Source organism: Mus pahari, chromosome X (assembly GCF_900095145.1).
Source record: "Mus pahari chromosome X, PAHARI_EIJ_v1.1, whole genome shotgun sequence".
Classification (NCBI taxonomy): Eukaryota; Metazoa; Chordata; class Mammalia; order Rodentia; family Muridae; genus Mus; species Mus pahari.
The window spans coordinates 89,491,660-89,551,859 of NC_034613.1; the positions used below are offsets into that span (position 1 = coordinate 89,491,660).

General features: G+C 40.4%; 1 pseudogene; it reads left to right on the forward strand.

The window, feature by feature from the left end:
- Positions 1-33,090: 33,090 nt before the first annotated feature.
- Positions 33,091-37,361, forward strand: LOC110314439 (annotated as a pseudogene).
- Positions 37,362-60,200: the final 22,839 nt, after the last annotated feature.

Genomic DNA, 60,200 nt, shown 5'->3' on the forward strand with positions numbered 1-60,200 from the left:
AGAGAGAGAGAGAGAGAGAGAGAGAGAGAGAGAGAGAACTGGGACAAGCAGAGAATATATACATGTAAAATGAGATCACTAGAAAAAGAGGACAGAAAACTAAAAGAAATATTTGAGTAAGCCAGGCAGTGGTGACACATGCCTTTAATCCCAGCACTTGGGAGGCAGAGGAAGGTGGACTTCTGAGTTCAAGGACAGTCTGGTTTACAGGGTGAGTTCCAGGACAGCTAGGGCTACACAGAGAAACCCTATCTAAAAAAAGAAAGAAAGAAAGAAAGAAAGAAAGAAAGAAAGAAAGAAAGAAAGAAAGAAAGAAAGAAAGATTTGAAACACAAGGGCCTAAGATAATTGCTCAATTCCTGTCAGAACCAGTAGCCTCACAGAACCTGGCACGGTTTTAAAAAGATTCAAAATACAAAATGAAGTAGTAAATAAAAACATTCATCATATTCAAATTACAGAAGGACAAAGAAAAATCTTGAAAATATCTTGGCTGGGGCTAGAGGACAGCGACAGAGGAGCTTCCCCTTAGAAACCATTTCAGCAAAGACAAAATAGAGAGATATGCTAAGTGCTCAAAGGTGAGAAGAAGTGACAGGAACAAGCTGATGGGTGCAATAGTGGGCTAGCCTTTATCCAGCCTGCACAGAACAACTTAAAAACCACACATTCTAAAAACAAATTGTATTTATAGAGAAGAGTGCAATACCAAGGACCTGTACACAGGATTCCTGTGTAGCCTTGGCTGTCCTGGAACTCACTGTGTAGACCAGGCTGGCCTTGTGCTCACAGAGATCTGCCTGCCTCTGTCTTCCGAGCGCTAGGATTAAAGGTGAGCTACCATGCAATGCATGGCTTTGGATCTGCACGGACATTTATATGGACCAGAAGAGCACTTTCACTTTCCTAAAACCATCAAATTCCTCACACTGGTGCAACTGGACAGTGAGAAATTCTGGGGGCTTGATATGTGTCCTAGGAGGAATGCAGAATCAAAGCATTCATCTCCAGCCCTTTGAGGTAGTACCTGAAGAACATTCTTCAATGACACTTCACTCCCAGTGTTAGGAGTATAATGAAAGTCAGATCATGAGGACAATGAAGAGCACAGGGGAGGAATGGGGGCTCTCAGCAGCCAAGGCTGTACTAAGCCAGGAGCGCAGACTGTTTAGCTGACAGTCAAGGAAGGCATAGAGCGTGCATATCTCCAGGTGATCCAAATTTATCTCACTTGAACAGCAGCTGACATGGTCTCCCGGGAGACCATGAAGATCTAAATTTTAGTACTGAACTCAGCAAAGAGAGCAATTTTCAGTCCACAGTGCAAAGCTTGGCAGTCAGCCAGGCTTTCAGTAACTGGCAAGGCTCTCGAAGCCAGTGTTGCTCTCTGCAGATGGTGTGAAACTGCACAGTGGGCAACTGTCTTAGCGGCATGGTTCAGGCAGGAGGAGGCCACACATGATTCTGACACTGCGCCATCAGGAGAAAGAGAATGAGAGAAACTTGCGTCATCATCTTTTCATCGCAGTGCAGTGACAATTGGCAAATGACATGATTACATTTCTCTACAGTGGAAAGGCGTGAAGGACACAAAGACACACACAGACAAAACTTGACAAATTTCAGAAAATCTTTTAAAATTTCTGTTCTCTGTGTTTGCATCTATTAGTGTAATATGTGTGTGTACCACATTTGTATAGGTGAATGTAAAATTCCAAAGCTGCATCAAGTTACCTGACTGGAGTTACAGATGGTTGGGAGCCATCTTGTGCGTCCATTACAGCTCCGATTCCTAGAAATCGTTTTTACGTCTGATTGAGTATTCTTTTTTCCTATGCCAAAACCAATCTGTAAAGACTGCTGTTTCTCCAAATGGACAGTTGCCCACGCAGGGCTATAAGAAACAAAGTCAGGAAAAACATGAAGCTATTAGAGTCACAAAATAAACTCCCAGAACCCTTAGAATATGCAGGTTTGTGCATTACCTCTGAAGAATTTAGACCAGCCATCTTAAAAAAGCTCAGTCAGCTGCAGGAAGACAGGGAAAATAATGAAATCAAGAAAACAATACTTGGCTTGGTGTGGTGGCGAACCGATTTAATCCCAGCACTTGGGAGGGCAAAGGCAGGCAGATTTCTGAGTTCGAGGCCAGTCTGGTCTACAGAGTGAGTTCCAGGACAGCCATGACTGCATGGAGAAACCTTGTCTCAAAAAACCTAAAAACAAAAACAAACAAACAAATAAACCAAAACAAAAAAAACCCAATACTTGAATCTATGATGGGGAGCCCCCACCCAGATGACCAGTCAATGTCAAGCTGACTGGCAGCACACTTAGGAATTTGGATTTTTAGTGAATGTTCACAGCACAGGGTTTCTGAAGGCAACGCCCACATCATAGCACTTTGTTATGCAGCTGCAAGGGGGTGGGGGTTCACAGAAACAATTAATAGAACCTAAAATAAACATTTTTCGGCAGGGGGCTCCCTAGTCAGTTAACAGAGGAAAAATTAGCTAGGGCATCTTGACCTCGGGTTCCCAGATTACACTGGTAATATTCCATAGGATACTCCATTGAGGATCTTGCCTTGTCATCAATCAAATGAAAAGTTCAAAAATCAGAACAGCAAATGAATTACAACAATGTTAACTGAACAGGAAACCTTCAACAGTACACTTGGTCATTCAACTTGAAGTTCAGTTGAAATTATATAGTCAGAGAAGAAAGAACAAGAAGAAAACAAAACGTAACAACAACAACAAAATAATCCTGGAGTATGAATGAAGCTCTGTGGAGACCGGGGAAGGCCTTAAGTGAAGTTCCAAGTCAATGTGCACTGCTGGCACTGAAGGTTACCACCATAACAGCAGATCAATGACCACAGTCTCAGACCCATAGAGAAATGACACCCTTCTCCCCAGGGCGATACTTCCAGCGTGTGCAGAAAATGATGACCTCTACAGAGAATGCTCCTATTGAGATTAGGAAAGTGCAGTCTGAGAGTCCACAATATATCTGGACTGTCAGAACATAGAACCTGAAGCTACCAAATGACACTGCTCTGACTTTAGTGGAGCATGTTTCCTTGGCGTATGCTGGGGCATCTTTTGGATGTATGCCCAGTAGCTGGGGCTTCAGTTGGAACCATTTCCACTTTTCTGAGGAACCACCAGACTGATTTCCCAGAGTGGTTGCACAAATTTACAACCCCACCAGCAATGGAGCAGTGCTCCCCTTTCTCCACATCCTCAACAGCATGTACTGTCACTCGAGTTTTTGATCTTAGCCACTCTGTTCTGCATTTCTGTGGTGACTAAGCTTGTTGAACATTCAAGTTCTCAGCCATCTGGGCTATCTCTCTCATTAAAAAAAAAAAAACTTTCGCCTGGCATGGTGGCGCACGCCTTTAATCCCAGCACTTGGGAGGCAGAGGCAGGTGAATTTCTGAGTTCTAGGCCAGCCTGGACTACAGAGTGAGTTCTAGGACAGCCAGGGCTACACAGAGAAACCCTTTCTCAAACAAACAAACAAACAAAAAAGAACCCAAAATACCTTTCATCTGCATTTGTTTTTTATACTGAGTTTATCCCGATGACCTAAGTTTTGTTCTGGGATATATTTCTTTTCTGTGCAACCTCCTTCAGCTTTGGAACAATTTCAGTGAGAATTTCCTCATTGTGGCAGGGCAATCTCACGCATGGGTGAATCTGCAATGGACCTCTGTAAGGTTGGCTGGGCATCTTAGGAGCTTTGCTCACAGGCTGTGTTCATTGACTAGAAAATCTCCGCCTAGGCCCTTATGTCCAGCATTAGTGTGTGCATTTTTAAGCATGTGCACGAGGGTGGAGAGATTCTGGGGGCAGGGAGACCTTGGTAGCCTAAGACAGGCTAAAAGTTCACGCTCAGGTGAGCTACAAAGTGAATTTCAGAGTAGCCCAGGGTTAAAAACCAACAACAATTAAAACTATGAGAAACAATGAGAAAGAGTGAATCTTAGACAAAAATAAAAGTAAATTTTATTGACAATTATATTACAGATATGCTAAAGATGTGGGAATGAAAAAAAGATACTTGATATAAATGGTAAACAAAAGCAAGAAGATAGCCGGGCGTGGTGGCGCACACCTTTAATCTCAGCACTTGGGAGGCAGAGGCAGGCAGATTTCTGAGTTCCAGGCCAGCCTGGCCTACAGAGTGAGTTCCAGGACAGCCAGGGCTACACAGAGAAACCCTGTCTCAAAAAAAACAAAAACAAACAAACAAACAAACAAAAAGCAAGAAGATATGTTAAATTGGCAATATCACAAGAGACAAAGAAGCCAATCAGAATGTAGTAAATGCCTGTGCTCCTAAGAAGATGTAAGCACACAATGCAAGTAGATGTCATTTTCAACAGCGCATAAAGCAGAGGCAGGAAACTAGCAAGAAAATACTGAAAAAAGAAATGTAAGTGCAAATGAACTGAAAGCATCCAGGACATTCCACCACTAAAAGGACACACACTTTGTCAAGCACATACAAAAATTGCTGCAGCTCACGTTCAAGGCCACCCACAGTCTTGACAAATTTAGGAAGATTGAAATAATTTAATGCCTCTGACCTTAAAGTGATGAAATAAGAAATCATAACAGGAAGGTGTTTGGAAATTTTACAAATACAAGGAAATGACACAACATACCCCTGAACAATCAGTGGGTCACAGAAGTAATTTAAAAGGAAGCAAAAACTATCTGGAGACAAATCAAAATGTAAACATAACACATTTCAGGCTTTGAAACAGAGGAAAAGTAATCCTAAAAGGGAAGCTTATAGCAATAAACTCCAACATCAAAAAGAAAGCTGAAACAAACCATATACCTCATGGAATTTGACAAAGGAACAAACTATGTCCAAATCAACTAGTTGATGGGAAATAATAAATGTAGAACATAAATTATTTCCCTTTAACCACCAAAATTGTTTTCTCACCTATGACTGAAATTTGCAATTCTCGGGATAAACACACACACAGAAAACTGGACATAGTACTACCGGAAGATCCAGCAATATATACCCAGAAGATGCTCCAATATGTAATAAGGACACATGTTCCACTATGTTCATAGCAGCCTTATTTTTTAAAATTTATTTATTTATTTATTTATTTATTTATTTATTTATTTATTTATTTATGTTTTTCAAGACAGAGTTTCTCTGTATAGCCCTGGCTGTCGTGGAACTCACTTTGTAGACCAGGCTGGCCTCGAACTCAGAAATCCGCCTGCCTCTGCCTCTGAGTGCTGGAATTAAAGGTGTGCACCACCACAGGTTTTTAAGAACAGGTGTCACATATTCAAGGCTTCAACTGGCCATGAACTTGAGAACGACTCTGAGCTGCTATTCTTTATTTATTCTTCTTCTCTGAGTGCTAGGGATACAGGCTTGTACAATGATGACACATCACTGAATGCTAGACAACCACTCATCCAGGGTCTGTCTTCCAAATGAAGAAAAGCTCAGGCCCACTTTATACTCACTGCTGAATTCTACCATATAATAGAAAGGACTTCATCCAAGCACATTCTGCGAACATGCAAATTATGCTGTCTTTGATTAACATATATCCTCAATAAAATACTTGCAAACTAAATTCAAGAACACAATGAAAAGACAAAATAGCAAAAACAATTGTTTCATTTAAAAGATGGTTTCATAATACAATAAATGAAATATTTCACATACATAGAATCAAGGCCAGAAATCACATGATCATCTTAATAGATGCTGACAATGCCTACTTTAAGAATATTATCTCATTGTAAGTTCAATACACAATGCAGAGTCAACATAATGCTGAATGGCGCCTACCTGATGACATAGGGCTGCCCCACCACATACTATTTAGTCAATATAGTTTTGATTTTTTTTTTTAAGATTTATTTATTAAGAATATCTAGGTACACTGTAGTTGTCTTCAGACATTCCAGAAGAGGGCATCAGATCTAATTATGGATGGTTGTGTCTGCCTTTCTCTGCCTCTCCTCCCTCAACCCCCTCCCCATGTTCTATTCTAAAAAACTCCCTCCCTTATTCTATACTAAAAAAGAAAAAAAATTCATGCATAAGATTTAAAAATATCAAACAAGTGTAAATAAACCTAACCAAGACCTCTGAAATGAAAACTGTATAGATTAATACACCAGACACTGCCCAATACTAAACATAGAATAAGTCATATTAATTGATGTGATCTACAAATTAAGTGAAATCCACATGAAAATTTGAATGATATTCATCAGAAAACTAATGTAAAATCTTTCAATTCCTATGAAAATAGCCAAGGCAATCCTCAGATCAATGAATAATAACAATATTATACTTCAGACTATACTACATAGATACCTAACACAGATGCAGCAGAAATCCTCCTTTTAAAAAATATTAGCATGATTGGTAGCTGTTTTATGCATATAGATGTTTGACCTGCATGTCTCTGTGTCTCTACACCATGTATGTGCATATTCCTCACAGAAGCCAAAACAGGGTGCTGCGAATCCATTCACGGGCTCCTGAGCCATCTCTCCAGCCACCCACCTGAATAAATTTACTATAATAGTTGACATAGGCATCTGCAATGATGAATTCAGCCTCCACTCACTCCTGGCTCAATACTGACAAACTATTGTGCTTGTGAATTCTCACTGGGAAACAATCCCACGCATTGGGGCCTTTACCACAGGGGTTGTTTTTTCTTTTGTTTGTTCGTTTTTGGGTTTGTTCGTCTGGTGTGTGTGTGTGTGTAATAATTCTGAGATTTGGTAGGAATGCTCACTGGCCCTATCACTTTCAGATGGTCTTCCTTTGTACCTTGAATTCGGTGAATTGCCATGGGCATCTATCTCGTATGCTTGAAAGCCATAGCCACCATTCATCTATCTCCCTTACCAAAGTGGGAGCCAATGGCAGGGAGCTCAGCTGTAAACATTGGGCATGTCTCCCTGCTTTCAACAAAAGTTCCCAAAGAAAAAGTAGGACACCTACTTTTAGAATACCCTGCCTTTCATGCTATACAAAGAATTGTGCAAAATGGATAAAACACCCTAAAATAAAGCCACAAACTACAACTCGTAAAGCAAAATGGAGAATACCTTGAATTAATAGCATAGGCAATAATTCTCCAACAGACTGCAACAGTTTAAGAAATAGTAGCAAAGTGTGACAAATGGGATCACATGGAAGTACAATGTGCAACGAAGAACTTCTGACAGAATTAGTATTTGGAAGGTAGGAAGCATTAAACACCAAAAGAAAAGGAACCCCACCCGTGATGGGCAGCTGACAAATGCCTGTAACACCAGGTCCAGGCGAAATCTGACACCTCTAGTCTCTCATATCACCTCACACACAGAGCTAGGGACAACTATACCTAAAATTACCTATGAACTTTTCTCATAACTGTCAGAAGCAGAAAGATCCCACGTGTTAAATAACTAGAGAATGCTCTAATGCCTGTGAGCATGAGTAAATCTCAATCACATTTAGGAAGTGAAAGCAGCCAGACTCCAAATTCTAAACATTGCATAGGATTCTACATATTTCACTTTGTAGAAGTCAAAATATTAGCTATGTCTATCAATGAAATTAGTCATTCCCACGCAAAGAGGTAAAAAGGGACTGAACTTAGAAAACTTCCAACTGCCCGGCATGATGGCACACATGCACTTCCACTATACAACTTAGAAAAAGGCAGGGCAACACAACCTCTCCAGGAAACAAGCTCCAGCCACAAAAGCCGTCTGCACGGACTGAAGAGATGCAACTACATATAGTTTACACTCTACAGAATCACAATCAGATACCATCAAAAGGTTACAAAGAGTAAATGATGCATTTCAATTGTTTAATGAAATATCCACGTTTATTAACTACAGGCAGGAAGTTGTACAAGTATATTGAAAATACCTCAACAGCACCTTTATGATACCCCAAGTATTCAAATAAAGAAAATAATTGTTAGAAATTAATTTTAAAGAAACAAGATATATAAGTATTAATCTACAATGCATGTTACATTTTATATTAAAAAATGGGAAAGTCCAAACTGTACAGTAATATGGTATGATCTAGATAAAATGCAGAAGTACATATTAGATGACATAGACATATAATTTTCAAACCTTGAATTCAAGATATATACAATATGATGGGTATTCTGTTCTGAAATTATGCAGTATCCATACTCAGATTTTTATAAGTAATTATTTTGTGGCTTATAGAAGTATGCATGTTCACAACTTTCAAAATGTTAATCATGTTACTTTCACTGAGGGAAAAAAAAAGCCCAGTCCAACTGAATCAAATTATTTTTTAATGGTGTTCAATCAACAGGTCATATTCTTGTCAACCGGGTGCTGTTTCTCTTGCTCCTTCAGGTATTGGACTAATTCATGAGATGATAAAATTTGAGTTCAACATGCCAAGTGAGCTGAAAGTAGGAAGAGCATTCAGAGTCACCAGAAGAGAAATATCTATAATGAAAGTGTACAGGGAGCTTCGCTGTGTTAAAATTATAGTCCTGTGACAAAAATTATAGTCCTTCCCTGAAGTAGCTCTTGCCGGTTGGATGTTCCACCATACATTTCAGAATGACAAGTATTAGGTAGACTAACCTAGTGCTAAGACAGCACTAAGGATGTCTGGAGCCTTTCTGTCTATTGGATATAAATCGTACTTTTTTAATCAGTTAATTACTAATTTATCAGTTCTATACCTTGTCCTTAAGTCTCTAATTCAGTGATAACCTTGTTCTGGTTTCTTTCTCAATTAGGTAAATAGAAATCTCGAAAAAAGGAGTAACCTGTAACAAGCGAAAAGACGAATCCCTCACAAAAGAAATGTATCGCATTCACTCTATTTCCTATGGGAAACAAAATCTCCCAAAACATCAGCATTTGTCATTTGGTCACAGCATTTCATAACTTCCCTCTCCATCTTCTTGGGCACCACTCCTTTCGTTCTCTCCAGAGAGTAATTCAGGTTCCAGTCCGCACACTCATTGAGTTTTCATTCATGATTCAGCTTTTCACAGATCCAGTTCTGGGCAGGGAAAGAAGATTGCTGAAACACAGTTGGGTCGGGCAAAGAGAGGCAGGAGATAAGGAGTCCACACAACATGAGGAGGCAAGACTGAGGGTAATACAATAAAGCTTGACTCAGGTGTTAAGGGAACTCAATGTAGAATAACTGAAAGTCAAGTTCTACCCTACCCATCCCAAGAGACTTAACCAAGACTGCCAAGGTCCACATTGTCTCATAAAGCGTAATTCCTACAATGTTTTCTCAGAGCTCCCGTTCTTGTATATAGAATCTCCAGTTGCCAACATGACATCAGATGACTGGTATCAAACTAATAAACAAGAATGTTCTGCATTGTAGGAGTGACCACGATAAAAGTCTGCATCTACCGTCAAACCCACTAGCCACTCTCTTCATTCTTACTTGGTATTTTGGTGCTATATTTTGATATTTGGGCCTTAGGGATTTTCACTGTTGGTGTTTAACAGTCTAATACAACAAAGATTTCTGTGTATTTTGTGTGTAAGGACATTAATACTGTGGAAAAGAATGGTTAATGTAAACAAAACCATAAGCCAGCGTTAGCATGTGACTGAGAACAGTCACCTGTGCTCTATGATAAGGCTGACTACTTGGTGTCTGAGGCTGTGTGGCTGTGGTTACCTCGGACAGTATTTTCTATTTTTTCTCCCTTGTCTAAGCCCCAGGGGTAAATAAAAAGCAGCCTAAAGGACCCGTCATGAGAACAATGACTAAATCAGCGTTGAAGTAAAGACACCTGGATCCTTTCCTCAGGAGCTGGGTCAGTAGAATAGTATGAGGACGAGCTCTGCAATCCAGCCAGGCTCTATCAGCTCCCTAGACTTTCCTGTGTGTTTTACCTTCTAAAAACTCAATTCAGCCAGGCAGTGGTGGTGCACGCCTTTAATCCCAGCACTTGGGAGGCAGAGGCAGGTGGATTGCTGAATTCTAGGCCAGCCTGGTCTATAGAGGGAGTTCCAGGATAGCCAGGGCTACACAGAGAAACCCTGTCTCGAAAAGCCAAAAAACAAACAAACAAACAAACAAACACCTCTGTCATCCCAAACTGTCAGTAAGTTGGATGTTACCTGATACCAGAATGGTTTTTATCAGTGGTGGTGTAACATGCTAATCTTCATCCCTTTTTACTTTATCTAAAAAGATGAATTAGAGAACAGTGTATCTTTCTAATGAACATGTGCCCATGTGTATAATCCTAACAACCGCGAGGCAGCAGTAGGATTGCTATAAGATCGGGCCTTCTCAATCTTTGTAGGGAGTTTCAGGACAGCCAGGACTACGTAGCAAGAAACAAAACAGGAAACCACAAATCTCGTGCTTCTTAGAGTTCATGCCAAACCTCAAATCGTTTCACGACCACTCCAGGTTGTCTTCTTTATAGCTCTACCTGCTCCAGAGAAGAGATGGCTCGTTTCATAGAAATCTGTTCTAGCAGGGTGTACATTCTGCCCTCTGTGGTGGTTGGAAGGATCACTGTGGCCCTAGCTCATGTTGCTGAACACTCGTATCCCAGTTGGTGGTAACATGTGGGAATGTAATGGTACCTTTCAGAAGGAGTACCTTGCTTGAAGTATGTCCTTAGGGTCAAAACTGGGGTTTTCTACCCTGGCTTCACTTCCTGCTCTCACTTAGCTTACCACACAGAGGCCATGCCTTCTCTCCCTGTTACTATATCCTTCTGGAGCTATGAGCAGCAATAAAGTTATAAATGGAGGTATGGGGAAAACGGGTAAAGGAAAAATGAATACCAACCATAAGAGCACACCCCAGTTTTAAAGATGAAGCTCCTACTCAATGATCACTGTAGTCCAACCTAGGGAGTAATTGGTAGCAATTATAGTAGCAACAACAGAGATGCAACAATTACAAGCAGGTAATTCCAAAACACAGGCACAGATACAGTGTTTCATAGAAAATATTACATTGATGGTACATGAGCTATTATCCCTTCCACACCCTCAGTATAGAAAAGAACCAGGTTTGGAATCCTTTTTATAAAACACAGTTGGGGCACAGATTATCAATCAAATGTAATTGGTCTGAAAAGTAAAACGAATCCACTATGATTATACTACACAGAACACTGGAATGAGTTGCAGAAGTAATCACGCTGTGAAGAGCTTGAACGTTGAAGGCCACTGGCAGGAACAGGCTGAGCCCATGGAGATCACAGAGCAGGCGCCCAATTAATGTCTGTTGATGATTCACTTTTTCATTCAACAAACATTTAATGAGGCCTACAGTGTGCACCGGATTAGGCACTGTGAGTACAAAGTCACCATCCTTGCCCTTATGGATTAGTCTGATAGACGAGAGCCATAACCTCGGACAATGATAATACAACCTGCCAAGTGCTAGAACACTTAGCAGGTTGTATTATATCCACCCGAGTAGGATTTCTTCAGAGGAACACCACTCCAGGTTGCTGCGCGATCCATGAAGTTCTGATCACCAAAGACAGCTGTTGTTTCTTGCTCTCCAGGGTTGATGGTCACAAGAACTAATGAATTAACATAGCTAGTTACCAGTTAGAATTCGGTTTCAGGTCAGCAATGACCATTTCCCAAACAGCCCTTTCTGTGTTTATACAAAAACCTTTATTCAACTATAACACAAATTTTCAAAAGCTTTTAACTTAGAACAAAGAAGAAAGGCAATAGATTACTAATCAAGAGCATGAATGGAAGAATCATGGAGTTTCCTACATGGACTAACTTCATATTCTTGAATCATTGAAAACGTCCATGACCCCTCCGCATAAAACACCATTGACCGTTCAAAAGGTTTAATAGTAATTAACTTTCTGCTTTTAATTCTTGGCATTGTCTGCTCCATCATTAACAGCAACAATAACTAAGATAGCATTTAGTAAAAGAAATCAACGAACAGGCTAGCTAATGCCTATGCCCAAATCCTAGAGTCACTGTTTGCATGCACACTTCAGAGCTTCCTTTCCCAAATCTGAAACCATTTACTTAAATAAAATTGTCCTCATTATAAATGCATTATTTTAATAGTAAAGATCAATACTATAGGTCTAAGTAGAAAACATGTTCATAGATTTTGTTGTTTGTTTCAGTTAGGGACTTGCTATGAAATTCAGACTGGCCTCAAAGTTGAAATGATCTTCCTGTATAAGGTCCTGGAATGCTGGGATTTTAGGCATGTGCCAACACGCCTTGCTTTCTAATGCTTTGAGATCAGAAACACTAGAATGGATAGTACACATATCTGATGTTTCAAAGTAAAGCAATGAACATTTCAAGTTCTAAATACTTCAAAAGACTTCACATGTAATTTCACAGAAAATAATGTTCAGGACAAAGCCTGCCATTGACAATAGAATATTCAGATGAGAAGGATAGGGCACTGTTTCTATCTCCCTGTCTTATTGAGGACTGGCAGTTCCTAGATACATATGGCTGTTCTACTGAGAAGAAACTAAACATACATCTAGGGAGTGAGAGGGTGTCAGCTGTCCGTGACACACACACACACACACACACAAAAAAACCAAAAAAAAAAAAACCCTTCCCTGTGAAACTCCTCTCCATATATCCTACCCCAAACCTCTCAGCGAGGAACTTGTCAGCCTGTAAGGTGTAACACATATACCTGAACATCTGTCATCTTTAGATTTAGATTTCTTCTAAACCATAAAGCATTTTGGACATATCGTCCCTCAAGTGTATATAAACCAAATTTATGTATCTATGTACATGCTGATCTGGGACTAATTCAATATTCTGACTAATGCCCCTTGTAGCCACGAGAAAAGTTACTCATGAGTTAAAAGACATTTGTTGGCAGTGTTATCAATAATCTCAGCCTGGGGTTTAAGATTATAGGGTAATAAATACCTTGAAATAGAAGACCCTTAAGATTTATCTATATTCATACTGTTAAAAGTTTAAAATGGACAATCTGGTATAAATTGTCATCTCTCTGAGCCAAGTTGGAAGATGAACAGCAGCTCCAGTATCTTGAGCCCAATTCTCACCCATCCTCAACTAAACACAACCTTGTAGTGTAACCCATTTTCTGGCAATTCCTTAGACAAGGAGCAGAAAATACCTTTAAATGATTTCAAGGCCAATAATGATGTCTAGATACAAATTTCTCCAGCAATATGCTACTGAAAACTTAAACGTTCAGAACCACTGATTAAAGCTTGCAAAAATGATACATTACGCAGCATAGTAAGAGACTATCAAGCTTTCTTTCATTCTTTTTTTTACCCTGTTGAGACATGGTTGCTCGGTGTAGCCCTGGCTGTTCAGGAACTGGCTTTTTAGACAAGGCTGGCCTTGGATTATTTCAAGGTAGACAAAGGGAATGGATCCATGATGTGATCTTCCCATTTACAGACTGTTTATAAAATACAGTTTCTAATTTTCATTGTCAGCTATTCCAAAAACAAAATGTAGAAGTGAATACTAGTGCCTGTATTTTTGTGTTAGGGATTAAGCCCTGGGTAACACACATGCCGTGGACATGCTCTACCACTGAGCAGGCAACAGGAACAAACTCCAAAATGCTCTATCCCATATAACCACAAAACACCCTAGGTAGAAGAAAGGGCTGCACAGAACTGTGTAGTCACAAATCGAAAATGCTCACATGGAATATCTTCAGCATCACTTATCACAAAAAGACAATTATTGGTGAAATATAAGTTATAATCCAACATATATAGCAAATAACGCTCGTAATAAGTCTTAAGCACTGTACAAAAAAATTAAAGTGTCTTAGAAGAATACTATAGTTAGGATACATAATAATGGAAGTCACAAAAGGAGATTAAATGATGAAGCTTAAAAAACAAAAATCAATCCATGAATTAACTAAACTCTGGCATCAAATCTACTCATGACAGTAAGGTGACACAGTCCAAGATATTGAAAATATAATCCTACAAAAAATGCAATGAGAAACAATTATTTTTGATGGGTTTTCATGACACATCATCCAGAAGTAGGATAAAATGATTCAGGACACTACAGAGCAATAGAAACAGATATGAAAGATAAACAGTATTAATGAAACTTGTAACATCAGTATCACAGACTAAATCAATTGTCTCCTCATGGTCCATTCAAGTACAACTGCTTAATGGGATAACTGAAAACCAATGTGCCTAATAGATACAGATGATTTTTTTGCTTTTCCGTTTTGTTTATGAGACAGCATTTCCATATTTAGCCCTGTAGATCAGGCTGTCCTTGAACTCCTATATCCACCAGCCTCTGCCCTTGGAGTGATGGGATTAAAGGCAGGTGCCACAGCTTCTGTTGCATATTTCTGAGTAGCAAGATAAGCAGTCAGGTGCCCTTCCTTATCACACTCCAGACCCCAAAGGCATGTTGCTCCCTTCCCAAGCAGGAAGTAGAGTCAAAAAATGATGCCCATACCCCTTATTTATATAAAGATATTGAATCAAACACCCCACTCCCTAAAACTAAGTTCAAAGATCTAGGAAGTCAGATATTTGGAGTAATAAAGGTAGTTTCCCCTAACGAAGACACCTGGTGGTTACAAAACAGACCCTGACTGCCATGGTAGCTTGGCTAAAGAAATGAACTACCTTACCCATTTGGTTCTTAATAAAATTCACTTCACTATCCGGAGGAAACAAAACAAAAAACTAAAAAACACACCAAGTGAACAAACAACTGAAGAACAAAAACAAGCACACAGAAAGTCAGTCTGAAGCACGTAATCAACACTTTTTTGAAGTTTGTTCACTAGGTATCTGCATCTTGTAACCTGCTCAGTGTTCCTAGAACTCTCTATGGCACAGATCTGGCATTAAATAAAGCCCTGAGGAGCTGTGTGAGACTGTCTAAATCTCATAGTTTATTACTCCTATAAACTTAACTCTTCCGTATCCTTAAGAGATTGCTAGTGAATACAAGCAAAACTAACACTGTTTACCAAGTCATGAAAAAAATATTTTGGATTCAAAGACTAGCAACACACATTCCCTCTGAGAAAACAGAGCGCGTGAACATTATACTGCTATCCTTTGCTTTTTGTATGAAACCTAAATTTCAAAGACTTTATTTATTTATTTCAGCAAATATCAGGTCAAAGTCAAGTAAAATAAGAAACAGTGGTATGATCCTGAGTCATCCTGCTTCAGCTTTCCATTAAGACATACTTACTGTGCAGTGACATAGAACATATATACTTACCATGAACAAGAAAAGCAGTTCCACAATTACCATAAAAGGTTTGATAATAACAGCCATTAAAGCAGTCAAATTATTTCAATGCTATCAATGAGAAAGTACTAAGAAAGCTTAGCTGTACAATGGAACTCTATTTAACCATATGTTCAAAGGTTGATAGTGTGATTTAATATCATTAGATAACCTTACAGAAAAAACTAATGAGCAAAGTAGCATACAGAGCCAGGCAGTGGTGGGGAATGTCTTAAACTCAGCACTTGGGAGGCAGAGGCAGGGGGATTTCTGAGTTCGAGGCCAGCCTGGTCTACAGAGTGAGTTCCACTTTAGCCAGTGCTACACAGAGAAACCCTGTCTTGAAAAACAAAACAAAACATTAAAAAAATAAACAAAAAACAAAAAAACCAAAATATTAAATTAAATTAAAAAAAGGACATAGCTCATTACTAGAAGTATATTACCTGTTGACTAAAGTGAATAATGTTGCTTTTAGTGCTTTTACTAACATGTCCTTGATCATTTGTAACAGAAAAGAGGACCTTGAGATTTATCAGTGGAGGAACAGGTACTTCCAAAAGGTCAAGGACATCGCATATTAAAGAGAATTTAATCTGACTTTCCATAGATAACCAACCCTTATGAGATCGGTAGTGCTATTCAGAATTCCCAAAGTTTTAAGGACTGTTTTGCATTTTGTGATAAAATGATAAGGTTTTTGCATTTGCTGCTTACTTGACCTTCGTCACATTTTACACATTATTATTCAATTCTGATCACTCATTACTTGTAATGGAAAAATAGACTGTGTCAAAAACAGGGCACTTACACATTACTGAGGCAGTATTTAATATGCTAGAATCTGAATTCAAAAATTAAGAAGGCAGCCACCCACCTACAGCAGTGACTTGAATTCGGAGGGAATGGGAAAGTACTATTATCCTTAACTAATCTGAGGGTGTGGGATGTGAGTGCAGATGCACACGCCACACTAAGGATGAGCGAAAGGACAACAGTTCCCTCCTTCTCAATCCCAAATCCACACAAATCACTCTTTTGTATGTAGTGACACTGGGATTTGAGTAAGTGCAATAAAAGCATTCAAGACAATAAAAAAATAGGAATACTTAGGTACCTCATCTTCAAGGTCGTGTGCAGCCATTATCTGTGACAGCCATAAAAACATTTACTTTTCTTGGTAGACAAAGAACACTACTACATTCAGGCTCATTCTTCCTCCTGATGACAAGAGAGGTCTTTCTTTCTTCTCTTCATTATTCTTTTAACATTCTAGAGGTTCATGCACAGAAGCTCCTTGCTGGCCACAAACCCGAATTATCACAGCATCATGTCCACATAAACAGTCAAAACTCAAACCCAGAATGCATACTAGAACACTAATTTAAAAGGCTGAAGACAGGCGGTCTCAAAAAGAAATACAGATAATAGCATCTACGTGGACACCTTTGGGTCTTACTCTAGTGAAAATGACAGCAAACCAGAGGGACCTTCTGCAGTTTCTTAAGAAAATTGTAATGTCACCAAGACACCCAGGTTACTAATGAGTTTCATTACATAGTACTTTACTCCCAAGGAATAAATAAGGTACTAGTTTTTCTAGCAATCACATTTTATTTGAAGAAAACCGGCTTCCCTGACCAGGGGAGTATAGATCTGATATCAAGGAAAGCCTTCATAGATTAACTTTTGTAAATAATATCCTTAAATATAAAGAGAAAGAAAGTAAGTGCTTAGTCATGTTGCTAGGCTGTGAGTGATGGCTAACAAGTTTAATCCCAACACTTACGAATGGGCCTGTGCTAAATGAGTTCTAGAATAGTCTAGGCTTGGCTACTTTTTCATAAAGCCACTGAAGCAGATGGTTTCTGTTGTTTAAATGGTCTATATTTAAACCACTTAGGAGGGAGAAGCATACACATTTCAGGTCAGGCTGATCTACATAGTTCCAGGTGAAAAAGAAAGAAAAAAAAAGTAAATTATCAGGATCCGCTGATAAGACACAAGGTGGTCAACCCCAGTAAGGCACTAAGAGCTGAGGAAATGAGAGAGAAAAAAGGCACAATAATGTTGGAGATCATAATTTGTTAGGACTTAGGGATAAAAAGGTCTTGTTTTTTTTTTTTTTTTTTAAAGTGGGGCAGTGTGCCCTGAGAGTTGAATCTCCAAAAGTAAAGGGGTTGATAGAAAGATGAGGGTTCACGAGCGTGCTGAACAGGCAGGCTCCAAGCTAAAGAAACAGGGAAACTGCCCATTGCTGCTTAGTGAAGAAGTCATTGTTATCAATTACTACAGTGGCTGGAGAGAGCTGACCTATCAAATTTTCAAACACACCTCATAACCTGGGCAACTTGCATTACAAAAACATTTTCTTACTCATGTTAAGAGAATGTTTGAGGCCAGGGGTGGCGGCACACACCTCTCAACACTCAGACACTCGGGAGGCATGGCAAGGCAGAAACTTGTGAATTTGAGGAGAGCCAAAGCTACACACAGAGATCCTGGCTTTAAAAAAAAAAAAAAAAAAATCACTTCTTTCTCCCACGCTACCCCTGAGATCACATAGCCTTAGGCCACAGAAAACCTTTTTTTTTTTTTTTTTTTCCAACATTGTTCAGGGGTCCGAAATGAGTGGGTTGAGTTGCAGTCCGTAAATTCAGCCTTGGATTACATGGGACATACAATAAATTCCAAAATAGGAGGAACCAGAATTAGAGTGAGCTGGGGAGCAGATAAAGGATTATGCCTTGTCAACAAACTGGAGCAGAACTGGTGTTTTTTACCTACTTAAAATACATACTTCCTGGACTGTTAGCTCTTGGGAGCACTATGCAGCGTTTAAAAAAAAAAAATCAACAGGTCGGGATGATCAACAAAGATCTGAAAGGAAAGATGTTCTTTCCTTCTTGTCCTAAACCAACACATATACTTGTATCACCCGTATCCATATAACATTTCCTATTACACTCCTAGGATTTGCATTTGCTCCTTAATAGATAACAAGCCAAGCTATTAAAGCACTGGAGGGGGGTCATGCAGTTTCCTTTAGGAAAGGAGACTGATTAACACATTTTTAATGCTTACACATAAACAATCAGCAGGGCCTAATCAGTGAACCTTTAATATAAGGATCTGCACTCCTTATCTCAAAGGACTTACCCTTGTCTTAAGATTCTGGGGGTAGCAGCGGGCATAAAGGATACAGATTTTCTGAAGATGTAGCACACCTTCCAAAGAGACAGCAGGTTACCTTTGCAAATCTAATGCCAAGCAGACAATTGTACCGTGTAATTAAAGGAATCTCTTAGATTCTGCTCAAGTTCTCCTGTGAGAGCAGAGTAAAAAAAGATCACAAGTCTCATATTTGGGATGGCTCTGGGGCCAGGGTTAATCCAAGCGACTTTTGGGGCAGAGTAACTTCCATAAGTTTCCATAAGCAGTGGTTCTCAACCTTTCCCAAAGCTGTGACCCTGTAAGACAGTTCTTCATGTTGTGATGATCCTAAACCAAAAAATTATTCTTATTGGTATTTCATGCATGTAATTTTCCTACAGTTATGAATTTATTGTAGATATTTATGTCTGCAATGGTCATAGACCATTGCTAAAGGGGTCAAGACTCACAGGCTAAGACCCACCGCCATAGGGAAAGATAGAACCCAAAATAGTTAAAGGGAAGTTGAAAACCTAGAGCTAGAGAACACTAGGCCTGGAGAGACCAGGCAATGCAGGGTCTGACTGACAACCCTTGCCCCACAAGAACCTTTTTCATCTTTGTAGTTCAGTAATGGACCAAACAGTAATCCCAGAAAAGAAAATGTTGGGAGATGTTCTAGCCAAAAAGCAAGAAGCAAGGCTTTCTTGCTCATGAAAGCTGTAACACCATGGGTAGGGGCCCTGGAGTCAGTAACTAAGGGATGGTTATATTTTTTACAATACTGGGCTGGTAGGATTGCTTATGGGGTAAAGATGCGTACTGACAAGTTTGACCCAGTTTGGTGGAGAGAACTATCAACTTATCCTCTGACCCCAACTCAGAAACCCACCTGCCTCTGCCTCCCGAGTGCTGGGATTAAAGGCGTGCGCCACCACGCCCGGCTGAAGAATACCATTTTTAAGTGCGGTTATCAGGAAAGACTGATCGCAGGGGATAAAAATACCAAAAAACATCAAGACTATCTATGAAGTTACAAATACAATACTAGAAAATATGCAAAACCACTAGCCTGGCAGGTTACTGTATGATTAGATTCAGAGAAGGTACTCTGAGCACATTTTGAACTTCACTAGTTAGATGACTTGTCTATAAAGTATAATAAAAATAGTAGTAGAAATGTTACAGCAGTGGTATTCAAGGCACATTATGGAAGTCTGTTATCTACCAGCAGAAAGAATGGAATTTACCTCTAGGTGCAGGCATGCCATTGTCTCCTCCCTTACAAATTAATCCAGTTGGGCTGAGTCATGTGCTTGACCAAGGGACAATCACTCAGGAAGTGGGGGGCTCACCTTGAGCCACACTAAAGTGATAGGAGTAATAATTAGTCCTTTAAGCAGATAGTATAATTATCTTTCTAAGAGTCTGCACCCCCTAGGGTTGTTGGCCCAAGTCCTCATGCTGTTTTGTTGAATCAGCCCGACTTTAGGAGGCATATTCAGGTTTTCACTAGACAGGTATTGCAGCAAATCTTAACAGCATGTTATAGACTTTTCCATTTTTCTGTTACTAATATCTCTAATCATTCAAAAGACCTCCTATTATTTCCAGCTTTACCATGACTAACAGTAAGACTGTCTTCCTTTGGGATGTCTGAGAGCAATGCTTCAGAGTTTGACTAATATCAATTGCCTAATCAGAATAAACTAGATTAGAATTTACTTTCTAAAGGCTATAAAATGCTCTGACCATAGGTCACCGATATACCACAAAAAAAGTTACCTTTGTTATCAAACTACTGTTTTGGAAATAATGTATACCGATTGCTGAAGACAATTATTTAAACAAGTCAAAGATTTTCACAAGTGGTCAGGTTACAGTCTGCAAATTTTCCTGCCAATAGGATCCTGAAAATGCTTTCAAAGCTAGAAATGATGAACACTTATAAATAATCCCATCACACAGGAAGACTAAGAACATAGGTCACTGCAATTCTGAGGACGATATGAGATACATACCGACTTCAACGCCAGCATAGGTTATTCGTCAAGATTCTGTTCCAAAAAATAAATATAAGGGGCTGGAGAGATGGCTCAGCAGTTAAGAGCATTGGCCGTTCTTCCAGAGGGCCTGAGTTCAAGTCCCAGCAACCACATGGTGGCTCATAACTATCAATAACGTGATGTGATAATACCCTCTTCTCAAATGCAGATAGAACACTCATATACATATAATAAGTAAATAAATCTTAAAAAGTGAACAAGTGAATGAACAAACAAACAAAAACAGCAGAACAAATTTTAAAACCATTATCAAGGCTGGAGAGATGGTTCTGTGGTTAAGAGCTCTGGGCATTCTTTCAAATGACCTGGACTCATTTCCACATAGTAGTTCACCACTTCTGATCTCTAAAGGTACCAGAACATGCATAAATAACTAAATTTAGGATAAAATTAGCCTTCCTTATATGACTTTAATAACTATCCTAAAGTTGGGCTGACATACTGGCATACACCTTTAGTCTGAGCACTTAAGACGCAGAAGCAGGCAGATCTCTGTGAGTTGGAGGCCAGCTTGGGCTACACAGTGAGTTCTAGGGCAACAGAGCTACACAATGAGAACCTTTCCCCCACCCTAATGTTCTAAAATTTCTGTCAAATTTATAGAAATCAGCATATATACTTCTGTAACTTTATAATTTCTGCATACTAAATTGATTTTATATAATCCTCAACAGCAAATATTAAAAAAAAAAATCAAATACAGAGGCTCAGCTGAAATTTTACAGGAGAGGAAGAGAAAAAGGAAAAGCATATTTGTGAAGTGGAGGACCAATTGCATACATACGTAGCCCAATCCTGTATCTTCATATTTAAATCAATTTGAAGGATTGTATTGTAAGATATAAAGAATCCTGTCCTGATAGAATCCCTTCCCATAGCTAAAAGCAACAAGCATGCTTCAGAGCAGCTCTATGTACACCTAGGACAAGAACATAATGTAGTAATATAAAGATTTATTGGAGCAACATGAATGGCCATGAAAATTCATGTCCATACAATGAAATACTGTTCAACCATACATGAACATGAAAGATGCTATGTTAAGTGAAGTATGCTGGACACAAAAGGAAAATATTTCATGATTACAACTACGTAAGAAAGATTTAAGCATACAAAAATGTCACAAATGCACTATACTCAAAAACCTGAGTGTCAAAAATACATTATCCTGCCGGGCCTGGTGGCGCAGGCCTTTAATCCCAGCACTCGGGAGGCAGAGGCAGGCGGATTTCTGAGTTCGAGGCCAGCCTGGTCTACCAAGTGAGTTCCAGGACAGCCAGGGCTATACAGAGAAACCCTGTCTCGAAAAACCAAAAAAAAAAAAAAAAAAAAAAAAAAAACACTATACTAAAAAACTAATATATGCTAATATTCAGCAAATGATGACCCTGTTTATTGTTTATTATGGCAAGTGTTGTTCTGTCGACAATATCCCAAGGAAAGTGGGTAAGAAATGACTACACTATAAATTGAAACAACATTGGTGAAGGACATGGTGGTGCACACGTGTCAACTGAGGACTCAGGAGGTGGGAACAGGAGATTTGCTGTGAGTTTCAGGCCAGGTTAGTTTCAGGTCAATTAGAATACATAGGAGACACCTAACTTGAAACAATAAAAGTACTTCTTAGAATAGCAATGTATCAGAAATTTGTGAAAACTGTACAAAGCTAAGAGTCAAGACCATCCTTGGCTATGTTTTATTTAAAGGTACAAAGGCGTACCTAAGATTAGGCCCTGTCTAAAAACACAACAAACAGACTATACTCATAAAATACAGAAACAAACACATGTATTAAGTCAGATAGTTGAACCCAGATATACTAAGATAGTCACATACCTTTTCTTACAAAACATTTTATTTAATTGTTTTGTTTGTTTGTTTGTTTTCAAGACAGGGTTTCTCTGTATAGCCCTGGATGTCCTGGAACTCACTCTGTAGACCAGGCTGGCCTTGAACTCAGAAATCTGCCTGCCTCTGCCTCCTAAGAGCTAGGATTAAAGTCATGCGCCATCACTGCTTGGCAAAAAAATTTATTTTTGTTTATGAGTGTGTATGTCTGATTGCCTACATGGTCACCAATGCAAAATAACTTCTAATATATGTACTCTAATGAAAGACCATACGCTGTTTCTCTTGTTGTTTTAATACCAACCACTTAGAATTTCTTTTGCTACAAAGCCATGGCTCCTCTCCCTACCTGGGTCTACAAGGTCACTCCTCTCCTTACCTGGGTCTGCAAGGTCACTCCTCTCCTTACCTGGGTCTGCAAGGTCACTCTTCTCCTTACCTGGGTCTACAAGGTCACTCCTCTCCCTACCTGGGTCTGCAAGGTCACCCCTCTCCTTACCTGGGTCTACAAGGTCACTAAAACAAGGACAAAAGCCTAGAGCATCTGTCTTTAAGCCTAGAGCATCTGTCTGTAGTTTCAGTTTACTTCGTTTGGATCAGATGCCTGAAGTTAATTATTCAAGGTTTATCAATCTAAAAACTGCAGATGCCTAAGCTATCTTATCACCAGGGCTGAAAGCACAAAGAGAAACCTAAGGAATTTCATTGTCACCTTTTACAATGCTCTGTGCCAGAACCCAGAGAGGTGCCTAAAAGTCTGCCTCAGGACTTTTATCCTACTGTCCTGAAGGTCACCTGAAGCCATCACGTACACAGCAAGTCAATGAGTCAGCAGTCCCTCCAGTCACCTGACTGTTAAGCAATCCAAGGACTGATAAGGCCTTCAGAGCCACCCAGCAAAACCAGGACTAAGATTAAGATCAGCAGGACCCCATATTATCCAAAGGCCTGGTAGGAATGAAGGTATCTAGAGGCATTCTTTCCTTAAGACTATGAAACTATCCACAAGCCCAAAGAATTTAAATTTCATTATGAATCTTATGCTGAGGTACCTGTGCTAGACCACTGGAAGGAATCTCACAGCTATGACAAAATTTCCATCAATATATTCACATTTTATAATCTTTGTTCTAGCCTTCCCTTTTTTGGGGGGGAAGGGAGTGATTTTCTTGAGACAGGGTCTCAGAAATTAACAGTTGGCCTACCTCAGTAAGCTAGGCTGGCCCTCTTCCACATGACTGAGTGCTGGTATTACAAAGCCCACATTTGTAGTGCTGAAGGACAGACCCCAGGGCTCTCCCAAGTGAGCTATTGTTCCCAGTCTTTGTGGTTTTTTTTTTCTCTATAAAATTGTATCATTACTACAGAATAGAGGAGAAAAAAGGCAAGGCAGCTCGTGGCTTTAGGGATTTAAATGCTGTCTAATAAGAGTTTACCCATAACTGATTACAGGAGACCCATTCTTCTGATGATCAGAATTTACATATAGAAAGAATTTTAATAAAATCTCAAATTTTACTTCCTTGAATGGCCAGTTTTATTAAAATAGTATGCTTCCTTTGCATGCAATTTTTTGAGAGGGGATAGTAGGCTGGGGGTGGTGTGGGGGGTGGCATTTAAAAAGGTAGAACCCTAGTAGTCAGGCCTATAGACTAAAACTCCATTTACATTTCACCCGTTTAACAATTTTATGAATACAGTAGTATTAAAACATATCCATGTGGCCAGCTGGTGGTAGCATAAGGTAAAAGCACAGGAATCTCTGTGAGTTCAAGTTCAGTCTGCTCTATAGAAGTTCTAGGATAGCCCCTAAAAACACACAAAGAAACCCCGTCTTAAAAAAAAAAAAAAAAAAATAATAATAATAATAATAATAATAAAAAAACAACACAACCCAAAAATGTTTGATATGCAATCATTCTGCAGAATGTTTTTCATTTTGTAAACTTGCCTGAGGCTCCAGATCCAGTAACAATTTACCACTTCCCCCTCTCTGAGCCTGTACCAAACAATATTCTACTAGTGTTTATGAGCTGCGGTCATCTACCTCTCCTACGTAATTTCGTCAAATGTCAAATATTTTGGAAAGTCGAGTGTTACACACTTTTCATGAATTTAGAGGTAGGCGACTAAGTCAGAGATTCCATATGTAAAATTAGCACGATGGCATGTAGGTTTAGGTTATTTCTCTCCCCCCATCATGTGCGCAGGCTCACCCTCTCTCCCCTTCTTTTTTTGGAGATAGGGGGTCTCTACTGGAGCCCAGGCTGGCCCCAAACTCACAGATACAGTCTGCCTCTGCCTGCTGAGTGCTGGGATTAAAGGCCCGTACCACTATGCCCATCTTTTTAAAAAATAAGCAAACAAACAAGCAAACAAAAACCTTATTTCACAAATGTCTTACTCAGCACATAACCCAAAGAATGCATTTCTTTCAGCACAAACTCAAAAGAAAATACAGAGTAAGCATATCATATAACCTGAAGTGATGTTTATCTAAGCAGAAGTCAGTGAGGTGAATGAAGTGTTTTTGGTTTTTTGTTCTTCTCATCCCCAGGAAATTTGAGGCAGAAAACAAAGAAACATGCTTACAAAATCCAAGTAGAAAAGGTTTCTTAAAGTAAACGGTATAAGTGATTTAGGGTCAAATTGCTTAGAAGCAGAAACTAGGCAGAACCATTAGAATAAGGTAGAAAAAAAAGGTAAGTTTGAAATCCAATCACTGGCAAAGATCTCAAGTTTCTCATGGAGAACAGTTAAAATCCTTAGCTGATACTGTAAAATGTTTACGTGTGAGACAGGACAGAAAGGTTAAAAAGCAAGGGGCACGAGAAGGCGAAGACTGACTTTGGGTTCTTGTGGGCCTCTGCAGCTGAGTAAGACGGAAGGGCTTCAATAAAGACATCTCAAAGGACTTTATAAACAAGAAAAAGGAGCAAGAATGGTTTTAACTGAGTTTTACCTCATAAAACCACTGAATTTCTTATATAATTCTCAATGATATGAAATGAGCAAACCAGCTCAAATTCTTTTGTTAAAATTTTAAAAATGAAAACTCAAGCTTTGATAAACTAATTCTTGTTGTAAGTCATCCTTTGTGACATATAGTTTAAAAAGCCAGGCCTTTAATCCCAGCACTTGGGAGGCAGAGGCTGGAGGATTTTTGAGTTCTGAATTTCTGAGGCCAGCCTGGTCTACAGAGTGAGTTCCAGGACAGCCAGGGCTACACAGAGAAACCCTGTCTCAAAAAACCAAAAATAAAAAAAGATAAAATAAAAAGCCAAGGAACCATCTAGGTAGACATTATACATACATTTAACCTCAGCTCTCAGGAAGCCTTGAAATTGTGTACTATCCCTGTGCTTTCCCTACTTCACCGAGATTATAAATACTTAACAAGCTTAGTAACTTTGCTCCTCCTGGCTCACCCTGAAATTCAAGACGACAGCATTACTGGCACAGCATTCTCTAAGTGAATAGAGATCACAGGGTTATGTCTCCTTGCTGCCAGCCACTGGGACATCTTTTTAGCTGCCACAATAGAGTGTGAGAATCAACTATGGATGCAGAAGGATCCAGCCAGAGAAACACCCTATCAGAGCTAATTACAAAGACAAATCAGGACTTGGGTGCATACTAAAAAACAACCAGGCACTAAGTACAGTGAAAAGCTCAGGGCAAAATTGAGTTAAAACATTTTAGGCTCACTACCACGAGACTTCCACACCATGGCAACTTAGAAATCTTCTGAAGACACTGAGCCCCAAATCAGTGACTGCATACAATGCAATTAGTTATATGGCCTCCCCTTTTAAGGGAGGGTAAAGAATTGATAAACTTCTCAAACTTCCCTATTCTTTACTGTCAGTGAGACAACTGATAGTCAACTTCTAGTTAAACTCTTGTAAAATAGCATGCATTTAAAAAGACTGAACTGGGCTGGAGATGGCTCAGCAGTTAAGAGCACTGTCTACTCTTCCAGAGGTCCTGAGTTCAATTCCTAGCAACCATAAGGTGGCTCACAACCATTTGTCATGGGATATGATGCCCTCTTCTGGTGTGTCTGAAGACAGCTACAGTGTCTCCCCATCCTTCTCTCCTTCCTACTAAATAAATGGAGGGCGCTGGCAGCTTGAGGCTCAAGAGCTAGCTCAGTGAGCTAAGTATCTACTGGTAACATTTAAGAAGTCAGGTTACAATTCAGCACAAGCTGAAGGCCGGGGAGGGTGGACATGACAGCCTATTTGCAATCCCTGTGCTTAAAAGCTGGAAACAGGCATTGCCCAGAGCAAGCTGTCTCACTGAGAGACTCTGCTTCCATATATAAGTTATTAATTATCTGAGGAAGACAACTGGTCATCAATAAACACCCCACACAGGGAAACACATACATACAACACACACACACACACACACACACACACACACACACACACACACACACACACACACACGCGCGCGCGCGCGTGCGCGTGCGCGCACAAGAAAAAATTAAAAGCCCCAAGAAGCTAGGTAAGTAACATAAAAAGCAAAACAGCTCAGCATACAATGGGGTAAATTCTAAGTGTCCTTTTACAGTGGCCGTGCTACAGCTTGGACTCAGTGGAAACAGCCTGTAAGATGTATCTTTTCTTGCTTACCCCACATCCTGCATTGTGCTGGTTTGACGCAAGGAAAGAATATAGTGGCCAAATGCTCTACTAATTGAAACAATTTCTCTGTGGAAATTTAGACCTGTTGTCTGATATTTCAGAAGAACATTAAAAAAAACAAAAAATCCAAAATTTTGCCAGGCATGATGGCAAATGCTTATCAACCCAGCTAGCTATGCTGGGACCAGCTCCCCATCCGCAAGTGAATAAACCAGCATTTCTTCTTTGCTACTGTTTCTCTGTATTTCTGTATGTATAAAATTCTATTTTGTCCTTGATTTCATCCTCACTCACACAGATGTAACCACATTATGGTCTAGTTCTAAACTCTGCCCAAAGGAAACCTCCAGGGCTCATCTGAGTGGAACCGGAAGTATTCCACCTACCCTTGGTTAACAGTATAAGAACACAGTTAACATTACAGTAATACAACTGCAAATAGATAGAGACTATAATATAACTAAAGCATTTAGGAACACAGTCTTCTATTGCGAGGCATGAAAAGCAAGGAAAACCTCGAAGCTACTCAAGTTTCCCTTGGAGTGAATCAGAAGTCCTGGCAATCCTGGAGCCATCTTTCTAGACAGCACCAGCCAAGCCCTAGCCTTTCTCTTTAGGTCCATTTTGCACATTAAATGGGTCCAGGTCTCAAATACTCTCCCATCCTCTTAGATCCACCACCTGTCCCTTGGCATCTAGTAATCTCTATGATAAAGAAAAAAAACCACAAAACCCAGCTGAGAGAGAGAGAGAGAGAGAGAGAGAGAGAGAGAGTGAATACCAGGAGCCATCTCACACATGTCCCCCATCTGGATCCTGCAGGCATTTGCAAATGAAACCCCTGAAACAGAGGATGGAAGAAGTCAGTTGTTAACTGTACATTAGAAACCATTAGAAATAAGCAGAGTAAAAGCACAGGCAGCATCATTTTAACCAAAAAGCGTAATACCAAAGATCTACAGACTGCTCTCCGTTACCTGGAACAGGACAGGTGTAGCACTGAATTCTCAGTTACTGGAGATGGGTTATTCTATTCATAGGACTCACTAAAGGGAGGTAAAGGAGAAAGATACATGGAAAGCCAACACACAACGCAAAGATGAGGCTCTGAGGACTGAAACTAATAGGAAAGCATAAGCAAGCAAAACTTAAGGGAAAGAGGAAGCCATACAGAAGCTATCCAAATATATAGGAAATAAAGCAAAGCTGCTACCTAACAGAAGACATACAACACACACTAAGCACAGAGACAAGGTGGCTGGACTATGTAATATATGAATGGCACAGGCCATAGCATCAACATGAACTTCTGCTACTCCACTTCCTACAGTGTCTCCAGTGCAAACTACCATTCCTAAGTGATGCTACCATACCTAGCTCCCCTTACTCCTGGAACTACGTTACGAAGTGAGTTCCAGGTCAGCCAGGGCTATACAGAGAAACCCTGTCTCAAAAAACAAACAAACAAAAAACCAAAAACAAATCAAAGCTAAACAAAGCACAAGAGCCCCAGTCGGAACAGGATATTAAAAGAATCCTCTTTGTTTGTTTGTTTTCTTCTGACAATTTGTTAAGCCACAGCCACCGAAGGTGTGCACAGTGGCATGCATTTATAATCCTAGCTCCCGGAGAGCAGGGGCAGAATGATTGAGAGAGAGGAGTTAGGGAGTAAGTTCTAGGCCAGACAGAGACGTACATAGAGGCCTTAGAAAGAGAAATAGAAAACAAAATGAAAAGGAAAGAAAAACAGGCAAGAGGCAAAGCAAAGGAGAAGACAGACCCTCTAAAACATTCGTGTCCTCCTTTTTGCCACCTCTACCCCAACAGTGTTGGATTAATTGGAGGTCTTCACAGACCAGGCAAGTACTCTCTCTACCAGATGAGCTACCGACCTTCTCAGAGGGAAAAGTATGACTCATTATCTGATATTTCCGAAGAACATTTAAAGAAGAAAAAAAAAAAACCACCCTAGATTTTGCCAGGGGAAGAGGGAAGAAGAGGAACCAAGTCAGCAAACAGGGTTAGCATAGGTTATTGGTAGCCCAAAGATGACTACTCAGACAGTTTATAGTGAATTGGAAGTCTGTATTCCCACTGGCTGGGTCTATACCCACGTATTTCGGCACCGAGGAACAGTGAGTGTTCAGAGCACAAGGTTTTGGAAGGCAAAAAAAACAAAAACAAAAACAAAAACAACAACAACAACAACAAAAACCTAACCAACCAAACAAACAAACAAACAAAAAACAACAACCCCAAAACCATATGCTGGCATTCTGGCATTTTAATTGGCAGTTAGGGGCGGGGATCCTCACTAAGATATGCAGTTGCCTGGAGTGTGTTCTGCATATGCAGGCAGTTTAAAAGAAACTGAGATAAGTTAGCTGGAGGGGCTCCTGCACAGATAGACAATTTACCAGAAGTTAAGATAAGTTAGAGGACATTCTGACCTCGGGTTCCAAGAATTTCCATAGCATTCTCTATTGCTGATATGAAATTCTAGTTAAACCTGAAATGGCCTCAGCAAGAGTACAAGATGGAGGAAGTGCTGTACTGTCTTGCCCTATAGTTCATGTCTATAATGGCAGCACCCCAGCACTCAACAACTTCTGTCCTCTAGAAAGTAAATCATTTGAGAGACTTGCAAGTTACTACAATGTGAAGGTTTAAATCAGTCTACTCAGTTTTAAATCTATTCAAATTTCAAAAAAAACAATATCTGTGCTCCACATGTCCAATATCTAAGGAAACTTAAAAAAAAAAACAAGTATTCTTGTGTCTAACTATGCATCCTCCCAAGTCAGGGTCAGATTGCCCGCCCACCACCTCCACCACCACCACACACCCACGCACCGACACCCCCACAAGATCAGAATCAAGGACATATATCCATGAGTTGGCCAAGAGCCTAAGATTTATCATGTCTTGTTTTCCTCAAACAAGAACAATGTGACAAATTCTATATAATTTAAAATTTCAAAAAACAAGGACTTGGAATATAGCTGAGTGGTAGAACCCTTGTCTACTGTGTTAGAGACCCTAGGTCCAACCCGTACTCCCGCACCTATTAAATAAATAAATAAGAACAAATTAGGTATAGCGGTGGTGTATACATATTTGGGAGGCAAAGATATCATGATCAGAAATGGAAGACTAGGGCTAGAGAGATGGCTCAGTGGTTAAGAGCACCGACTGCTCTTCCAAAGGTCCTGAGTTCAAATCCCAGCAACCACATGATGGCTCACAAACATCCGTAATGAGATCTGACGTCTTCTTCTGGTACATCTGAAGACAGCTACAGTGTACTTAGATATTATATATATATATATATGGAAGACTAGCCTTAGCTGCTATAGCAACTTTGATGCCCGCTACAAGATGCTATGTTTCAAAAATAAAGTATAAAAAAGAAAACAACAAACAACAACAAAACAAAGGAACAAAAATCTGCTAATGGGGTAAATGGAAATATGAAAGAAAGTACTAAAGTCCATGGAATAATCAAAATAGATAAAATCAAGTGTGGACCAAATGTGCAAAGGAACAACTCAAGAGGTATGAGAAGCAGAATCCACTCATCCAAGGTAGGTAAACAGGATGGGAAAGACTGTTAGCAGCAGGGAGAAAGCAAGAAAATGCTAAGAGGATGGGATTTCAGAATTATCTGTGTGCTGGGCAGGGTCCAAAGATAGTCAGATATGATACAACTCCAGGGCTGGGTTGCCTTTAGGGGTTTAAAGTAATTAAAGAATCCTGATTATATTTACATCAGCTTGATTGTTTTGAGCTGAAGCAATTTCGACTTAAACATAAAGAGAAAATTCGCTCACATATAACAGGCAATAGTAGGAAATATCCTAGGACCTGACAAATAGGATCTGCTACACCTATGTTCATAGGAATGTAACAACCCAAGTGAAATGAGATTTAATAACCAACAAGCCTGGAGAGCGACAGCAGACCATCTATATAGAGAAAGATGCAAGGAGCAAGAAGGCCATGCCCACAGACCACAAAAGCTCAAGGGAGGACTGAAAAAAAAAAGTCAACAGGAGGCCAAGGCTACATTATGACGACACCTGTATAAAACAGAAGCAAGGTGGCATGCACAGAGAACCAGATGGAAGCTGAAGCAGTCATGATACTACACTAGAGACAAGCTCCAGAAACCTAAGCCTATTTTTACAGCGAAATATGGTATGACAAGAACACCCTCTCAAATGGTATGACAGCTAATTTTGCTTTTTATCATACCTGGGAAGGGGGAACGTCAACTGAAGAACTGTCTCCATTATATTGACCTTCTTGGCTGGAGGGCCTGGGCTGGATGAGAAAGATAGCTTAGCAACGCGGGGAAACAAGCCAGTTAGCCTTGGTTCGTGCTCTCTCCATTTCCTACCTCCAGGTTCTTGCCTTGGCTTCTCTCTGTGACATGTAAGTTAGATAAGCTCCTTCCTTCCCCATGTTTTCTGTCAGTGTTTTATCATTGTAAGCTAGGACAAAAGGAAGGCAGCTACTTGGAATTATACTAATGTAACAAATCACTTTCACAGCCCCACACGGGGGCTAATGAAAAAGGAAGCCACTAGGTTAACTAAGGTTGCTCTTTGATAAACAAAACAAAAACCTGTTATGGAAACCAGTCATCAGCAAAAAACTGGACTGAACCAACTGAATCAATAAAACCATTCCAGTTGAGCGTGGTAGTGCCTCGAATTCTGCTTGAGTCATGAGAATCACTGCAGGTTGGAAGCCAAACTGAGCTACACAGTGAGTTCCAGGCCTGGGCTACAGAGCCAGAGCCTCAAAAGAGAAAACAACAATTAAAAGAGAAAAAAATAAAAATAAAACAAACCACAAAACTTCCAGTAATTTACAAAGGAGGAGCTGGATAGACGGCTCAGCAATTAAGAACACTTCCTGTTCTTAGAGAGTACTCGTGTTCCCTAATTCCAGTTCTAGGTAACTAACACCCAACTTCTAACATCTGTGGGTATTGTCCACGTGGGATTCACTTACATGCATAAAAAAGATTATAGCAGAGGATCAGATGCACGAACATTTGAAATATAATTATAGAGGGTATAAGAGCAAAATGTAATAAAGTAGGTACTGGACACAAATACAGTTCACTCACTTTTTATCAAATTGTTTTCCTGGAACATAAATGCACTCATGTCTACGCACTGCCTAGATTTGTTTATATGCTACAACAGCAGAACCCATACGGCCCCTGAAACCTAAACTACTGTCATATGAAAACTCAAAACTCTCTACGAGAACATAAAGCCAATGTTAGCAAAGCTGAGCTCATACTCAAAGAGGGACATTCTTTTACATCATGTTAGAAACGAATACGCTATTAGATCTTCACAGAGCCTCTTAGCACACCCCCAGGCCTGAATGTGCTGACATGAACACACTAGCTACAGTGGGGGGAAAGATGGCTCAGTAGGGAAGAGCACTGGCAGGCAGAGGCCATCTCCAGCAGCCACACGGGCACACAAACACCTCTAGCTACAGTTTCAAGGATCCAATACCCTTGTCAGATCTTCCTAGGTACCAGGCACGCATGAGGTATACACTATATATATATATATATATATATAGGCAAACCACTCGTATAAATTAAAACTATAAATACTGTATGCAAGAAATAAGTCACAAATCATGGCACACATAATTGCAGGCATTGGGGTGTGGAACTGAGTCTAAGCCAGGAGGATCACAAGTTTGAGACTGCGGATGCTATAGAGGAGTGAATTGAGTTTAATCATTGCCTCAGCAACTCAGTGAGATCTAAAAGTAAATGTTAAAAAAATAAAGATGGGGGGCTGGTGAGATGGCTCAGTGGGTAAGAGCACCCGACTGCTCTTCCAAAGGTCCAGAGTTCAAATCCCAGCAACCACATGGTGGCTCATAACCATCCCTAACAAGATCTGATGCCCTCTTCTGGAGTTTCTGAAGACAGCTACAGTGTACTTACATNTAATAAATAAATAAACCTTAAAAAAAAATAAAGATGGAAATTATATAGCTCAATGGTAAACTGCTACTTAATTCGGTAGCATGTACAAACCCCATTATCCACAGAAGACAAGTTATGATGAAAGCTTTGTGAAAGTTGGTAGCATGTCTGCCTAGTGGACATTGAGTTTCTGTTGATAAAAGATCATTAGAAATATCTCAAAACAAAAATATATAATACATATATTATAAATTATGGGAAATTATACTTATGCTCATCTTGTGAAAAATAAATACAAATTAGGCATATTGGTGACACATGCCTGTAATCCTACTTCCTGGATGTTATCATAAAGCAGGAGGATTCTGAATTTGAGGCTGGACTTGACTATATAGCCAAACACTGTGTCAAAAAAAAAAAAAAAAAAAAAAAAAAAAACCCAGAAACAAACAAAAATAAAGAGTCACAAAGAAAAGAATGCTTAAGCTACATAAATAGTTGTGGGCTAGGTCAGACACAATTTCTGAAACATGAGATAATAAGCCAGTGGTTCAAGCCTTAATTCTAAAACAAAAGAACTTCTGAATTTGTGACCAGCTTGGAATACATAATGAAATCCAAGACACCCTAACCCTAGGCTATGACACCCCGTCTCAGAAAACAACCAAAGAAGCCAAGTTGAAGCAATTATCTCCCAAAGTGATCTTTTCCATTCATTAATCCCCAATAAAAGTCAAATTCCCAAAAGTACGTCCACTCAGGATATGAACTCTAATTGCCTTACACTTGAGACCACACACTGCAAAGGGGGTAAGGAAAGGCCAGGGAGATGGCTCAGTGGGTAAATGGGCTACGCATGTAAAAAGATGGATTTAGTACAAGCCACTCGTAACCCCAGTCCCCCCTACAGAATTGCCGTGAAGGGCCAGGCAAACTAGCCGAGTGCACAGCAGTAAAAATGAGGACTAGCAAACTTGGAGTCCAACTAGTGTAGCTGGAGAAAAAAGGAGCATGTCAACTCTTGAAAGATACGCTCTGCTGTCTACACGGATGTGAGCATTTGCGCTCTCTCATTCACAGATACAAACAATTAGTAATATTTTTTTAAAAATCAAAAGGACAAAACCTCAAAATACAGAGCCAAGAAACACTTTGACCTGTTCTGTTTAATTAGGAATCAAGGAAACACAGTAAAACACTAAAGGAGATTATGATCTGCTTTCACGACTAGTGAAACAATGTTTCTCTTTTTTATTTGCATTTTGCATTATAGGATCAGACGGGGTAGTATACTTGCCTCCATCTTGTACCAATTCATTCCTTCCTTAGCCTTTCCAAATGCTGGGATTTCAGATACATGCCCCCATATTCAGTTTCCAATTGATGAATGTTAAAAACAAACAAAACAAAACACCTTACTATAGTATCCTAGTATCAAGGTAGAAATATGGCTACTCCCACATTTACTAGACAGACTTACACTTCATCCAATTTTTGTAATAATTACTGTAGCTTGCTTTATATAAATTCAAATAAGAGCAGTTTGGATTGGGGGGGACAGCTCAGTGCAAATATTTTTGCCTAGCTTGTAACAGTCTTGAAAGGAGATCAGGAGAAAAGGACAACAGTACCTGTGATAAGTCTAAATAGAAATGTAAATTAATGTCCTATAATCATACAGGGGGATACTGTGCATCAGCTATAAAATGATGCCATTAAATGATATTTAATAGCATGACATATATGCGATCCTTAATTTGAACACCGACAAAAACCATTAATAATTCCATCCAAAAATGACAAGCTGTCAACCATTCCTCCACCGAAATTCAATTTGAACCTAGAAATAAAACACTAATGAACTAAACAAAAACCAAACAAATTAAAAAAAAACAAAACAGCAAAGTTAAAAAATTCGATTCAGAATCCTTGGAAAGTAGGGGGCTCTTCTGGAAACGTAAGGCTAGCACAGTCTTAGAAAGGCTAATGAGTGGAACAAATACCACCCAACAGGCAAAAGAAGAAAAGATAAGTTTTCTCCCGCTTCGTTTTTTTTTTTTTTTTTTTTCGGGTAAGAAGTCTTGGTATGCAGCCCTGCCTGATCCTCCTGGCTTAGCCTCAAGGGATGGCATTATAGGCATGAAGCAGTACACCAGTAAAATATTCCTTCCACACTCGTCAACCACTTACCTACGAGAGTGAGACAAGTGTTCCTTTGTCCACATCTCCTTCTGAGATATTCATGGAAACATTAACTCCTCAGAATCCTGAAAGTCAAATGGAAAGACAAATCATCCTGAACTTAACTATTGGGCCAATGTTATATTAAAAAAAAGAAAGAAAGAAGAAGAAGAAGAAGAAGAAAGAAAAAGAACGCATGGTTGGTGGCAGCGCTGCCGTCTAAGGAAGTGGAATCTAGCCGGCAGAGGTGGGTCTATGGAGGAAGACCTTGGAAGGTAACAACTGAACCTTACTACTGCTCCCATTCTCTGCTTCAAGGTACAAGAAATCTTACCACAAGCGCCCATAGAAGCGAAGAAAGCATTAACTCTTTCCCATCATGATAGACTGTATTTTCTGACACTGTAAGCCAAAGAAATCCTTGCATGTGTTGGCATGCTTGGGACTTAGATAGTGAAAGAAGAAAACCAACTCACAAATTTGCTCACATACAAATTAAAGATAACAGAAAAAGGTGCCTCTCTTAAACTGCTTCTGTCACATATTATTACCAAAGGGGTAAAACAAAGTAGTAAGGAAAATAAAAACTTGTAAGGCCAGTCTGGGCTACAGAAAGAGTGTCTCAAAACCAAAAAGGAACACAGATCTGGGATGAGGCCATGGGAGCGGGATGGGATCAGAAAAAATTCTTATCTTTACAGTAAAATTAAGCAAGTAGATTCAGGGCTAGAAAAATGGCTCAGGAGTTAAAACCACTTGTTAGTCTAAAAGGACCCAGTTTAGAATCTCAACACTCACATGGCGGCCACCAACTATCTGTAAATAGAGTTCAGGATATCTAAGGCCATCTTCAGCTCTCACCAGGCACTGCAAACACATGGTACACGGGTAATACACACAGGCAAAACACCCATAAACATAAAGTAAGAAAGGAAGATAGACAAACAGACAGAAAGGAAGGAAGGGAATCAAGTAGAATAAAATTCACAAGGCCTCATCCCTATAGAAAGAACTGTAAGCAACTAAGGGGATCTCTCGAGTGGGAGTAAGTCTTCACTAGAGAAGGGTACACTAATTGGTTAATCTAATACTAAATGGTCAGTCCTAAAAACATACATGATCAGGTTGTATGTAGGAACACACACACACACACACACACACACACACACACACACACACACAATATCTGAAATTACAAATATCCTGGGCTACATATAAGATGCTGCCAGAAAAATCAAACAAATAACAAACATAACAACTGGGGAGCTTAGATATGACACAGTGGCTAAGAGCTCTGGATGTTCTCCCAAACGATCACGGTTCGATTCAGAGCACCCACAACCATCTGTAATGCTGTAATTCCAAAGGATTAAATAGTTCCTTTTTGCCTTCTGTGTGCACCAGGAATGCACAAGGTATACATCCATATATGCATGCAAAACAAACCAAAAACAGTAACAAAAAAGCCGGGCATTACAGAGCACAGGCATGTCTCACACTGGGGAGACGAAGGCCTGAGGATGATGACTTAATGCCAGCCTAAGATATACAGTAAGACACTGTCTTTAAAAAAATAAAAATAGGTTCTGGCTTTGCCCCATCTATTACGAGAAAGGAGACTATTATCAGCAATCCAGACTGTGGACATTGCAGAAAATGTTGACATCACTCTGAAGGGGCGCACAGTCATTGTGAAGGGCTCCAGGAGAACACTGTGGAGGGACTTCAGTCCCATCAATGTGGAGCTGAGTTTCCTTGGAAAGAAAAAGAAAAGGCTCTGGGTTGACAAATGGTGGGGTAACAGAAAGGAACCGGCCACTGTCAGAACCATCTGCAGTCACGTTCAGAACATGATCAAGGGTGATAGACTGGGCTTCCGTTACAAGATGCGGTCTCTGTATGCTCCCTTCCCCATCAATGTCCTTATTCAGAATGGGTCTTTGGTTGAAATCTGAATTTCTTGGGTGAAAAATCCATCCACAGGGTTCGATGAGGACAGGTGTTGCTTGTTTTGTCTCTCAAGCCCAGGAGGATGAATGAGTTAATCCTTGAAGGAAATGATATTGAACTTGTTTCAAATTGAGCCGCTCTGATTCAGCAAGCCAGGACAGTTAAAAACAAGGACATCAGGAAGTTTTTGGACGGCATCTATGTGTCTGAGAAGGGAACCATGCAGCAGGCTGATGAGTGAGGAAGCCTCAGTTTCCCAGCTCCAGAAACAAGATCCAGATTAAAAGTACAATTTGAGTTCTTGGGGGAGAATAAAAAACTTAAATATTGAAAAATAATAAATAAATAAATAAATAAATAAATAAATAGATGGCACTCCTTTTCTGGTCTCAATGTCGCTCTGGCTACATTATATAATAGAACATGTCTCAAGGAAACCATAAAGGGGAGAATCCCAAAGAATGCAAGGACTCTCATTTTATTACATTTTCTTGAGGAAAGATCTAGTTCTATGGATCCTAGACTTGCCTTAATTACAAGGCCCCGACTGTACTCTTTTAGTTGAAAAAAAAAACAATGTTGAGTTTTATCCCTGATGTTAAGTGTATCGCAATAAAGATGTGGGGCTGGAGAGATGGCTCAGCAGTTAAGAGCACTGATTTCTCTTCCAGAGGTCCTGAGTTCAATTCCCACAACCACATGGTGGCTTACAACCATCTGTAATGGGGTCTGATGTCCTCTTCTGGTGTCTGAACACAGCTACAATGTACTCATATACATAAAATAGATAAATCTTTAAAAATAAAAAAATTAAAGAAAGCTATATAAGCCTCGCATGGTGGCTCAAATCAATAATCCCAGCACTTAGAAAGCTGAGCCAGCAACAGGGCTAGGGCTTGGGGGTAAACGCAATCGCTAGACAAGCATGAACACCTAAGTCTGAACCCCCAGGACCCAAGGAAAAACTGTGTACATCTATCTGTAAACCAGTGCCCCCTCTGAGAAGACGGAGGCAGAGATAGAAGAATCCCTGGAAGCTGAAGGGTCAAATAGCTTGGTGTATACAGTGGTATATAAAAAAAGAGATCTGCTCTCAAACAAGGTAGAAGGCAAAGCCGACACTCCAGATTGACCTCTGACCTCCATGTGCACATATGGACACACAGACAGGCATGTATATACCTGCACCCAGAAAGAGGGAAACTCGCTGGGCAGTGGTGGCACACGCCTTTAATCCCAGTACTTGAGAGGCAGAGGTAGGCAGATTTCTGAGTTGGAGGCCAGCCTGGTCTACAGAGTGAGTTCCAGGACAGCCAGAGCTATACAGAGAAACCCTGCCTCAAAAAACAAAAACACAGAAACAAAAAAACAAACAAAAAAACTAAAACAAAAACAATAAAACAATGAGGGAAACTCAATTCTGGAGATGGGTAAAATGAGAGGATTTAAACAGAATCATTTTCTATAAGAGGCTAAGACAATGTTTGATGCTAATCTGATCAACAACCCTATTTCTAACCAAGCTACAAAACAAACACACAAATGAAAAGTTTTACAAAGACTCAGATAGCTAACTTTTTTTTTTTTTTTAAATAATCCCGAAACCACCAAGTAGTCTTAGAAATTCTTGCAGTGCCACGGTTTTCTTACTCTACTGATGCATTCTTCTTTTACAAGGTCTTGTTATGATTCATTCCTTGAGAGGAGGCCACTCTTCAACATTTTCCAATTATATTTATCTATGTGTGGGTGTTCCATGTGTTGTACTGCAGGTAGACGGCAAGAGACAACACGTGGGAGTTGGTGCTCTCCTTGAGTTGGGTAGCTTTCAGGGGCTTGAACCCAGCCTGTCAGTTTGTTGGGTGACAAGCACCTTTACCCACTCATCCCCCTTTTGGAAGGCCATTGAATTTTAAGATCCTGCTAAAGAGAAAATAGTCACATCGAATGTAAGGGCACAATGGCTTCTACCCTTACACTGGCATACTTTTGGGAAAACTTCCTCTCTCTATGGCTATTTTTAAGACAAGGTCTCACTCTGGCTCTCCAGCTGGCCTGCAAGTTGCTAAGTAAACCAGGCTCAAATTCACAGCACCACCTGCCTCTGCTCTCCGGAACAGGGTATAAGCTCTCCGGAACAGGGTCTAAAGGCATGTGCCATGATATCTAGCCAATTATGACTATTAGTTCTTGTCTGAAACTTACTCTCACCTCACCTACAGAGGCATGTACCTGTAGACTCAGTTAACCGGAAGACCAAAGCATTATGATTGCTTCAGGCTAACGATTCAAGGCTAACCTATGGGGGAAAAAAATCTAAAATGTGAACAGAATTTTCAAAATTTCCTACAATTGAATCCCAGTCATCCTAATACTAGTAGCTATTAAAATAATACCAAATACTTAATAGTTATTAAAACAAAACAGAAAATAGGGTTTGAGGGTTCCTAATCTGTTCTCTTTGTGCATACTTATCACTACATAAAGCTGTTCCCTGGGGGCTGGCGAGATGCCTTAGCGGGTAAAAGCACTGACTGCACTTTTGAAGGTCCTGAGTTCAAATCCCAGCAACCACATGGTAGCTCAGTCACCTGTAATGAGATCTGATTCCCTCTTCTGGAGTGTCTGAAAACAGCTACAGTGTACTTACATATGATAAATAAATCTAAAAAAAAAAAAAAAAAAAAAAAGATCTAAGGGAAGAAAACTAAAAAGCCAGGCAGTGGTGGCACACTTCTTTAATCCTGGCACTTGGGAGGCAGAGGCAGGCAGATCTCTGAGTTTGAGACCAGCGTGGTCTAGAGTGAGTTCCGGGACAGCCAGGGCTATACAGAGAAACCCTGTCTCAAAAAACCAAAAACCAAAACCAAAAACAAACAAACAAACAAAAACCTGTTCCCTGTCTTCAAAAGATCAGGACAGGGACCTGGAGGGTTGGCTCAGCTGTTAAAGACACTTACTGCTTTTCCGGAGAACCTAGGTTCAATGCCTGCTTCCAAATGTTTGCGAGTCATTTCAGGGGATGACATCCTTGTCTAACCTCCATGGAAATCAGGCACATGCACAGTACACATGCCTACATGTAGGCAAAACACTCATGCACATACAGATAAATAAATGAATGAATGAATGAATAAATAAATAAATAAATGGATGTATTTGAAGAGAGAGAAAAGATAAGGAGAAAGAAAGTGTTAGTTCATAGCTGCCCTTGACAGAAGGTACTATAAAAGAGAAACTGCTATGAATGGTGTTAGCTGGAACATCACTAGGTCACTCTTTTGCTTAGTGAGTCTGAAGAAGGGATAGTCACTCATTCATTCATTCATTCATTCATTCATTCATTCAGACAGCATGATATGCCTGGGAAGAACAAAGGTACTTAAATAGGAACATATCAAAGCCAGCTTTCTGATTCCTGATTCCAGTTAGCAGCTATGGATTTCTGATTATATTTTGCTACATATTTGCATGTGTTACATATTGTATACATATTTGTATATTGCAATATACATATATATATATGCATGTATGTAACGTACCTATACATATAAGCATTCAGGGGAATGTTCACATAGAGGCCAGAGGACTGAGAGTCCTACTCCATTACTCCTACTTTATTCTTGTGACACAGGGTCTCTTACTGAACCTGGAGCTAGACTTAGTGGCAGCAAGCCCCAATTGCTCCTCATGTGTTTGTCAGCTACAGCCCTAGGGTTACATGCACTCATGGTCATGCCAGGCTTTGTTTTTTAGGCTTTTACTCTTATGTGTTCACATGTGTGCGAGTCATGGAGGCTAGATGTGTATTGGATGCCCTGGAGCTGGAGTTCTAGGGAACTTGACCTGGACATTAGGACCAAACTCTTAGCCACTGCAAGAACAGCAAGACTTTTTTTCTTTTGCTTAGCCATCTCTCTACCTTCCATAGCCAGCTTTTTATGTAGGTGTTGAAAATGGAAACTGAGGTCCTTATGTGCTCTGACCCACTAATAATTTAAAATGTAAGAATAGGGCTGGTGTCCAGTAGTAGACTGCTTGTCTAGTATCCCTAAGGTCCTAGGACCACACGCCAGCAGTGTCAACAAAAAAATAAAAAAAATGTCAAGATGTCAGCCAGGCGTGGTAGTGCATGCCTTTAATCCCAGCAATCGGGAGGCAGAGGCAGGCGGCTGTGAGTTCGAGGCCAGCCTGGTCTACAGAGTGAGTTCCAGGACAGCCAGAGCTACACAGAGAAACCCTGTCTCGAAAACTCAAAAAAAAAAAAAAAAAAGATGTTAAGCCTGGTGACAAAGGTGTGTAATTGCCTGCAATTCTAGCTACTGGGAGGCTGAGGCAGGAAAAACAAAAGTATAAGTTTGCCTGGGCTACAGAGTGAATTCAATGGAAGCCTTCCTCGTCATCTTCATCTTATTCCTCATCGTCGTCTTCCTCCTCCTCCTTGACTGATTTATTTATTTTATGTATATGAGTACACTGTGGCTGTCTTCAGACACCCCAGAAGAGGGCATCTGATCCCATTACAGATGGTTGTGAGCCACCACATGTGGTGGCTTGGACTCAGAACCTTTGGAAGAGCAGTCAGGGCTCTTAATCACTGGGCCATCTCTCCAGCATACTGTAAAACTTCAAATACTTACATAAAAAATTTGGCAGTGTGGGCTGGGGATGCTGAAAAAATGGCTCAGTGGTTAAGAATACCGGCCACTCCTCCTGGGGACATTTTCCCACTTCTGGACTCTACTATCCATGCATGTGGTGCACACATCAATATAGGCAAAATATTCATACACATAAAATAACAACTTAAAACTGTTTTTATAGAAAATGAGAGGGTTGTGGGTATAGCTCACTGGTGAGGCATGAACATGGACATACATCTGACCATTCTGGGGTGGTAGAGTGGGCTTTGAACTAAGTTCAGTTATCGACTGTTTGCCTAGCATGTGCGGGGCACCCTAGGTTCAATTTCTTGAACCGCAGGGGCGAAAGCGGCCATGGAGATGTAGGTCAGTGATAAGGACAAGCTGCTTTCCAGGAGGCCCCGTGTTAAATCAGCGTGGGGCTGAAAGGAAGAAAGAAAATGGCAATTTTCACTATGCTTTTAACATCTAATTCTACCCCTAATGAAAAACCTGACTATGGCGAGTAACCTTACTGTCTCTATATGACAAAATGCCAGCGACAAACGTTTAAAAGGAGGGAAAGTTTCTTTTGACTTAGAGTTCCAAAAGTTTCAGTCCATGGCCAACTGGCTCTGTTCCTTCCAACCTATGGCAAGAAAGAAATCATCATGGCAAAGAGAACAAGGCAGCGTGCTGCTCAGGAAGAAAACAGGGGGTCACAGCCACAGTGCCCCCTTCAAGGCTCCATCCTCAGCTTCCTGAGAGAGAGAGAGAGAGAGAGAGAGAGAGAGAGAGAGAGAGAGAAAAGAAAAAAGCCATCTCCAAAGAATCCCCATGTCAAAGCAGGTAACAAAGCCTCAAACAAATCGACCTTCAAAGGACACTTAAAATCCAACCCTAACTTGGCCATGGTGGCACATCCCTTTAGTTCTAGCTCTCCAGAGGCACAGGTAGGCAGAGCTCTGTGAATCCAATACCAGCCTGTTCTACAGAGTGAGGTCCAAGAATGGCAGGACTAGAAAGAAACCCTCTCAAAAGAAACAAAACGACAATAAAAATCCCAATCCTATTTTTCCAGTGTTGTGCATTCAGTATATGTAGTCCTACTATGAATAAAGCCACAATAACTTGAACTCAGAAACTTAAGACCAGGCTGGGCAAAACAGCACAATACCATTGGAGGGTTAAAAAACAAGAGACACACACACAAAAAAAAAAAAAAAAAAAAAAAAAAAAAGAAAAGAAAAGAAAAGAAAAGAAAAGAAAAGAAAAAAAAAAAAAAAAAAAAGAAAAGAAAAGAAAAGAAAAGAAAAGAAAATCCTAACCTTATAGCAGTGGTTCAGGGTAAAGTTATGTTTGAAAAACTCATTTTTGGAGATGGAAGTGGCAACTCTTCTACGTTTTGGTATAAAATTTCACAAGAGAAGATGTCTAAGTTTCATACCAGATGCTCAATAAATGGCATCAAGTAATAAAAAGCTCACCTATCACATTACATGTGCATGAACAAATGTTACAGTAATTTCTTGATTTTTTTAAAAGCCAGATAAGGCTGTGTGTGATGGTATACACCTGTAACCCTGGCACCCAGGGGGCAAGACGGAGGTGAATCTCTGAGACTAGACAGTTTACAGAGCAAGTTCCAGCTCTGGCTATGTCGTGTAACACTGTCTCAAAAGCAGAAGCAAACAAACAAGAACAAAAAGAAGGGTTTTAAAAGGCATCCATAGCCTGGTCTACAGAGTGAGTTCCAGGACAGCCAGGGCTACACAGAGAAACCCTGTCTCGGAAAACCAAAAGGCATCCATAAAGAAAGAGAGGGGAAAAAAGAAAGGGGAGAGCCATATAGAATAAATTAGTTGGCTCCATGAAGCATATAAAAGAGCTCTTTCTGTATTCACATCCAGTCTGAAAATGCTTTCATAATTTTTTCAGATGGGTCTCATGTTACTGAGGCTGGCCTTGTTCTCCTACTCTTCGGGAAATCAGTCCCCAAAAGCTGAGATCACAGGAGTGCACAACCATAGCCCGCTGTGTCAATATATACCCCCCCTTTAAAAAAAAAAAGATTTCCTTATTTTATTTTGTATACAGTGTTGTGACATCATGTGTGTTTGTATGCCGGAAAAGGACACCAGATCTCCTTATAGATGTTACTAGTCACCATGTGGTTACTGAGAATTGAACAGAGGACCTGTGAAAGAGCCAGTGTTCTTAAACCACTGAGTCATCTCTCTAGCCCCTATAATGTACATTCTTGATCTTAATTTTCCTGGGAAGAAATTCAGAAACTGAGTTCAATTTGTAGGATGAGTTGTAAAGACAAGTACCATAGAAATAAAATGGGAAGGAGTTAACTTACACTGGCAAAGGCCAAACTTCCTCAAAAGGCCATATGGTAATACTTCAGGGTCTACAGGCCACATAGCTCGTACAATCACTCAGCTATGCATTAGCACAAAATACTAATAAATGAAAATGACTATGTTTCAACAAAACCTTCTATATCAAGCAGGAGCTTGGGAGTTGGTGGAATAATCCGGTGGCAGAGCACCAAGATGCGCATTAGGCACACCCTCATCACAAAAATCAAACCAAACCCAAAGCAGACCAGGAGCTTCTGGTGCCCTGCTTCCGTTTCTTGGGAGGATTTTAGCTCTTCTGGCCCTCAGCTTGGTGATCAGGTTGGGAAGCACATGATCTGCCCAAACCGTTTCAGGGTATCTGTAGTGTCAACTGACTTGTGCTTAGAAACGCGTCTCCCTGACAAAAAGTGAGGTCAACATTAGCCTGTATTTCCCTGCTTAATGCTTTTGCGTTGAGAAGTACCGTCCTCTACTCTTTTGAGGTCACTCACTCATAGGAGCTGGCAAACGCTAAACCGTTTTTCAAACATATCTTCCCTAAAGCCAGAGATACAGTTCACTGGTAGAGGAATTGTTTAGTAGGCTCAAAACCCCTTGTAGTACCACAATAAAAAAGCCATTTGTAGTCTAGCCAAATGAGGGGCAATGAAAAGATGTCCTGCACCACCTATGATTTTTTTCTACTCACCTAGGTCAGCCACAATATCGTGAAGAGACAACGGCAGCTGTTAACAGAGGCAGAGATGGGCAGGTTCACGCATACGTGTAGTTCAGTACTCAGGAGATGGTAACAGGAAAGGACCAACTTTGCAGCCATGCTGGGCTAATGCTCCAGGCAACAGGGACTGTCAAGTTTAAAAAATAAACAGAAAGAACAGTAGAAAGAAAGAGACGAGGAAACCAGAAGAGGAAACCAGAAGACTCTGCTTCGGTTATTAACTCAGGTACCTGATGTTGTTGTTTTAATATGGGAGATTTCTATGTAGACTATGATAGCCCCAAACTCGTAACCTTCCTACTTCAATCCTACTGTGATTACAAACATGAGCCACTGTGCTTAGCTAACTATGCTTGACTAACTTTATTCAATGTAATTTTTCAAATCATACATTTAGTCTCTCTCTCTCTCTCTCTCTCTCTCTCTCTCTCTCTCACACACACACACACACACACACACACAAAGGAAAGTCCCATAAGGGCACAGCTTTCTTTTTCTTTTCTTTCATTTGCTTCTTTTTTTTTTAAAAGACTTATTTATTTAATGTATATGAGTATTCTGTCTGCATGTATACTTGTGTGACAGAAGATGACATGAGATCCCTTACAGATGGTTGTGAACCACCATGTGGTTGCTGGGAATTGAACTGAGGACCTCTGGAAGAGCAGCCAGTGGTCTTAACCACTGAGCCATCTCTCCAGCCCCATGGGCAGGACTTTCTTAACACCTAATAATCTCAGCTAAGCACATACTAGCTATTGAAGAAGGCTGGAAATGCCACATGCGGCTACTTTCCTTCTGTTACAAAATGAGAAACCTCACCCAAAAGTATTGACAGCTTACCCAGGCTTTCAACTGTCTCCCAAGGTTTCCATGGAAACAATGATTATCCTCATGTGTTTCTGAATCTGAGCAGAAAACCTCAGTATAAGTAAGGGACACATTTGACAAATGACAAAATTCTGACCTCCCAGCAATCTGTATGTGTTGAACAAGCATCCCAGATGATTTATTTATGTAACAAATAATATTTTATATAAAGTACCACCATCATCAGGAAATGTATGATCTCAAAATCTGTTATACTTCAAGAGTGGCAGCTCATGCTTTACCAAGGATAGGGAGACTGAGGCAGAAGGACTGCTAGGTCTTAGACCAGCCTGCACTACATATTGAGATCTGAATACAGACACACAGACACAGACACACACAGACACAGACAGACACAGACACAGACACACACACACACACACACACACACACTATTTAATAAAAGTCTTTTAGCAGGGAATACACCATTTCTACATTGAATTCAAATCTATCTTCTACTAGACAATTTCCAATTTCCCCACCCTATAAATATGTGATGTGAGGAAAGGGAGGGTAAGGTATTTCAGCATTTTCAGACAATGGGTAATTACTGCAGAGTAATTGATGCTTAGTAAGACCACCTTTCTGGTCTGCTCTCGTGAACTGAGCAAGTCAAGTAGAATCACTGAGTCACTTACCAAGATTTTACCGTGATTTGAAAATTATATTCTTTAATAACCTCACAGAATCAAAAGGGTTCAGTTTACCTCTTCACAAGCAGCATAATTTCTGACAACATTATCTGGAGATAGAGAAAAGAAACAAATTGACAAGGAATAGACAAGGCTGAAACCCAATGATAGATTTTGTTTTTTCCTCCTTTGGCATCAAGACATCAAAATCTATCAGAGATTTCCCACTTTGACTCGCTCCTTCTCCTGTCTCAAGGGTAGTCTGAAACCTGGACTTACTCCCTGGCACAAGGAAATACATACATAAATCTAATGTTTATAACTAAAAGCAGTATTTTTACTTTTTAAAAAGAATTATTTATTTATGCATGAGTACACTGTCAGTGTCTTCAGACACACCAGAAGATGGCATCAGATCCCATTACAGATGGTTGAGCCACCACCATGTGGTTGCTGGGATTTGAACTCAGGACCTCTGAAAGATCAGTCAGTGCTCTTAACCACTGAGCCACCCCTCCAAGCCTGTATTTTTACTCTCATCATCCAAACATTTGCATTTAAAAAATTGTATCTTTTGATATTTTATGCACATATAGAATAATTTTGATCACATTCTCCAATTACCTTCTTATCTCTTCCATGGTCCTTTTACTCCTTTCCAAAGAAGCCCCTCTTCCTTTCCTGTTTGTATTGTAGAAAGGCGCGGTGGTATAGGCCTACAATCCCAGCACTCCAGAGACTGAGGCAGGACTGTGTAGGAGGCCAGGCTGCCCTATGATGCAATCCTGTCTCCAAAAAGGAAAAAAGGCCAAAAGGCTAGAGGACTGAGACTGGGGTAGACTGCCTGCCAAGCACACATCAGTCTTGAGTTGGACTCCCAGCACTATAGAAAGAGAAAAGAAGAAATTCATCTGGGTAGAGAAATACATAGTAGCTACACCAAACTGTCAAATGTCTGTGAGCTCTATAATCTTTCCTCTGAGGCTTCATTAGCCCTATCTCTGAATGGGAGACAAATATGACATAGAAGGCTAAGGCAAAAGGCCTGAAAGCTCAAAGGCCAACCTAAGCAACTCTTTCAGGAACAAAAAGAGAGCCCTACAAGGTAACCAAACCTTCATTTACTTATCATTACACAGTATATGTAAGTCACAAAACTGGGCTCTGGACCAAGCACGACCATTCACAATTCCATCACCTTGGCAATTGTGAAAAGTAAAAAACAGCAGCTGCTGTTATCAATAGTGGCTAGTATCCAATCTCCGAGACGCTTTGTTGATTGAATAACTGGAAGGTGAGATGTCACGGGAGAAAGAACCCCAAGAAGGTATTGTATTGCATGTTTACAGTATTTCAGCTGCTTAACATAAAAAGTAACCTTCAAATCCAGCAATGGAGCAATGACCCAAACCCCAGGCTATTAACCTGTCATAGCTATTGGTAGCACCAGCTATAACTGCCAGGTTTCCTGTTTTTTCCTTGAGAGGAAAGCTACACTCAGCTTAAACCTCACGAAGGACCAGAAGCAGATTCCCAGGGCTTAAGTTGCATACTGTCACGCACCACCCACTACTCACCACGCACTACCTGTTCTCTAATCTACTAGTGGGCACGGGACCTCAAGTCAAAGCTTTCTCACCATAGGTGGAGAAAGTCTGTAGCTTCGCTGATAGGAAACTAAAGCTGTTATTTTTTACAAGAGCAAGAGAGATGGCTCAGCGGTTAAGAGCCCTGACTGCTCTTCAAGAGGTCCTGAGTTCAATTACCAGCAACCACATGGTGGCTCACAACCATCTGTAATGGGATTCGATGCCCTCTTCTGGGGTGTCAATACAGCAACAGTGTACTCACATATAATAAATAAATCTAAAAAAAAAAAAAAAAAAAAAAAAAAAAAAAAAAAAAACGAAAACACAAGAACAAGCTCTATGTCGCCACAAGCAGCTGCTGCCACTCCTGATAATACCATGTTTAATCTGGAGAGCCATGGGTGAGAGAAAGAATGTTGACATGACCTAACAGGGCAATGAGTGTTAAGTATAAACTGTAGGCTGTAAAATACCCGCACTTGCCCACTGAAAGCAACGAGCTTCTTTCCATCTCTCCCTTCTGTCACGCTCCAAGCCAGCTCTTTTCCAAAACTGATTTCGTCAGCTTCCAAGTTCTGCAATCATCTTTATTTACTCCACTTCAGTTGAAGTCACTGCATTGAAGAGGAAGAGCCTTAAGTCAGATGCAAAAATGCATCATAAATAATGCTTCACCCTACAGATGTGTATACTTGAGCCCCCCGAAGGGCAGGGCCCTGAGTTAATAAGATACCTAGTACCATACCACCAAATCATAATAAGACCTCATTGCAGTGGGAGTATTATCTGAGGATCTGGGTCAGAGGACCATGCTGAATGTGTATAAGGCCTTGCTCAACCCCTTGTAAAATAAGACAAAATATTAATCCCAGCACTTGGGAGGCAGAGGCAGGCGGATTTCTGAGTTCAAGGCCAACCTGGTCTACAGAGTGAGTACAAGAGATGACGACGACAGAGAGAAGACGACTCCACTCTAGTATGCTGCCCCCTTCCCAGGTGCTAGGTTGACAGGCATGGGCCACCATGCTTTGATTGCGCTTTTAATTTATTTTGTTATAAATAACACCCTTTGCTCACTCAGTAAGAGATCACTTTATATACTTTATTATTAAAGGAAAAGCTCTTTAATATCACTTGCTCAAAGAAGAGCCCACATTACTTTTATAAACTTTTAATTTTTTAATTTTTTAATTACTTTTAATAAACAGAGCCTGGAGATTGAGTCTGGCCACTGAAATAGGAGATTTAGATAGCAATGACAGTGCCAGAAATATTTCTAGTGTTTGTTTGTCTCTACTCACTGCTGGGATTAAAGGCGTGTACCACCACGACCAGGCTAGCCAGAATTATTAAAGCACACCAATGTTGTTCCTTTCAAATAGTTGCAGGGTGATCTTCTCATCTGGCATAATTATGTTCCTGCTCTCACAAATGAAAACCAAAGAACTTTATAGCCAGCCAGGACTTAACTTTGGTTGCGATCCTGTACTGCCCCCTTGGAGTTGCTAGAGGAATATTCCCTAGGAATGGGTTTAATGCCTGGTTTTAAGCCATGGTTGTCTCCTTTAGTTATGTGAATGGGCCTAAAGGGGATCAATCCTGGTGGATAAACAAACATTTACATCCTAGCATCCTAAATGCTTACTAGTAAAGGCCAGGCCGTCTAACTACACTACGTATCTTGGTGGAGCTTTAGAAGCGGACCTCCACCCGCTGATTCTACTTTTTGTGATTAGATGTCTCCTTAGCAAATCTAACAGCAAATCCCTTATAACATTAGCTTTATTACTTTTAGAATTTCTCCTACATACATACATACATTCATTCATTTATTTATTTTTGAGACAGGATCTCACTAATGTAGTCTTTGGCTAGTCTGGATCTTGCTATATGGACCACACTGGTCTTGAACTTCTAAAGATCTCCTTGCCTCTGCCTCCTGAGTGTTGGGAATATTTTTATTTTCAGTGGCTTTGTTGTTGTACATGAATACAAGTTTTATTTCCTAACTTTCTACTCATGAACAGATTTCTCCATGATTTACAGCTATCAAATCTGTGAACACGCCCATCCTTAAAACTTTTTATATATCCCTAAATACATACTTCGGCATATATACCCTGCAATGAATATAAATCTTTATTTCTAAAGGAGATTTAAAAAAAAAAGGGACTGCGATGTAGATTCTGCCCTTCCAACCAGAGTTCAAGATAAAAATAGACAGCCATCTTGCTTGGGCTTTGTTTGTTTGTTGTTTTTCAACCAGGGCTTCTCTGTGTAGCCCCAAGCCATTCTGCTTACACCCCACAGCGACTCCCTACCTTGGTGTAAAGACAACTGTAGGATTTTTGTCCTCTTTCCTAACTTCCCCAATTGACTAAAGGAAAACTACTAGCATTGTGAATTTAAAATCCTGATCACTAGAATTCAAAGTTATGCTAATGCTAATGCTACCTTCATTGGCATTTTAACTTTTTCTTTTGTTGTACACACTTAGCCAGCACAAAGTACTTGAGGCAGAGCACGGATGGGCCCTGCCTAGAATACTAGGCTTGGCTTTACAGCCTCCCTTGCGCTCATGATTTTCAGCAAACAATGAGCAGAAAGCTTTCAAAAGCTAAGTGGTTGGATTTAGGTAGGCTGTGCTGATTAATATTCATCTCAGCATGGAAAATATATGAGAAAGAATAAAAAAGAAGCTGTTTCTCTGCACCGTGATAAATCAGATACAAACGAAATTAAAGTGAACTTAAAAAAAAAAAAAAGCCCAACAATCAGGAATGAATAAGATAAAGTAAATACAGTAAAAATTTCCCCTACAAATCTAGGAATTAGTAATTCTACATGGGTACTTGAAAGTAGTTTGAAAAATAAATCTGTAAGGTCCGTCCCACCTTTTCACCTCTAGAAAGAGCTCAACACAGACGTCACCTCCATTTTGGGTTTCTTTCGGTTCAGCGAAGGAGACTGAGCAAGCTCTTATAACCCTGCCCAGATCTTCCATCCAACCCCCATGTGTGTGTGTGTGTGGGGGGGGGGGTGTAAGAGTGTTGTTGTCTCTAATGCTTGCTTTGGTGACAGTGGGCCTTGGACTGTACCCTGAGGCAGAGTTTGTTTTTACTTTATTTCAATTTTTTAACCTTTCTTTTTACTTTTCAGTGTAACAAAATGAATCACAACAAACTCTTAGGCTCACTAGCAAAACAGTGCTTTTGCTCTTGGGCCAGGGGTGGGCTCTAAACTCTAAGTACTATTCCAGCTGGCTATCAGAATAAACCTGAGTAACTTTACACTTTCTCCCCTAGCATACCTACCGGCTCTGGTCTCTCCTCTGCCTCCATCGGTTGACACCAACTGTTCCTGTGCCACAGATGAATCCTGTTCTTGCACCAGCTCGCGCAAGAAGAGTTGCTGCTGAAAGTGTGTCCAGGGCTGTATGTACAAAGAAGCTCTGTCGCTGCATCTGAAGTGAATAGAAACATTATTCTCTTACAGAGAATAGAAAAACAAAAACAAAAACAACTAGGTTTTGTTTTTGGTTTTTTTGTTTGTTTGTTTGTTTTTAAAATGACAACCCTGACTCCATTCTCCACAACCATTTCTAAAACATGCAACTGCTAATACGTGTTGACTTGATTTAAAAAGAAATTAGTACATTAAAAAAAGTTACGGGCGGGTGGGCAGTGGTAGCAAACGCCTTTAATCTCAGTACTTCAGAAACAGAGGCAGGCAGAATTATGACTTTGAGGCCAGCCTGGTCTACAGAGCAAGATCCAGAACAGCCAGAGCTACACTGAGAAACATCACAAAACAAAACATAACGAAGCAAAACAAAATTCAAAAAAGGAGCTGGAGAGATGGCTTTGGCAGTTAGGGGCGCTGCTCTTGCAAGCACCCACATGGTGGCTCACAACCTACTCTAACTCCAGCTCCAGGGGATTCCAGTACATTTCCTGGTGTCATCGGGCACTTCACGAACATGGTATACACACTCCTATAGGCAAAACACCAATACACATAAAAATAAAGGTTAAAGCCGGGCGTGGTGGTGCACGCCTTTGATCCCAGCACTCAGGAGGCAGAGACAGGCGGATTTCTGAGTTTGAGGCCAGCCTGGTCTACAAAGTGAGTTCCAGGACAGCCAGGGCTACACAGAGAAACCCTGTCTCGAAAAACCAAAATAAATAAATAAATAAATAAATAAATAAATAAACCAAAATTATGAGTAATTAATTGCCAGGTACAGTGCCCATGCCTGCCATCCCAGCACTTTGAAGGGGGAGACAGGAGGATCAGGAGTTTGATTCAAAGGCAGACTGGCCTATATCAGACACTAGCTCAGAAATGGAAATTCTTTTTTAAAAAGGGAGCGGGGAGTGATAGCGTAGTAGTTGGTAAACTGTTCATTTAACATTCAGGAAGTACTAGATTGCATCAGTAGCACGAAGGTCTTATCTGAAGAGTGAGTTCCAGAACAGCCAAGGCTACACAGAGAAAGCCTATTTGAAAAAACCCAATCAACAACAACAACAACAACAACACACCTTGCAAAAGTAATAAGGAGTTTCTTTCTTTTTCCCTTTGGATGGGGGCTGGGAAGTGTGGATGGAGGGTTTACTTACTCCTGTATCCTAGGCTAGTTTCAAACCCATGCTGACCCTCTAGCCTCAACTTTCCAGTGCTGTGATTAATATATGCTGCTTAGTGAGTTTCTAAATGGTAAAAGGATCCCTGGAGAATGAAGTGGGTGAATGCAAAAGCTTTGCTAAAGCAGTTGGAGACAAAAATGTTAAGGAATGAGTATGGCCGTATGACACAAAAGTAGTTACAAAACTAGGGGTCCCCGGGGCTGCATGGCCTTATACAGTTAAAGGATGGCTCCAGTAATGGTGGCGGTGGCATAGGTTGAATGAGAAATGAAAACAAAGAAAAAGAGCCATTTGGCAAACACTGGGCCGTGAGGATGAGTTGAGACCTAGCATCCAGGCTCCATCATGAAAGTAAATATCTGGCGTGCAGAACGAGCCCGTGGGAGCTTAAGGCGTGGGGTGGAGCATGTCCGGGCAAGGCAAGCAGGGTGGCAGGTGCGCGGGCCTGCAGTTCCCCAGCAAGATGGCAGCTTCCTCATGGACTGCGTTCGCGGATTGATGCACATGGGCAGCTACGAAGAGCGCAAGGGCACAGGGCACGGGGGCGCCCGTGCACCTGGCAGCCGAGATCTTGGAGCTAGAGGGCAAAGCGGCGTGAGAAAAGATGTGTATCATCCTGTGCCACCTGCAGCTAGCTGCCCATCCACCTCAGGGAGGAGCTCAAGAAGATGCTGGGCGTGTCTACAGCCAATAAAATCCATGAAAACAGAGTTTTAAAAAGAAAGAGCCGGGCAGTGGTGGTGCACGCCTTTAATCCCAGCACTCGGGAGGCAGAGGCAGGTGGATTTCCGAGTTCGAGGCCAGCCTGGTCTACAAAGTGAGTCCCAGGACAGCCAGGGCTATACAGAGAAACCCTGTCTCGAAAAAAACCCAAAAAACTAAATAAAACAACAACAACAACAAAAAACAAAACAAACAAACAAAAAACCAACAAAAAGAAAGAAAGAAAGTAAATGTCAGCTGTACCAACAATGGAAACGTGCAAATACCAAGGTCAGAGATTCAGACACAAAACCAGAACTGTCTCTTGAAAATCCCCGATAAAATAATTTACTAGAAAGAAATAGAAAGTGTCTGACAATTCTGAATAGACAGTTGCCGGCCAAGAACCTGGCACAGATGCTTGCTGATAGACAAATTGATTACTCATCCAATAAAGATTTACCGAGGCCCCCTAATATGCCAGAATGAGCTTTGAAAAGGAAACCTCCCCTGCCCTCATAGGAAAGCAGCTATATACCCAGACAGAATATAGTCTGACTAAATACAGGTTGTATTATACTGTCTGATGTAAAATTTCTTCCCGGGCTGTAACAACTGGAGACAGGAAAAATATAAGGGGTTAAATGCTTTAATGGGAGGGGGGCATTTCAAACTATTCCAAATTTCCCTTAATTCCAGATCCTAATTATATTGAAGAAGTAGCTGCTGGTGTGGGGTAGAATGCTTAAGACAAGCACAGAGCTGCAATAAGAATGTTTTCCATCAACTTTCTGTAAAGCATGGCCCCACCCTAACTTCTCAGTATATCCAACCCACTACATACAAGCCTAATTTAATACTATCTACAGCTAGAAAAATACTGAAAAATAAGAGGTTGCAACCAACTAGGTTAAAGTCAGCGTAACGATGTAGTTGAAAGCAGTAAAACTCACTCAGCACCTTTATATTCCTAAGTCTACAACCTACTCTGATTTTTAAAAAGTTCCAGTTGCTAGGTCTATAATCCTAGTACGTGGGACTTTGAGGCAGAACAATCCCTACAACTGGCAGCAAGCCTGCATTAAATACAGAGCATCAGACCGGCCTGAGCCAGGTTAAGTGAGACTGTTTCAGAAATATGTAAAAACAAAAACAAAAACAAACGTAGCAATGTCACCAGCACCGGAGAAGTGGAGGCAGTAGGACAAGACATTCAATGGTCATGCCAAAATACGTAAGATAACGCGCATAACACACACACACACACACACACACACACACACACACACACACACACACACACACGATCGGACGTACGTACGTAATGCGCATGGACATAGGGGGAAAGACTAAGAAATGCAAAAATAGATGAAACATACAACATACGGAATAAAAATAAATTAGACCACTGTATCTAGTAAGCCTAACTAAACAAAGCATATATGGATCAGGAGCAACTAGTTTTAGGAATCAAATACTGGCCACCCCACATAGTCTGAGACCATCTGATTCGTTTGTATTTTAAAAACCAGAATAAAGCAAGCAAGTAACACATTTTCACTCCCGTTTCAAAACTGGGCAACAGTAATAGTCTCTTTAAGGAGAGATTACCACTGTAAAAAGTTATTTATGAGTCCCAACATCTGGTACAGCCACAGCAGCATGTGCTGCAAGGAGCACCCCAGCTCCGGGAGCCCCCCTCCCCCTGCTCCAAGTCGCGACCTTACCGCGATGCGATGCGTCACTTCCTTCTCTGCCACCCGCGCTCGCGCGCGATGCGCGGGAAAAGAAGCTTCCTCCAAGCGGCGGCCCCGGGGGGGGGGGGGTTGGAGGCGGGCGGCGTGCTGGCTCAGCCCGCGTAGTACCGGACACTACAATTCCCGAGAGGCCTTAGATGCGATGTCACCCGGAAATGGATTCTAGCGCTTACACGCGCGTGTGAGGCGAGCGGGCTGGAGCCAACAACATGGTTGAGCACCCCACCAGGGAGGGGATCTTTAGGGCCAATCAGAGTTTGCTAGCAGAGCAAATTTCCGGCTTTAAACCAGAATAAGATGAGCACAGCATTTATGATGTGAAGACCTTTAAGATCAAGCTTTGTCCTAGCGTGCATAGAAAGATGGAAGTCAGTCCTAGAGACTTCAGCAGCCCCACCCGCATAACCTCAAAAGGAGCGCGGGGGGGAGGGGGGAGGATGCCAGAGAACAAAGCGTTACTTTCACGTGGTCAGTACTGACCCTCAGAATTCCATCTTCAGGGAAGGGACTTTAAACTTGAAACGATCCAGACTTAACTAGTGGCAGCATCTGACATGTATTTGCTGAGCAAATTTGTATATTTTAATGTAGACAAGTGGAGGATAATGCTTAAGCATTTTGAAAGATCAGCAGTGCCTAGTATCGAACACCCATAGTTCTACACGGCTTTTAAAAACATGCTCCTAACCCAGAGGATCCATCAGCAAAAGCTGTATCATCTAGACTTTTGCACAACTTTTAAAGAAATGGCTCTGTGCTTTTATTGATTTTTACTAACTTTCGCTATCGTGGTTTAATGATAAAATATTGTCAATAAAGGCAGTTCTCGGGGATGATTGGTCTTCCACTTTGGGGTTTTTGTTGTTTTTAATTGTTTGGCCTCCTTTCTTCCCTTTACCGTGCTCTAGTTGTAGAGTTTAAAAGCATGTCACCGGTTCTTTACAATATTCTCTCTAGACAGCTCTAAGTTTTGAATATTGCAGATATAAGCAAGTCTGACTGAACTCAAACTGGAACATTAAACACCACAGCCCTTACTGTCAAGCGTAGAGTCCTAGTCCTCCCTTTAAAAACAAAAATCTGGTAATGATTCTAGACAACCTGTCTGAAATAGCAAATCTTTTGTAGTAAATTTATTCCGGAAACAAACAAACAAAAAAAGTTCCTTGGTTTGTTCCGATGGTTTTACAGAGATGAGATGGAAATTTTCTGTGTCCCATAGAGGGTTTCTTTTTTTGGAAAAGGGGTGTTTTTTGTTGGTTTTATGAGACAGGATTTTGCTGTGTAACCAACTCACAGCAATCCTCTTGCCTCATTCTCTACAGAGTGCTAGGATTATATAGGCATGTGCCACCATGCTTGGTTTCAACACTTTTTCTTTTAAGGAAGCGGTGCGTGCACTTCAGGTTAGACTTAAATGAATTATGTAGCTAAGCACGGTCCTTATGTTTACTTCCTCAGTGATGGGACTACAAACCTGGGTACCATATCTGATTTTATGCTGGGCTGGGGATCAAACCCATAGCTTTGTTCAGACTAGGCAATTGAGCTAGCTGTCTTTCCACCCTTCACACCACTTTTAAAGTAAGACAGCCTAGGGTTTCTATTTTCATTGTTGCATTTATTTGTGTTCATGTAGGCAGGTGCACATGAAGATGAGAATTTCAGGAGTTGGCTCTCATCCAACCCTGTGGATCTGGGTTTGAACTCAAGTGGTCAGGTTTTAGCTACTGAGCTGAAGTTCTAGTTTCAACAAATGACAATAATATATTACTGGCAGTTACACTGAGACCCAGGTTTGGGGACCTACTTTACCTATGAGTTCATTATTTCATTTTAAAACAAGAACTGGGACTAGTGGTATACATTTGTAATGAAGGAGGAAGGCATGGAGATCAGTAGTTTATATCATCCTGATGCCAGCCCAGTATATGTAAGACCTGGTGTCTCCAAACAAAATACATGCATTTTTTTTTCCAAAATAATTTTTACATACCATTCTTTTACATATTAAGTGAGAAAAAATGGAGAAAAAAATAAGTACTTAAATGACTAGGTGCAAGCTGGGCGTGGTGGCGCACACCTTTAATCCCAGCACTTGGGAGGCAGAGGCAGGATATGAGTTCAAGGCCTGCCTGGTCTACAGAGTGAGTTTCAGGACAGCCAGGGTTACACAGAGAAACCCTGTCTCGAAAAACCAAAAAAGACTAGGTGCAAAGTATGACATAATTTTCTGGAAAGCAATTATGGCCAATATTTATTGCAATCTTTAATGAGTAGTTCTAATTCTGGACCTTGAAGAAATAAAGAAAAACCAAACAAACAAAAAACAAAAAAACAAAACCAAAACAGGGCAAACAGCAGGCCAAAGTGCCTGCAACACAGGCCTAGCAACCAACCCGAGTTCAGTTCCTGAAACCCACATAATGACACCAACCTCTCAAAGTTGACATCTGACCTACACATTCCATGGCACATATGCCCCTATCCCTGGAATAATAAGTTTAAAAAAAAAAAAAAAGAAACAGAAACGAAAATAAAAAGACTTTCACTAAATAATTTACTAAAAAACTGCATAAAATACTTAACACATATGAAACCATTGAATGACAAATGTGGAAATATACACATAATGTTAAACAGAAAATATAACATGAAATATATCAACTCTACAGAAGAACACAAAAAGAGAGAGAACTAGTGAGCAATCTAGTTAACACGGTCTCTGGGTGATATTAGCTTTTTCCTCTGAATGGTTATCCACAGACGAAGCCACAGTGAGTATTTAATTGTTTGGAGACCTATTCAAATGTGAAGAATGGAAGAAAAAAAAAAATCTGACATGGTATCAAATCTATATTACCCCAAGATTTAAAAAGATGGGATGTCAAATAATAATAACATATAGTTATTTATCCATGTTACAGAAATCTGCGCAGTAAAACATTAAGGGGGCAATAAACAGTAAAAGTTAACATTTCAACAGATATTAAGATATGAAATATTATGTGAATAAAAATAAAACTGAAAAAACATACAAAGAAAAAATTTAATTTCACCAATTAAAAACAAGGAAAAAACATGCTGTTTCTTTTTTGTTTTGTTTTGTTTTGTTTTACACAATTTATCTAAAGCCATCAGGCAGACCTGAGTAAACACTGGTACAATATTTTGAGGAAGAATTTGGCAATCAAGTGATTAAAATGTTCATACCATTTGATATAATAATTCCATGTAAATGGACCTAACAAAATAACTTTAACTAATATTTTTTCTTATATTACCAACAAAAGTCAATCTTTACTATTAGATGAGTTAACATAAGACGTTATCAATAAAAGGTTTTCCAAAAAGAATCTGTCTGCAGCAAGTGTGATTGCCTTGGACCTACAAGTCAAGTAAAAACAAGAGTGTGTCCGGCATCCTGCAGTCGGCCATTTTATACCCTCTGCAGAACAAAAAATACAGAAGACAATTAAGGAGAGCCACCCCTAAGGTTCCACAGCAACAATTCACCGCTATCTCCCATTTGGGTAACCAAATACTATCTATGCACTGGGGTAAGAACAGCCAGCAGTCTCCTTTCTTAATGCTTTCCTTAAGGTTTATGGTTTCAGACAAAAATAGAAATAACTCTCTTAACGGTGTCCCTTCAATATAAGGGATAAGGCATGTTTAAGAACACAGAATTATGGAGCAATAAAACCTGGAGAAATACCCAGCCTCAGCCATTCAATGGGCTATAAAACTTTAGAAAAATTAATCTGTGTTCCTCAAAGTTCTCATTTTTAATAAAATGAGTAATAGTTTATCTATTCCATAGGATTGTGAGGACTACGAAATAAGTTAATATTAGCGCATTATGTAAATCCTTTATACTGGTCTCTTGCGCTAGTTAAGTACTATAGACCTGTACATGCATTACTTGGTAAATGGGCCCAGGGAATGAAACTGTAACAGCAAAAGATTGGCAGAATTAATAGAAAAGACATTTTAAACTTGTATCCTTTCCTATATCTAAATGCTAAATTACTAGTTTTAGCAATTAACTATTATAGATTTTCACTAGCAATCCTCAAAGGCACAATTCCGCAGCCGAACAAAACCAGCCAAGCAACCTCCAATCTCCCAGTTCTACCTCAGACCAAATGATACAGAAAGTTCTACAGAAGAGAAGGGGTGTGTGTTTGGGGGTGGAGGGGAAGATGTAAGCCCCGGACACTTTCATATCACCACTGCCTTTACTTTTCAGTATAATGACAATGACATGCCTCTGCATATCATAGTTCCAGGAGGTGGTTTGCTCAGATCTTAGGTTTCAACCAATGTAATAAGCACTTAGAAACACAGTGAAATCCTCTCCCCTATGTTCTGTAGGGAGAAAAACCCAAGGGGTTTTTAACGCACTTCGCTGTGGTCACAGCGTTCTGCTTCTCTGGTGAGATGAGTCTGCGGAGAGCCACGATCGGCCAGGATCTTTCGCATAGGCTTTGTCTGAATGTGGTTGGACTAGACGCGCAACATGCTGCGGAAGCAACCTTTCGCAGCCTCGCTATTGCCTCTGCGTTTTAAAATTCCCATTATCAGACTGACCAGGTAGAGACCAAGATTCTGGAGTGATTTTATTTTTTCAGTGGGTTTGGTCACACCCTCCACTCAAGACTAATTTCTTCAACAACTAGAATGGTAGAACTGCCTCTCTACCGGTCCTCCCAGCCTAAAATGGCGATTTGGGCGAAGGACAGCTTACCGAACCCCTCGCTATTTCGCAATCATAATTACCAGAACGTTCCGCGCCTACCTCCCTCCCAGCCAAGCCACTGGCAACACGCACGCGCAGTTCTCTATCCCTAGTGTTAGACTCAAACCGGCAACATGCTCCCACTTACGCATGCGCACTTTCATTCCCGCGCAGAAGCCTTCTGCTTGCAGTGAGCATGCGTGATTTCACCTTCTCGCCTCTCTGCCCCACCCTCGCCTAAGGGGTCACGATCTCCCGTGCTAGCAGAGCTCTACCCCTCATGTCACGTTTTCTCAAGAGTACTTGAGCGCCACCACCTGGTGCTATGGTTCCTCTTTTGGGAGCCACGCAAAACGCGCATATCTTTACTAATATCTTTACTATTCTCCCTTCTCGTGTATGATTTTATATATATATATATATATATATAT